The sequence below is a fragment of the Cryptomeria japonica genome, chromosome 2 (genome assembly GCF_030272615.1).
Source record: "Cryptomeria japonica chromosome 2, Sugi_1.0, whole genome shotgun sequence".
Taxonomy (NCBI): Eukaryota; Viridiplantae; Streptophyta; class Pinopsida; order Cupressales; family Cupressaceae; genus Cryptomeria; species Cryptomeria japonica.
In genome coordinates this window covers 633048074-633120162 of record NC_081406.1, presented here as the reverse complement: position 1 = coordinate 633120162, position 72089 = coordinate 633048074, and the positions used below count along the sequence as shown (strand labels likewise).

General features: G+C 35.2%; 1 protein-coding gene across 1 annotated transcript; it reads right to left on the bottom strand.

The window, feature by feature from the left end:
* Positions 1-31760: 31760 nt before the first annotated feature.
* Positions 31761-33737, bottom strand: LOC131046898 (NAC domain-containing protein 6). Its single transcript, XM_057980726.1, has 3 exons — positions 33421-33737; positions 33034-33296; positions 31761-32604 (listed from the first exon to the last, which is right to left on the bottom strand). Exons 1-3 carry the CDS (start codon positions 33614-33616, stop codon positions 31978-31980), a joined length of 1086 nt encoding a protein of 361 aa, XP_057836709.1. The 5' UTR covers positions 33617-33737; the 3' UTR covers positions 31761-31977.
* Positions 33738-72089: the final 38352 nt, after the last annotated feature.

The following is a 72089-nucleotide window of genomic DNA, read 5'->3' as shown; positions in this document are numbered from 1 at the left end:
ATTCATGCATTCAATGCATAAACAATCTCTCGAGGGGGCATCCTACCTCCATTACTAGGGCATACTGGGGCATATTTTTTTCATTTTCTTTGAAACAACGTCGTCTCGAGATTATCTCAAAGAGGGGCAAATGTAGACACCTAAAAATGTCTCATTGATCATTTACTAATTATTCGTCCTATTAGTTAAATAATTATTTAGTTATTTAATTAATCTAATTAATCTTATTCTTCTAAATTAATTTAATTATCACCTTCTACAAATATTAATTATTCAATTTCTAATTCCCCTTCATGATTCATTTAACCCGTTCTCAAATATTAATTATTTAATTAATTGTGATTTATTCCTTAATTAAATAATCTTTATTATTCAATTCCATTTCTAATGATTAAATAATTTAATTTAAACTATTTAATTAATTAACATATTCCTCCAAATTCCCCAAATTCAAATTTCAACCAATTTCAATTCTCCAAATTCATATTTCACCAAATTCTATTTTCATCCCATTTCAATAAATTTCATGTGCATTTCATCATTCAAAAATTAAAATTAAAATCCAAATGAGAATGAAATTGAATTTCAATTCAAAATCCTACAACACATGTTGAAAATCATGACTGATTGATCAAATCAGTTAACTAATTAGTTAACTCAGTTAATGCTTCAATCTCCACTTTTAACTCCCAATCACCTTTTTCTAACTAACTAGTCAATTCAATCTTCTCTTCAATTAATTCAATCTTCTCCTCAATCAATTCAGTTAACTAGCTAATCTATCTAGTTGACTAGGTAATCAATTGAGTTATGCATCCAATCAATCCACTTAAAAGATCAATCAAAATAAGTTGACTGATCAATCAGATCGGTTCAACTGTCAATCAATGCTTCAATTCCATTTCTCTTCCAATCTATCCCAAAAATCTATAAATTCAACCTCTTTCCTTCATTTCAATTGAATCACGATCTTCGAAATCATTGTATCAAATCTATGGAGGTTACCGGTTGCAATATTTGAGAGCCAACCACAAAATTTTGGAGAAGAACAATGGGAGCTAAAATGCAGAATAGGGAGTTCTATTGGTTAATTATTTGATTCTATTTTGCATTCATTTCTATTGATTTATGCTTAGAAGTGCTTTACTAGTTAAGGATTTCATGATTGTCCTTATTTCCTATTCAACATAATAATTTTAAGCATGAAAACAGTTACATTAGAAAGACCCAACTACTTGGTAAATGAATGCTAATGGTAATCAATTGATGATTGAGGATCCAATCTCTTTAGCAAATGGTTTATCTCAAGTTTCTGATGAGAACCTTTATTTTGGTGTGGCCTTCTTGTATCTTGAGGTCCCTTCTGACATTCCTCTTGCTATGTGCTCATCTCTTATTTCACCAATCACTTATTCTTAACTTTATATTTCTCTTATGGATGATGAATTCCTTTCTCCTTGTCATCTTGTTGTTCCCCCTTAGTATTATTTTGGCCCTCCTATAGGGGTACTCCTCTTGTTTTCTCTCGTAGTGAGATCATAAATGATAGTACCACTTGGACTGTAGTTCATTGGAGGAAAGGTCCTTCTACCTCTCCCCACTTTATTTCTCGTGTTGTGAAAGAGAAATCATTAATATAGGGTTGGGACCCTTGTTTCCCACATTTTTAGTCTTTGTTTGGTTTCCTAGTCTCACTATTGGTGAGACTTATCCTTCCTTCTTCTATGGATATATTTGTTATGAGTTTGACCTTTTCCTGCTTTATTTGATCAAAACAATTGATTTTAAATAATACTGCACTGATTTCTTTCAAGTATGAGTTTTTTTTCTCTTGAAAGGGTTTTTCCTACATAAATCACCATCTATGATATTTTTTTTTGTGTTTATTTTCTTGTAAATGTATGACCAATTTAATTTTATGCACATATATCCTCTCATGGATTAGTGTAGGAAATATATTCCACACCCTAGCTTCCTTTCAATGAATACAAATAGTTTTACCACATGGTTTTCTTTGGGTCATCTTGGTTGTAATCAATGAAGACATTGTCTCATTAGAAAACACTACCAAATTCTTGCTACTCCATGATATGAAGTGGGATGGAATAAAAGTACATTTTTTTCATTTATCCTTTTTTCATTAGCTAAACATATAATATCTCAAAAGTTCATCAATAAAGGAGTACATCAATAATGTTGGTGTTGGAAATAAGCCACACCCGGACCGATGATGGACTGGTCCAAGAGGGGCCAGTAGCTCAGTGGTAGAGCACTCCAGCAACGTATGGAAGGTCCTAGGTTCAAGTCCTAGCTAGTCCATGCCATAACATGGTATCAGAGCTAGGTCTAGGCTAGGAGCCCCAAGCACACAAGAGGTGTGGCTTAAGGGGGGGTGTTGGTGTTGGAAATAAGCCACACCTGGACCGATGATGGACTGGTCCAAGAGGGGCCAGTAGCTTAGTGGTAGAGCACTCCAGCAGCGTATGGAAGGTCCTAGGTTTGAGTCCTAGCTGGTCCATGCCTCAACAAATAATTGATACATTGGTAATTTAGAAATGAAAGAGTAAAGTAAATATAGAAAGACTAAGCTCCATTGATAGTATCAAACTAAAAAGGTGGGAAGAGTGCAACTACGGACAAAAGGTTGGTACTTACAAATTAGTTATCATTTAAATCCATGTAGCATGGGAAAATATCAATGAACCACAAATGCTTCACTTAGTGAACCTGGGTTATATCATGTGCATTCATGGCATACTAAATAATATTTTCAAAAAATATTGCCCTAAACTCCTTTTTGGTCACCCCCTCCCAATACACCACCTAAATTAATCCCCCTTATTTTCACCAAATGTTATATTTTTTCATATCTCAAATTAAAAAAACCCTTATTTTCAATAGATAGGCAATATATTGTTGTCAATTTTCGAGAAATTAAATGCCCCAATATGAACGCATGTGATATATTATTGCCTAGCTAGTGAAGCCCCCGGGCAATGAACATGTAAAAACTCAAGGTGGGAAATATCGTTATAAGAGGACATAGGAGTCAAACAAGACATGTAGGAAAAATAATTAGGGAACATGGATGACCATAGGATCTAAACATAGAAAGGCTGCTTTCAAGTGAGCAAAGAAAGGATAATCAATAATATAGAAGGTATATAAAAACACAAAAAATGTGTGGATAGGATTGAATATGTGGGGAAGGATCTACAATTGGATAAATATAGTAGATCAAAGTGTGAGCCTATAATAAAAAAGGAATATATAAGAGTAAGTTTAAGGATAAGTGTAATAAATATACATAAATATATGTGGATCACAAAGTTAAAAATATAGAAGAATGTCTATTAGACTGAAAAGTGAGCTTAATATTAAAATATATGCCATTGGTTAATATAAGCCATTCCATCAAAATGGAGAAATAAATATATTGGAGTGAGTGCATGGGTAGGTGAGGTAAATGACAAACACAGAGAAATATATGTGGATAAAGTTCAAAATATAGAAGGATGTATAAATGAAAAGTTTGTAATAGATTAGAAAATGAGCCTAACTTAACACAAAAATATGTCATTTGTTAATATGTATTTGTATTAACCTATTCCATGAAAAGGGGGAAATGAATGTATAAAAGTAAGTGCAAGGACAAGTGTAATAAACAATAAATATACAAAAATATATGTAGATAAAATTGAAATGTAGAAGGATGTGTAAATGGAAAGGTATAACAAATTATAATTGAGCCTAACTTAACACAATAGAATGCTATTTGGTAATAGGTAATTGTATCAAGTGAAATTCCATCAAAATGGAGAAATGGATGTATAAAAGTATTTGCAAGGGTAGTTGTGATAAATAGAAATTGCATGAAAACATATGCGGATAAAGTTAAAAAAATTAGAAGGATGTGTAAATGGATGAATTGTCTATCCAGAAATCAAAATGCATTGACTTTTCTTTTATGTATTTATTAATTGATTGAAAATTAATAAACTATACTTTGATTTTCAATTAATGATTAAATATAGAAAAGTACAGTCAATTATGCATTTTGATCTCTTAAATAAACATCTGATGGAAAAGTACATAATAGATTGAAAAATGAGCCCAACTTAACGCAAAAGTATACCATTTATTAATATGTAATTGTACTAAGCCATTGCATCAAAATAAGAGAAATGGATGTATAGATAAGCTAAGAGGCTTCCTACAATGGTAACAAATGTATTGGTTAACATTTAACTTTTTGAGTAAAATTGATGGTCATTTGTATGTTTTATGTAAATCAATTGGTGGCATATTAGTTTGAAATTCTAATATTTACACACACACACACATGAAATAAGTGGAGAGATATCCTTCTTGAGGTGCCCATTTTAATCAATTTTCCACATTAAGGTGCAATAGGCGCATCAAGAAGGATATCTATCGACTTATATTATTAAATATATATAAGCTAGTAGTAAGTGCAAAGGTAGGCGTAAATAATATTCAAAGTACAAAAATATATGTAGATAAAGTTGAAAATGTAAAAGAATGTGTACATGGAAAAAATGAAAAGGTACTATAGATGAAAAAATAAACCTAGCATAACACAAAAATATACCGTTTGCTAATATATAATTATATTAAGTAATTCTATCAAACTGTCAATGGTTCCTTGTTCAGCTAGTGAACTTGAAAGGTTCTTAGTGAATGGATCAAGTCTTGTTGAGCACAAGGCTCCGACATCTAAAAGGAATGAGGCCGACATTATGCCCCATGAGAAACACCCTTAAGTACTTGGCTCTTAATCGAAGAAGTTCTCATCCTCCCGTATAGAATAGCAAAAATGAATATGTAGACAAACCTCTACCCTAAATGAAAATCAACAAGAATATAACAATAAATTATAAAAACATTCAAAAGAATAAACAATTTTAAGTGAAAGACTTACTATTGCATATCTCCCTAACTCCTATCCTACCAATGCCTATCATGGTAGCCCTCAGTGTGTCTATGCTAGCCACTATCCCCATGTGGGGGCAGGCATAGCCACTGAGTAGCTTTAGAGAAAAGACTCATTTTCATGGCGTCTAACTTCAAGTCATATGTGGTGCAGGACTTCTGCTTGACGAAGTCAAGTCACGAGCCCCCTCAAAAATATCATCTACAAAAAGGACAAATTATTTACTTGACAAGTATCATCTACAAATTGACAACTTTAATGATTGACAGGGAAGACAGTACCCACTTCAACTTTTCTGTCATCTATGCGCGTAGATTCTGTATCTGCACCAGGGAGGAAAGTGAGTACTGCGAAGAAAAAGACTGAAAACGCGTATACAGAAAAGTTGGCTAATTAGGTTTGAGTTTGTTCTCTGTCACTTTTAACAATAGATCTTTACGTCTTGTTGGGGTGGACCAAATTGCTAAGTCAAGTCACCCCAATAGCTTTGGATAACTGTCATCCGTGATCTTTGCAAAAATCATGGATGTCATGTGAAGTGAGGAAATCTCATGAACAATCTGATCAAATCTCTCATGATAATTTGTGCACTTGTGCACAAATCCATCACTCTCGGACCATCTACGGTTTGGCTGCTGCTGCTTTCGTGTTCATTTTGTATATGAATTAGTCGTCTGCATTTTGTCTTTGATGAAGCTTCAATGAAACTCAGTAAGGATCTCTGTATGTTACTTCAATTTTATTCAAGTGCATGCACTTTAACCAGTCGTCTTAAATGATGTTACGACTGTTGTGTTTTGATTGTACATTGATAGATAACGATAGTTGGGGATGATTATACATGCATTTGTAAATGCAATTGAGAGGGACTCAAGTTAGAATTTGGAGTTTATAATTGAAATGAAATAAACATGATGATTAGGTACATCTAATTTTGAGATTAATGATGCATAGTTATTGTTGATGTTGTTTTGAATCAATTTGTCATTGTTATGCGATTATTTGGTTTGGTAGGATGGATCTTTTGTTGATGCCATTTTTTGGAATCATTTTGTTATTGTTGTTATGCAATTATTTACCTTGGTTTAATGAATGTCTCAAATAGATCTTGTTAATGTCATTTTGAATCACCCTATCATTGTCATACAATTATTTGTCTTTTAAGGAGAAAGTAGATTTTTTTTCAGACAAGATTTTTTCTTTATTGTTGTCATAATCCAACAATCTCCACCTTGATAACAATTTACCTAATAGTTGCCCTTGCTCATTCATCACCTTTTTAGCGAGTTAAGAGAAGCCAAACTCCACCACAAATTCTCCAATACTAGTGATTTTGTAAACATGTCTGTACAATTTTTTGGTGTATGCACTTTCTCAAGAGCTACTCCACCTCCACCAATAGTATCTTACAAAATATTGGTATTTAACCACAATATGCTTAGTCCCATTATGATAAGCTACATTTTTAGCCAAATGGATAACACTTTGATATCACATAATATAGTTACCTTGTCTTGCACTTTTCTAAACTCATTAACCAAAATGACTCTTTGCATGCATGTGAGATAGATATATGCTCTAACTCAGTAGTGGCTAATGCGACTATTCCTTTAAGAGCTTTGACATCCAAAAAAGAGCTCCCCTACAATAGTAAAGACATAAGTTGAAGTAGATCTCCTTATGTCCAAATCATTAGAAAAATCTAAATCAACATGAGAACAAATTGAATCACTATAGCCATCATAGGCGATACAATAAACACTCGTGCATCTAAGATAGTGAAGCACCCATTTCATTGTTGCCTAATATTAGCTACTTGGATTTTCCATGTATCTGTTGACAACAACTGCATGTGAAATATTTGGTCTCGTACATAACATCACATATATTAAACTTCCTACTACACTAGCATACAATGCATGAAAAATACAATCATGTTCTTCTTTATTTATAGGGAATACACTTGAAGAAAAATTAACATGGGAAGCCAAGGGATATTTACTAATTTCACATTCTTTATACCAAATCATATGAGGATCTTCTCCACATACTATTGCTATGATAACCAAAAATTATCATGTCTCTTGTCTCTATGTATTTCTATTCCCAAAATTTATTTTGTTACTCTTAGATCCATCGTATCAACTAGCCTACCAAGCCTTTAACTTGTTAATATCAGCTATGCTTTTTCTTGCTACAAGCATATCATCAACATATATCACCAAATAATGAATAAATTATTTTTAAAAAATTTGAAGTAAACATAATGGTCATATTCATTGATTTAATTTTAATTCACCATGAAAAAAAATCAAACCTCTTGTACTTTCTTGGATAATTGCTTTAGGCCATACAATGAATTCTTGAGTTTTTAAATAAATCTTCGTTTGCAATCTTGAGAAAACCCTTGTAAAGCAATTATTGTTAATATTGCATGAATAGAAGCTTAACGATATATGGAAAAATTTCATGGAAATTAAGATCTTCATTTTGAGAATACCCTTTTGCTACTAGCCTTACTTTCTACCTTGCTACTTTATCATCAACACCCTTCTTCAATTTGTAGACCCATTTGCAACCAACAACTTTTTTGGGCCTATGGGAGTTCTACTAGGTCCCATGTTTTGTTCTTCTCCTCCAAGACATCCATTTATTGATTGCAACTAGTTTCTTCTTCATTAAAAAGAAAACCAATAAATAAACTTATAATCTTTATTGTTGATTTTTCTAGTTTTGATTGTAAGTGATTTTTTGCATCAACGTTTTGGATCACACTCTGTGATCCATCATCAGGATGATAGAAAGCTCAAGAATTAGAAAGATGATGGATCACAAAGTGTGATCTGAAACGTTGATGCAAAATATCGTACACAATCAAAACTAGAAAAATCAACAATAAACATTATGGATTGTGGAAACTTAATCATTCAAACTTATAATCATCATAGCCCTTAGTAGAATTTTTGACCTATGCAGACCTCCTTAAAGTTGGTTGTTGTATTTTCACATTTTCTTGTATATTTTCTACAACCTCATCTTCATATTCAAAAGCTTCATTCCTACTCCCTATTTTTTTTGTAGATGGATGATTTTCCAATTGAATTTGCTAGTATTGCGTTACTTGTTCCTATTTCATTTCAACTTCTTCTATGGTTAATTTTATGAGAAGAGATTCATCAAATGCCCCAATACCTTAAATTCATCACCATAACCAACAAAAATATACTTCTTAAATGATCTATGGTTCAAATTTTAAAAAATAACTTTTATAAATAAGAGCATATGTATCATGTGCAAGTAAATTTTTTGAAATTTGAGTGGTCACAAGAATGACCTGTCCAAACCTCTTTAAGAAACTTATAGTTTATTGCAATTGGTGATGATTTATTTACTAGATAGTAATCTATAGTGACTACTTCTACCCACAACTCTCACTACAACTTGACATTACTAAGCATGATCCCTAGTCTCTCTAGAAGACTCCTCATTTATCCATTCAACAATTCCATTTCACTTATGAGTGTAAATTATGGTTTTATTTATTTTGATTGCATTTTCCTTGCAATAGTTTTCAAATTCCAAAAATGTGAACTCATCCTCATTATTTGTTCTTTAAAAATTGATCGACTTGCCAATGCTCTTTTCAACCAAGAATCTAAACTACTTAAAATACTAAACACATCAAATTTCCTTGTGGAAATATAAACCTACACCTAGGTATGTGCAAGATCATGGTAGGCCAAACTAGGCCCCTAAGTGACATTGAAAATTTAGAAAAATAGAGTTAGGCATCTTGACATGAAAATTTGAATATGTTACGAACATAATTTTTGAAAAATATGTAATAACAAAATTTCTAGCAAATTGAATGTAGTTTCTATGCTAGTAGTTGTTTTCTAAAACAAATTAAATCTATTTGGTAAAAATTTGAAATTTGAATGTAGTAGTACTAAATTTTTAGGAAAAAGATAAAAAGTAGGTGTATGTATGATCAACCTAAGTACAAGCTAAACATAATATTTTTTTATGCCACTTTACATATAAGTATAGGCCTCATGCTCATATGTGACACATATTGTTTTTGTAATTGTCTGTTATGTATATAATTAGTTATGAATTTTTTACTAGCACTTTTTAAAAATATAAAAAATCATATGCCTGTCCACCATAACTTTGTCAAAACTTAATGAAATTCACTTTATTTTAATCCTATAGTATGCAAAGCACAAAATATGGTGCATCTTTCAGATTTAAAAAATGCTAAATGAGAGTTATAGGTGTTTTTCAATCAACCTATCAATCAAGACATTAGACAAAATGTATATAAAAAAAAAATAATAATTATTTATTAAATTCAAAATAAGGTAGAATTTATATTGGTGGAAACTTGATAATTTTCTTAAAAATCCCTTTTCATTTCATCAATTCTGGGTAAAAAAAAGTCATCAGCCACATGGGTGAAGTCTGGAAAACCAAGTAAAACTTCTAAACACGTTTTTTGTGTTGACATCCTAGCTTTGGCATGTCCAAGCCAAATCCCAAAGCAATCCCAAAGAAAATCCCAAGGGTGCAGGTTTTTGTTAGAAAAAACAGATATCCATTACTAACCTTGTTATTTCAACTATATATTTTGATAACTAATTTCTTAGTCTATAATGTATAATATATTATAATCTCTTATATAATTATATACAATATTTAATATATATATATATATATATATATATATATATATATATATATGATATAACTAATGATATTAATATATATAATATATATTAAAAATATCATATAGATGCTTGATATAAAATTTTGTATTAAATAAATTATATGTTTCCCTCTATCCCTCTTATACTCCCCATTTTAGACACTCTCTCAGGTTCTATCTACACGTCTACCTCTCATGCTATCCCTTCCATTTTACACCTATATGTACCCAGCCCTCCTCTCTCTCTCTCTCTCTATCCCTTTGTTGTTATGATACTTCCATCTCCCCTCTCCCTCTACCCCATAATTACCCCCAAATATATTTGATTCTCTATTCCACCCAAATTACCTTCTCTTTCTAACCTCTCTTCCCCTCATGTCTTTTGTTGATACTTCCTAGGCTCTTGACCACTCTCCCCCTCCCCCTAATTGTACTCTCTCTCTCTCTCTCTCTCTCTCTCCCTTGCTTCCCTTCTCTCTCTCCCTCTCTCATTTAGGATATATATCTCTCCCCCCCTCCATCTCCCTCTCTCAGGTCTCTCCCCCCCTCCTTCCTTCTCTCTCATTTAGGATATATCTCTATCTCTCTCAACAATAGGTTACAATATACCCGTTGAGCAATATTCTTATAGGAGTATCACTAATGAAGATCTAGAGGCAAGTCAAGAGATATAAGACTCTTTGAATACATCACAATATACAAATGTAATATAATACCCTCATAAAATAGGGTATCCTAATAGGAAAAATGAAGTGCACAAAATATCCTTCCTTAGATCGATGACCTAATGATAAACGATCAGGATTCACAATGATAAATTATAAATGAAATTTTGTTTCGAGGGTGCTGCCATAAAAAAGCCTCACTAGGGCACACTACTCCCTAGACCCCCAAACAGTTAGGGGACTGGAGCCCACAAGGCGGGTACCCCCCTGCAACTCCCACACTCATGTATAAACAATAAACTTTTATTAATAGTGCCTTTTTATTATTGCAAGGTTGAGACACCATTTTTCCAACATACCTCTCTCTCCCTCCTTACCTCTCCCTCCCTCTCTACTTATCTATATTTCCCATCCACCCCTCTCTCTACATACCTATCCCTCCCCCTTCCCTTTCCATTTAGGGTTGATTTTGTAGAGTTTAGGATTTAGAGTTAGTTAAAAGCACAAAATTGTGTCACGTTTCAGGGTAACTTATCAATACAAGCGAATTTAAATAATTCTAACTAAAAATTAATTTTAGTAAACCTATGCTCTATAGAGATTCATTATAGCTATCTTATATATGGGCCACAACTTTTTCAATTGGAATTATCTACTAAATGTATATTTTATACCACTTTTAGCTTAATTACCAATTTTTATTTTATTTTCGAAAAAATCCTACTCTTCTAAATCATTTTTTTTTTTGAAATGTAAAATACCCTTTCATAGATTTATAAGTGAATTTTCTAATATATATATATATATATATATATATATATATATATATATATATATATATATATATTTTTTTTTAATTAGTTTTTTATATTTTATATTTCTTTATTGAAAGTAGGTCATCAACCCTAATATATAAGGTTGATTATATTGTAAAGGAAAAATACTAAATTTATTTAAAATTTTTGAAAAAAATAAATGCGCTAGAGAAAAGAGTCTATGTGAAGATGATATAAATATTTTCTAATTTGGATAAATAATTAAAAAAAAAAGGTTACACCAAATGAAAAGAGTTATATGTCAGCACACATGACTTTTAAAATTTATTGAAAAATATATATACATAAAAAATAGTTAAAAATATATTTTTGCACTAAAGTTTCAAGTTATCAATATACACAAAAAAAATATTGAAAAAATGGTAAAATTTACTATATGAAGTGTGACGCCTCGTGTAACTTCAATTTCAATATTTTATTAGCAACTAAATTATAGTGTTTACTTTATAAGAAAGTATATTAAAATATTTTATTTTAATTTTTAAAAAATTACAAACATAAAATACACAAAAAAATATACATTTTATTAGTTTACATCATTTCAAAATTCAAAACATATATTTCACTTTCTATTGATTCAATTAAAAAAAATGAATCAACATTGACCATTTCCTTTATAAAAGTGTGACATGGCTTTGTGCTTTTACCGGGTTAAGGGTATATGGTTGAGAGTTGAGGGTTTGGTGTTTAGTGTTGAGAGTTAAAAAAAAACATATGAAAATGTGACTTATAATTTATTATATTTCATGTATATACTGGTAGGATGTTGGAGAGTGGTTTTAGATCTATAGGAGTTATAATACAAATTATAGGTTTTCAAAGACCTTATAAAATTTTAGACGTTCAAATTTCAGTAATCAACATGCTTCTATCAACATTCTCTTTCTCTATATCACTCTCTTTATCTCCCTTGATCTCTAGACCTATCTCTCTCTGTATCACTCTTTCTCTATCCCCTTCCTTTACCTATCTCTATCTCACTCTCTCATCTCTCACCCAAGACCTAGACCTACCTCTCTACCTCTCTTTCTCTCCCTTCATTCTCTACTCTTTGTCTCCTCTCTCTCTCTTTACACACCTCATCCTCATGCACTCCCTACTTCTATTTCTCTACACACCTCTCACTCTATCTCTCTCTACATATTTTTCTCTCCCTTTGTACCTACCTATATTTTTCTACATACATCTCTCTCCCACCTTCTCTCTCTCTCTCTCTACCTATCCATATCTCTCCACCTCTCAATCCCTCACTTCTTTCCTCTCTCTCCCTCTCTCTACCTACCCATATCTCTCTCATTTTATCTATTTGGTGCAGTCACCAGTTAGGAGGGACCTCAAAGAGATTAATTCGGACCGGACAACAAGAGTAAACACAACGGAAACATGAGGATATGATGGAGGCAATGCAAAACTGAATGAATTAGAACATAAAAACTGATTGCAGATAATTGGTAACATCCGGGTTACAAGATTCAGCTCACTGGCCTGCCTCATACATGCTCAATTATAGAATTGGTAAACTCCGGACCTCTAAATATTAAGATCTATCTTCTATGTTCTATATAATTGAATTATGATGCTTAATTACATTGATTTATATGATCCAAGGAGATCCGGTTAGCCCAAAAGGGATCAAATACTGAAGAACAAGATCAAATATGTAAAACCAATAGGTTGGCCTCTGCCAAAGAGATTCCTCCAGAAAATCCAAAGGATGAAGTGCGGATCAAAGGGAAGGTCGGCCACACACCAAGGAACATTGGAATCCATAAATAGGGGCTCCGCAAGCTATGGAAAGGGTCCACAAGATTCACCAATAGCAAAATAGGTCTAGGCAGTTCCGGTGTCCTAAGCCAAAAAACTGTCTCAGAATCCAAAATCGATAACTTGCTGGAAAATGATCCAAATGCTCTGTGTTTTAGGAATAAGGAAGATGATCATATCCTCAAGCAAAATCCATCTCCACAAGATCCGATGAGAAAAATTAAGAAAATATAAAAAGAAATGTTGAAACTACAAAATAGAAAACAAACTGAAAAGAAATGTTTTTTGGTTGATGCAAGATTGCCAAGAACCGGGGATGCTTTTGCATCAGACATCCAGGGTTGTTGAAAAAGTGAGTCCCTCACTTTTCTAGGGCCAGAGGAAAACCAAGGCAGTCCACCTCTGCTTGAGAAATCCAAGATGAATCTTCAACGGGTCTGTCCTTCCATTTTACAAGATATTCTTTGTACTGACTGCTTCGGGTACTATGCCCAATTCTACTATCCAAAATATCGTCAATCTTCTCTAGTTCCTTTTGGGGCAACTATTTATCCAAGTCCGTAATACTGTCTTCCCTAAATTCTGATTCATGATACTGATGTAGATCTGCAATGTTGAATACAGGTGAAATACTCAAACTATCTGATAATTCTAAAACTAAAAATCTTTCTTTTCTCAGATATACCATGACTTCATCGCAAACTTCAAATCCCTTATGTCTTCTCTTCTCATGTTCTTTCTCCTTATACTTGTTCATTTCCTCCAAATGTTGCTTAACCTAAATATGTAAAGCCTTCATGTGATCTGCAAATTCTTCTGCCTCTGCACTCCGCTTGTCTCCATTATTGATATTTCTCAATTTTGATATGCCTCTAGGTTGTGCTCCGATAATAATCTCAAAAGGTGTTCTTCTAGTACTCTTGTTCACTGAATTATTGTAGGCAAACTCTGCTTGTGCAAGAATCAAATCCCAACTTCCAGTTTTCTCTCTAGCTAAGCATCTTAACAAATTTTCCAAGCTCCTGTTTACTACCTCTGCCTGTCCATCAGTCTGTGGGTGAAAAGTAGATCTGAATTTCAAATCTGTCTTCATCTTCTTCCAAAGTGTTCTAAAAAAATAACCAACAAACTTAGTGTCTCTGTCTGAAACTATGTTCTTAGGTAATCCATGTAATCTCACTACTTCCTTGAAAAATAAGTCAGCTACATGCACTGCATCTAATGTCTTCTTACAAGGTATGAAATGAGCCATATTTGAGAATATATCCACTACCACAAATATAGAATCATTCCCCCTCCATGTCTTAGGCAATCCAAGTATGAAATCCATGCTTATATCCTCCCAAGGTCTCTCTGGTACTGTCAAAGGTGTATACAATCCCACGTTCTAACTACTGCTTTTTGCAACTTGATAAACTCTACAACTCTGCACAAATTTCTTAACATCCTTATGAATCCGAGGCCAAAAGTAATGTTCACTCACCAATGCTACTATTTTGTCAATACCAAAGTGTCCAACTAATCCTCCACTATGTTTCTCCTTTATTAGATTCTCCCTCATAGAACTTTAGGTATACACAACTGAACTCCTATGAATAGAATCCCATCCTGAATGAAATAATCCAACCATTTGCTTCTATCTACCATAACTGGTGCTCTACATGCTTTCCAAGGTTCTGCAAAATCCAGATCATCATCATACAAGGTCTTTCAACTCCTCAAATCCTAATACTGTCACTCTCATCTCTGTCATCAGATTCCTCCTTCTACTTAATGCATCAACAACTTTGTTTGACTTCCCACTCCTATGCTTCAACACAAAGGTGTAACTCTGTAATAATTTTACCCATCTCATATGTCTCTGATTCAACTTATTCTGACTATTCAAATACTGCAAGGCTTGATGGTCAGTATACAACACAAATTCTTTAGGCAATAGGTAATGTCTCCACTTCTGCAATGCTTGAATTATGGCATAAAATTCCTGATCATACACTGAATATCTCCTCTTGACATCATTCAACTTCTCACTGAAATAGGCTACTACTCTCCCTTCTTGACTCAATATTGCTCCAATTGCATTCCTACTTGCATCACAGTCCACTTGAAATAATTTGTTGAAATCTGGTAAGGCTAATACAAGCTATTCAGTGACCTTCTGCTTCAACAATTCAAAACTTTTGTTTTCTCCGGTTGTCCATTTGAATTACTTCCTATCTCCTCTCATTGTCTCAGTCATAGGGCTACAAACTGAACTAAAATTCCTGATAAACTTCTAGTAGAAACTAGCCAATCCATGAAATGATCTTACCTCTCTAATGCTTTCTAGTGTACGCTATTCAACTATTGTTTTTACCTTCTCGGGTTCCATCTTCAACCCATCCACAGATATCACAAATCCCAAATAAACTAACTCTTCCTTCATGAAAATACACTTCTTAAGGTTTATTAGCAACTTTTATTTTTTCAACCTCTGCAAAACTTGTCTTCAATGCAACAAATGCTCCTTTTTGGTCTTACTAAAAATTAGAATGTCATCCAAATATACAATAACAAACTTACCCAAGAATTTATTCAATACCTCATTCATCAATCTCATGAAAGCAATTGGTGCATTAGTCAACCCAAAATTCATCACCAACCATTCATACAATCCCTCATTTGTCTTGAATGTTGTCTTCCACTCATCTCCTTCTCTGATTATGATATGATGATATCCACTCTTCAAGTCTATCTTTGTGTAGTATTTGGCTCCACTCAAACAATCGATTATGTCATCCATCCTAGGTAAAGGAAACCGATGCTTCACTATGATCTTGTTTATTGATTTGGAATTGATACACATCCTCCATTCTCCATTCTTATTAGGTGCTAATATTGTTGGCACTGCGCAAGAACTCAGACTTTCTCTAATCAAACCTTTCTTCAACAATTCCCGCACTTGTCTATTCAACTCTTCATTCTCTGTCAGTGTCAACTGATGTGCCGCTTTGTTAGGAAAACTAGCTCTGGGAATCAGGTCAATGCAATGACTGATACTCCTTATAGGTGGCAATCCATCAGGTACATTATCTGAAATGATGTCTTTGTATTCTATCAACAATTCCTTTATCTCCTCGGGTTGTTCTTCATGCTCTAGGTTCTTAGTCTTCTTAGGAACTAAGGAAAAACACACATTCTCATATCTCATTCCATCTAGGAATTTTCTTCCATCCACCAAACAAATTCTAGCATTCATACATAATTCACTCTTCATGGGCTCCTCCAAGGGTAACAAGGTTTGTTTCATCCCATTTGCTACAATAGTGTATATGTTCGTTCTCCCATCATGTATTGCCTGTCTATCAAACTGCCAAGGTCTACCCAACAAAAGGTGACAAATGTCCATAGGCATAATATCACACAAAACTTCATCATGATTATTCCCAATTTTTTAATTTTACCAAACATTGCTCACTTACTAACAACTTATGATCATCCTGAATCCATGCTATTTGATAAGGCTTAGGGTGTTTCAATCTTTCCAAATTCAATTTATTCACCATCTCTTCTGAAACAAGATTATCCAAACTACCACTATCAATAACTACTTTACAACACTTACCAGATACTTTACATTTGGTCTTGAACAAATTTTGCCTCTGCAAGGGCTCTTCATCTTCTTCGGTATGACACAAAGCTCTCCTCATTACTAATAGCTCTCCATCTTCCAGTTTGTTAGCTGATCTGGTGGGGATTTCTTCCACTAAGGATGTCCTCCCAATATTCTTTCTTCTTACACTTGAAAGCATGATGTCCTTCTCCTCCACACTTAAAGCAAGTACCTCTAAACATTCTCTTATCTTGTCTTCTGTCATTTTTTCCAAAACCCTCATTCCAGTAACCATCAGGTTCTCTCCTTTAGTAGAAATTTCTGTCATCCTTCGGGTATGAACTGGAATCTTTGCTTACTTCCTTGTCCTGTTTTGATCTGTACAGGTTCCTCTTCCTCCTTGAAATCTTCCTTCAGAAAACCTTCCACCTCTACCTCTCTGTATCTTCTCATGTCTTTTGTTCAACTTCTCTTCTACTTTCAGGGCATATTGGTAAGCTTCCTCAACACTCTTCAACTTGATCAAACTAACTTCATCTTGTATAGACATCCACAATCCATTTAAATATCTCGCAACTTGTTCAACCTCATCATCGAGATGTCCAGATCTAATATTCAACTTGTAGAATGCTTCGGTATACTCCTTTACACTAGATTCTTTTTGCTTCAAGTTCAGTAACTTCTGAAATAGATTTACTTGGTCATCAACATGCATAAACTTTGATTTCAACTTGGCAACCATCCACTCCCACGACTTGGTTTTCTCCTTACCTCTTCTCTATCTATCAACCCGCAAATGTTCACACCAAAGAGATGCATGACCTTTCAACCAAGTACATGCATATTTCACTTTTGTTTCTTCTGCGGTGTTCTCAAAATCAAAATACTTCTCCATCTCTGAGATCCAATCCATTAATTCATCTGAATCTAACTTACCATCAAACTCCGGTGGGTTAAAATGTGGTTTAGTGTTCACCCTACTCAAAACCCTCAAGAACCTCTCTTCATATGGATCAATCATCGGTGGGTTTTCTACTTGTTCTATCGGTGCTTCTTCTTCTTCATCTTCGCTCACATCTTCAATATGCCAATCTCTTCTTTGGGATGTCCCAACGGCTTCCAACCGGGTTGCAATTCCTCTCAATATTTCCATCACATCAGGGTCTACATTTCCACACGCTCCACTATTCCTATTTCCTCTTCGCACCATCTTTATGCCAGTCCTCAGCAACTGTAGGTCGGATCGACAGTTCGCCACCCTACAAAAAAATTCTCAGGACAACGCAATCTCCAAAATGAAATCTCGCTATGATACCACTTGGTACAGTCACCGGTTAGGAGGGACCTCAAAGAGATCAATACAGACTGAACAACAAGAGTAAACACAACAGAAACACAAGGATATGATGGAGGCAATGAATAATTGAATGACTTAGATCAGGAAAACTGATTACAGATAACTGGTAACATCCGGGTTACAAGATTCGACTCATTGGCCTGCCTAATACATGTTCAATTACATAATTGGTCGACTCTGGACCTCTAAATCTTAAGATCTATCTTCTATGTTCTATCTAACTAAATTATGGTGCTTAATTACATTGATTTATATGATCCAAGGAGATCTGGTTGGCCCAAAAGGGATCATATGCTGAAGAACAAGATCAAATGTGTAAAACCAACAGGTCGGCCTTCGCTAAAGAGATTCCTCCGAAAAATCCAAACGATGAAGTGCGGATCAAAGGGAAGGATCGACCACATGCCAAGGAACATTGGAATCCATGAAAAGGGGCTCCACAAGCTATGGAAAGGTTCTGCAAGATCCACCAATAACAAAATAGGTCCAGGCGGTTTCGGTGTCCTAAGCTAGAAAACTGTCTTGGAATTTGGAATCGATAACTTGCCAGAAAATGACCAAAATTCTCCACGGTTTAGGAATAAGGAAGATGATCATGTCCTCAAGTAAAATCAAGCTCCACAAGATCCGATGAGAAAAATCAAGAAAATACAAAAGGGTAAAAACACAAAACTGTGTCACGTTTCAGGCCAACTTATCAGCACAAGTGAATTTAAGTAATTCTAACTAAAAAAATAAGTTTTATTCAAACATATGGTCTATAGAGATTCATTATAGATATATTATATATGGTCCACAACTTTTCCAATTGGAATTTTCTAATAAATGTATATTTTATACCATTTTGGCTCTAATTACCAAAAAAATCTTTAAAAAAAACAAAAAAACTCCATGTTTCGACAACTCTTACTATTATAAATAATTTTTTTTTTTGAAATGTAAATATATCCTTTTATAGATCTTTAAGTGAATTTTCCAAAATATATATCTTTTAATATTTTAATTATTTTTAATATTTAATATTTTATTTTTGTTGAAAGTAAGTCATCAACATTAAAATATAATGTTGATTATAACTTGTAAAGGAAAAATACTAAAATTTATTTAAAAAAAATTGAAAAAAATAAATGCACTAGAGAAAAGATTCCATGTCAAGGTGATATAATTATTTTCTAATTTGGATAAATAATTAAGAAAAAAGGTGACGTCAAATGGAAAGAGTTATATTTTAGTACACACAAATTTTTGAATTTATTTAAAAATATATATATGTAAAAAATAGTTAAAAATATGTTTTTGCACTAAAGTTTCAAGTTATCAATATACACAAAAAAATGGAAGAGAAAAAGGTAAATTTTTTTATATAAAGTGTGACGTCTCATGTAACTTCAATTTCAATATTTTATCAACAACTAAATTATAGTGTTTACTTTATAAGAAAGTATATTCAAATAATTATTTAAATTTTTTTAAAAATTACAAACATAAAATACACAAAAAATTATACATTTTATTATTTTACATCATTCTAAAATTCAAAAAATATATTTTACTTTCTATTGATTCAATTTAAAGAGTTGAATCAACATTGGTCATTTCCTTTATAAAAGTGTGACACAACTTTGTACTTTTACCCACAAAGAAATGCTGAAACTGCAAAACAAAAAACAAACTAAAACGAAATGTTTTTTGGTTGATGCAAGATTGCCAAGAACCGGGTATGCTCCTACATCACTATCCCCCCTCTCACTCTCTCCAATTTTTCTCTCCTCACTCTCTACAACTTTTTTTATGTACTCTCTCTCTACTTGTGTCTATATACCCTCTCATTCTTTCTCTACATGTGTCTCTTTGTCTTCCTCCTTCACTATCCACTTCTATGTATGTAACCCCTCTCTATATCCTCTCTCACCCATCTCTACATACCTCTTCCTCTATCCCCTCTCCTTCTCTCCCTCTTTGTACTTACCTCTCTCTCTCTCTCTACTTACCTCTCACTCCTTCTAACCTCTCTATCTCTCCCCAAACCCTCTCTATTTATCTCCAGTTCCACATCCACCTCTCTCTACATATCTGTCCCTCCCTCCTTGCCTTTCCATTTAGGGTTGAGTGTTAGGTATAGGGTTAAGGTTGAGCGGATTAGCATTAAGGGTATAAAGTTTGAGGTTAAGTGTAGAGGGTATGAGGTTTAAGGTTGATGTTATATGGTTTAGTGTTGAGGGTATAGGGTTTACAATTGAGGGTACATTGGGTGTAGCATTTCTAGGGTTGAGGGTATATGGTTTAGGGTTGAGAGTATAATGCTTAGGGTTGAGAGTATAACTAATTGAGGGTATATAGGGTATAGTGTTGAGGGTTGAGTTATATGGTTTAGGGTTGAGATTATAAAGTTTAAGATAGAGGGTTGAGAATTGGAGATTTAGAATTAAATTTATTTATTTATGTTTTAGTGTTAAACTATTAATGTTAGGTTTTACCGTTTAGCATATAGGGTTTAGGGATTGAATAGAAACTTTTAGGTTTTATATTTTTTATATTATTAATGCCAGGCTTTAAGCTTTAGCATATATGATTGAGGGTATATAGTTTAACATTAAGAGTATAAGGTTTAGGGTTGATGATATAGGGTTTAGTGCCTAGGGTTGAGAATATAGGGTTTAGGGTATAAGCTATATGGTTGAGAGTATAGGATTGAGGAATTATGGCCTAGGGTTGAGGGTTTAGGGCTTACAATTGATGATGAGGGGTTGAGCTTTGAGAGTTTATGGATTAAATTAAAAAAATTAGGTTAAAATAGTGTTATATAGTTAATGTCAACTTAAATTTAGCGTATAGTATATAGGGTATAAGATTTAAGGTTACGATTGTAGGGTTTAGGGTTGATGGTTTATCATATAAGATTTAGGGCCTAGGGCTAAGGGATAGGGTTTAGGTTGAGGTTAGAGAGCATAGAGTTTAGGGTTGAGGGTGTAGGGTACATGGTTTAGGGTTGAGGGTTTAGTGTTTAGGCTTTAGGGCCTAGGGTTAAGAGACATGGTTAGGTATGAGGGTATAAGGATTAGGGTTTAGGTTCTAGGGTATAGGGTGTATGGTTAAGTGTATAGAGTTTATGGTTTAGCGTATATGCTTTAGAGCCTAGGGTTGAGGTACATGGTTTAAAGTTAAGGGTATAGGGTATAGGGTTGAGGTTTTAGCATATATTCTTTAGGGCCCAGGGTTGAGGGATATGGTTTAGGTTTGAGGGAGAGATATGTAGAGAGATGGATATGGAGAGGTAGGGAGGGAGAGAGGAGAGAGAGAGGAGAGAGAGAGAAATGGGGAGGGAAGGAGGAGGGGGATAGAGAGGTAGGTACATAGATACCCTCTCTCCTTCCCATTTTCCCCCTTAGGAGATACCATTGTCTCTAAACACCTCTCCCTACCTCCCTCATTTTGTCCTTGTATCTTATCCACTTCTCTCTTTCTCTCTCTCTACTTATCTATATCTCTCCTCTCCCTCTCAAGAGAGAAGTGGAGATAAGTGGGGGACAAAGAGAGGGAGAGAGAGAGAGAGAGAGAGAGAGAGAGAGAGAGAGAGAGGGTACAAATAAAGGTGAGATAAAGAGAAGTGGAGAGGTAAGGAGGGAGAGAGAGGGGAAGGGAGAGGTATGTAGAGGGAGAGGGGAGATATAGATACGTAGAGAGAGGTGAGATAGAGAGAGAAAGAGAGACAATGATAACTAAATATGGAATGAGGGAGGGAGGGATGGATTTAGAGGTATTTAGAAAGGAGAAAATACTGATAGGACCCTATTTATTACTACAATTTGGCTATCTATTAAAAATCTATGATATCTTCTAAAACCTAGAATCTGCATTATCTCCTAGAGATCTGAAACCACTTCCAAACATCCTATTAATAATTACATGAAATAAAACTTAAATTATCAAAAAGTAAAAACACATATTGAAATGTAACTTATACTTAAATGTTATATTTCAAGTATATATTTTGATGAGGAGAATGAGTTTGAGTTGAAGAAAAAGATGGGGAGTTAGAAATCTTTTTCTCCAAAACACACTCATATTAAAATGTGTGAATGTTATAACACTTGCATGCTATAAAATGAGCACATTATAGATAAATAGGGTAATATATCAAAAAAAAAAAAAATTCACCAAAGCCTACTCCACCTCCCATATGATGGAAATCAAGTGTTCATATGTCTTATTGTAGACATGTATCTAAACCTTAAACTATAAACAACTCCATTTTTTCATCAACTAGATTCTTCACCATATTTAGTTGTCCATGGAATTTGAGAACATGCACTATGGAATCTATGAAAACAACATGAGTTAATAGACATTGCTTAAAAAGATGGCATAGAATTAGTACTAGGTATTTTGTAGCACCCTTATCCACAAACAATATCATGTTCCATATTATTATACAATATCCATATGTATACGCATCTCTTTCATATTTTCCCAAAACCATCCATATATTTATTTTTCCTTATTCAAATGTATCTTTATCAAATATCAATATAGATCCTATAGATTTTATCATATATCCCTCCCCTCTCATGCCAATAGAGTTGAAATGTAGTCATGAAGCTTCACATTTTAAACCATCTCATGTAATTTCTCTTTGACATTCACTATTATTGTAGTATGCAATTGAATATGATCTCTGATGATATTTTTGTATTTTTATATAATGTTGTTGTTGTTGTGTGGGCACGTGTGGGTGTGTGTGCGTGTGCATGTACATGTGTGTGTGTGTGTGTGTGTGTGTGTGAGAGAGAGAGAGAGAGAGAGAGAGAGAGAGAGAGAGAGAGAGAGAGAGAGAGAGAGAGTTTAATGACTAATTAGATGTAGGATCCAATGTAATTCCCCATCTGAAGGACTAAAGCAAAACCTATCTAACCAATTTTCTTTATTGAAATTATAACATCAACATACCACACATAGGAGACTAAGAAAGTCACGTGTCTCACTTGCACTACTATATGCATAAAAATATTGCATATAATACAATTATATGAAGATAAATATAAGAGAGAAGATTCCTCACCAATGCATAAGCATGGTGGTATCAATTGAAGACTAAACATTGTGGGGAAAGCTTAACCACAAAGGAGCCTCAAGGAAGTGAATTATGAAACCTTTGAAAATTTGATATCATCCTAAGAAAGGTTTCTCAATAAGGAGATGGAAATTATGAAAGGTCTAATGTTCTAGGTATTTTTGTTAGAATTTGTGATTGTTGAATCCCACAAGCCCAGTTATCTTCTACAAGAATACCTGTCACACATAAAGATAAAATTGAACAACAAAGAGAATTGAAGACAATTAACAATAATTGAATGTATTTCTTTCAAATTGTTTATTGCTTAATTACAATGAAGGATATGACATCCTTATAAAGAAATCTAACTCTAAAGATAGAAACCCTAAATGGTAGAGTCTACAAGATAGACTGAGAGTTAAAATAGAATGCATGAATCAATCATGTATGCACAAAAACACAATAGACTAATTAATGCATGAAACTATTGAAAATCTAAATATAGTTTGCTTTTTCCTAACTTTTGCAATATGCATAGAGATAAATATTAACTAATTATTTGTAATTAATTAATTAACTAAATAATAATTATTTAGTGAATTAATGCAATTAAGTGAATAATTAATATATGAATTATTTATTCCAACACCCCCCTGAATGCACAACTGGGGAGAGAGGCAAAAAAGATGTAGGAAAAAAAACATGCAAATATGAATGCAAGATGGGTCCTGACCTAAAGCCTGATTAGGTACCCATGAACAAACATGCAAGTTTCTCAGAAATGGAGTAAAGGAGAAAACCCGGTGGGAACAAAACTCCTCTCCAAAAGGGAAACAAAAAAGAAAGTACAAAACCAATGTCTCAAGAGACTCTCTCAAGAATATATGTACTACTAACCCCCCCATGAGAGAGGATAGAAGCTCCAAAGGCCCCCAAAATGATAGAACTCTTGTGCTGATGATCAAACCGATGTGTCTCCAATGTGGAGGAAACAAAGTCAATGGACAAAGTAGAGGAAAAACCTGTATGTAAGGCAAAACTAGAAGGCTTGGATTCTTATCAAAGCAGAATGCATGATGATCCCGTAAAGGAAGCTCCAATGATGGTGGGATAACAAATGTGTTGAATCTGTCATCTGAGAGGGAATGAACATCCTCTGATATGTCCTTAACAACTGCAGTAGTGTGCTTAATGCATGGAGCTACAATGTCTGGAGGTGCTGAAGAGGAATCCTGCTGAACAGATGCAAACTCAACAAGAGGTGGATGTGTAGAAGTCACAACATTGGTCTTGAGAACAACACATAAGTAAGTGACCTGACTTCACCTCAACACGCTCTCTTGAAAAAAGAGAGGAATTCTCAAACAATGGAGAAGATGGACCAAAATGAGAAAATGATTACAATCGGGAAGAATGATCAACTGTCCCTGTAGCAACAATGTCTCCAGTCGTGTTGTCTCTGATGTGCACGGAATCTTGTGTGAACTCAATTATCTTCCCTGTCCCAATGCAAGCAATTTGATAAATAGAGAGAAGCTTAGAAGATGAAGATGGTACACAAAGTACATCATTGAAAGTACCATCATCAATGTTGATAGAACCCTTCCCACATACTGTCATAATAGTGTTGTTGCTCATCAAGATGTGTGGTGTAGGAGAAGCCTGAAAAAGATGAGAAAATATCCTGAGAAGATGCCATATGGTGTGAAAAACCCGAATCTAGTAGTCATTGAGAAAAGGGTGAACAAGTGGTTGCGCATAATACATGACCCTTTCCATTGGACTGTCCATCTACCTAGAATGAAGGAGAAGAAGAAGAAGAAGACCAACCAAAAGAAGAAGAAGGAATATTTCTCTTTGCAAGAAGAGTAGTCAAATTTGAAATCTATTTCTCATATCCATCAAACTTCTTCTAATGACAATATGTCTCATTATACCCTTCCTTTCTACAGTAAGCACAAATAGGTCTTTCTCTCTTCGATGATTCTCCCTTAGGAGAAGGTGAACTAGAGGTGTTCTATGAAGTGGAATCATTTCCTTGCCTTGTGGTCTTTGGATTCCGTTTCTTACCTTTGCTAGATGAAGCCTTCGTGTCCATCTGAGTTGGTGTAGTAAGAAGAGCTGAAGCTTTTGAAGGCTTCAATGTACCCATTTGAATCAACTTGGATTATTCTCGCATGAGTTGAATGGTAAACTCATCAAGAGAAGGCATGGTGTAGTTGGAGCCCATAGCATCCTTTCTAGCATAGAAGGCAGAAACAAAGACAAAATAATTTGGACCAAGCTTTGCAAGAATAGAAAGGATTAACTGATCATCTTTCTTCTCAATACCTGACTACTTTAGCTGAAGCCTCAAGGACTTAAGCTTTGGGAAGAGGTCCTAGATCGTGTCAAAAGTAGAAGGATTAAGACATATCAACTCATTCTCCAACTGATAAATCTTGAGTGTGTCCTGCTTACCAAATAGAAGCTCAAGTTGTGCCCAAACTTCCTGTGGTGTATTGCAAGACTCAACATGAAACAAGAGATCAGGAGAGATACTCATGCAAAGAGTGCCAAAGGCCTCATCACATATGTTGAACCATTTTCTCTTTTCTGTAGCACTTGTAGGTTCGAGTTTTGTACCCTTGGTGACTCGATATAACCCCAACTTCTTAAGAGTGAACTCAATGTGAGACTTCCACTCGAGAAAATTAGAAGTGGTAAGAAGAGGCATATTTCTTTTCTCCATGATGCTAGAAAAAGTACATAACTGAGACAAGAAAAAATATAGTAATAGAGCCCAAAAATCAGAAATTAATACCTTTGAGAACAAGTATTGCGAAGTTCAAATCACAAGAAGGCAGAATAGGACCAGAATAATGCACTACTGAGTTTGGAAGGAAGAAATAGAAATATGGTAAAAAAACCTGCAAATAAGGACTTGAGATTTGGATAGAGCTCTGAATCAGCTTTCCGGTGATATTTCGTTTGCAAAAAGCAGAGTTTGGATGCACAAGATATGCCCCGGGAGTGCAAATTGCAACTTCTGACTTCAACTGGCAAAAACACTTGCTAAATGAAAAAATCAGAAAAGAATACCTCCAGAAATGAATTCCTCTCAGAAAGAGATTTCTAACGATATATGGTTTGTCAAAAAACGACTCTATATGCTCAAGTTATGAGCAAAAACCCAACCACTACTGTTTTGAACTTTGAAGGGCTAAAAATAGAGGAAATCAACTAAATTTAGAAGAGCTCCAAATTTAGTGGGTTCGTTATGATGATGTCAGCATGATGTCATGATGAAATCAATGTCGATGCAATGTACTTTTGTTGCAAAGGGTTGACTCTTTTTTTTTTTAATTAAAAAAACTTTTTGAAAAACATGCACCCACTTGATTTTTTTAAATTTTTTTTAAATTTTTTTTAAAATTAAAATACCCAGCAATCAAATTTTTTTTGGAAAAATTTCAAACGTAGGTGCAAGTACAACAGTACGGATTTTTGTGACTCGAAAAACATGCCAATGATTTTTTTTGCCCCCGATGCTCTTGTCACAAAAAATAGTTAAATTATATATCAAAATTCGTGGAATCAGCCTTCTAAATCCAACTATGAGGTCCGTTTGGGCCCAAAATCTCTAAATTTTCAGGTACCCTCTGGAACAAATAAAAACTCTTAAACTTCAAACCCTTGCAAAATGGACTGTGTATATCGAATTTGCTTTTTAATTAATGCATGAAACTCTTGAAAATCTAAATATAGTTTGCTTTTTCCTAGTTTGCATTATGCATGGAGATAAATATTAACTAATTATTCGTAATTAATTAATTAAATAAATAATAAATTATTTAGTGAATTAATACAATTAAGTGAATAATTAATATATGAATGATTTATTCCAACAATTTTCTATGTCTTAGAACACTGTATTTTTGGAGGTCTTTGGGGTGGAATTTCAAGTCCAAAATTTCATCAGTCTATTAGAATAATTGAGTTACACATTTTCTTGAAATAAAGTAACTGGAACACATAAATAAATGATGAGTAATGAGTGCCCAATATTGCCTCCAATCCAAATCCTCTTGTCTCCAATGATGGTTACCACACCACTTGACCATGTGGAACCCATAGGTGCACTCCATCGTGTTAGGAGATGATCACATGGCCCAAATACACACTTACGTAATGAATCGAAGAGGAAGGATTGCATTCACATCAAATATGGAGAACACATGAAATCCAATTATATAATGTAAACACCTACATAGAAAGGTATGCTACATTTTCAGGTGCTACTCGAGCTACACTAGGACTAGATGCTAGAGAGCCAATTAAGGAGTGCCATCATAGAGCACAAAGGGATGGCTACCATGTGGAAATGAATAGCATCTCATACAAATGTGGATGATCAATCATTCAAGGCCCACGCTCCTATAGTGGGCATGTCTTGGCAAGTCATCCTTAGCCTTTACAAGTGCTTAAGGCATGCAAGGGACATCAATGATCTTAGTTAATTAATTACCCATGTTTCATTATATTTCATTTGATTGTTTGACTCCCACACATTATTGCCTCTCTTGTACCACTTTGGATTGAGGACACATTAGGATCCACTCCCATAATCCTCTCTAATACCTAAGTCCTAAGCTCATCACATTCCCCAATGAATGTGGAATAGAAACACAAACAAGTTAGATTTTACTTTTCACAAGTTTTTACTTAACAATACATTTTTCTCAATTCTTGACAATCTCATGCAACATGATCCAAACGTATCCAATTTCACTTTTTACAAAGTATGTACCAATACTTCTAGATAATTATTTATTACAAATTACCACAATATCACATTTTTGCCATTTTCACAATTTTATAAAAACCATCAAATTTCCAAAAAATCCATGAACATAGCTTTGAATTTTGAATAAAAATTTAGAACTCATGAAATCAAAATTTGACCAGTAACCTTTTAGAATAGAATTTCCAAAAACTCCACTTTTAACATAAAACCTGCATTTTGAACATTCTATGGGAGATTAAGCAACATAACAACTCATTTTGAAAAATTCTATAAAATGTATCCAAACAATTAAATAAACTTCCAAATGCCAATCTTTAAATAATATAAATTCTTCTAGTAATCCATTAAACATTTTGCAAACAATTAGAAACAAGAATGAAATGAATTGGAAGAGAATTGAAGATCCTACATCAATTTTTTTGTATCAAATTTCAAACTTGAAGTTCTTCACACACACAAAATGAAAGCTCAATTCTAGACAACAGTAAGATCCCCTTTGCAATTCTATCTTACTGTAATTGATTTCACTCCAAGTCCTTTTTCACAATCCACAAAACAAAAATCCAATGAATCCAATATGCTCTTTTAAAACCCAAACCAAGTTTATTTTTTAGAAATAACAATTAAATATTTCTTTTTGAGTAATTCGAATATGCATTTAATTTACCTTTATTTTCCAAAACATTTAAACACAAATATTTATAAGCCACATTACAATTTTAAATTATTAAATTACCATTTAAACTACAAATCTCTTTTTTGCTTTTAAATTTTATTAAAAATTAAAAATTAACATAAACATCCAAACACTCATTATTAACCACTTACTTATAGATTAGGTTTTTGGAGCACTAAAAATCATGGTATTTAGGGTATAATATTGAATGTAATAATTGGAAGTCGTACCTGAACCAAGTAGAATGGATAAGGTAAAATAGATATGACTAATGTGATATCTCCCCATAACCAATGTCAAGGAATAACTCAGACCTATAAAGGTAGGTGAGAAAATTCTCAATGCTTGTAACCACTCAATGCACGTCAAGTGTACCTGTGCATATATGTAATAGTTGAAGCACATATAATCTCATCAAATGGAGTATAACATCATAATCATGAAAATAGTCACATAAGCATACATGCACGCATAATCAATTGAAATAATGATAGTGTATTAAACATACTATAATAATATTATCAATGTGTTATTAAGTGCATCCCTTACAGATGCCAAATTAAAATGAATGGTGATACTAAGAATCCTGAATCAAAGATATACAAATCATGTCTCAAAATATACACGTCAGAATGCAAACATGAGAAGCATTACATCCAAGGGCTAATTGTCTAGATCTTTACAAAGCTGAGGGATGATAATTGACTCTCGATAAGATCATGAGCTCCAAAACCAATTACATAATTATAGGATAAGTCATAACTTGTGAAAGTGGTGTTTTGATTAATGGGTTGCCTTGATCAATATTTCTCTATAATTGTTGACTCTATAGTTGCACCACACAGGATTTGGGTCTTTTGATTATCTCAAAATCAATATTTTGACCAACCTAGGTGACTCTTGATGGAACTTGGCATTTATTGTGGCATGGATTGACAAGATGTCTCTTGGTGAAGATAATGACACTCCATGTGAGTCTGATTATTTAGACCAAACTACTTTAAAGAAGCCCAAGTTAGTTGGTCTTTTACCAGCTAAACCATCAATTTAGTTCCTAGATTTCATCTTAGGAAAATAAGGCTCAAGATATAAGAAGGGACCATTCTCTCTTTATGTTTAAACTTTTTCTAGTTATTTCTTTTTAGATTGAGATTAAAAAAAATATTCCTTTGTAATTTTATTCACATGGGACCTACTTGAATTCCAATAAGAAGAAAGTTCACTTAATACATGCAATAGCTCCACAACCCTCCCAAAGAAGAGTTGTGCCCACTTATATAGATAGAGGTGATTCTTAGTTATTTTCTTGTTAGTTGCATTTTCATTTGTGGATGTTGTTGCAATATAATGTATTTAGGATACCTCTATGAATTGTCTTATCTTTTCACCTATAGGTGTTTCCAAAATTATTAAAAATTAAAAATAAATAATTTTCACATGGTTATTTCTTTTCATCATTGATTTTAGCATTTAAATTCTACTTAGTCAAATTTTCACATGTGTTTAATTTTAGTTTTGTTTTGCAAGAGATAGACGATGGATTAGATTTTTTCTCCCCATTGAATTTTATTTTTGCAAGTGTGTGGTAAAATAGATATTTGTTTTCAATTCAATACTAAATTCTGCAAGTGTGTGGTAGAATGAATGCTTCTTTCAATCTAACTTTTATTTTTTTGTATGTGCAATAGATGATAGGCTAGCAAGATAATCAAAATTGATGCCTTAGTTATTAGCAACACTCAAAGACCAACCTACTATCTTGTAAACATAAAAAATAACCTTATCATAGATAGCTCCAAACATCACCTAAATTGATAATGGTACTAGTGTGTTAATGTCTACAACAAAACTATCATTGAAGTAAGCCAAAATTTAGCCAAAGGATCTCATGGTTTGAAACCACTTGCCATTCTAATACATATACTAGTGCCAAAGCACCAAAGAGTTGCAAACATTGATACTCTATTTCCCATCCACAAAAAGAAACACACTCGTAGTTTCCCCTATCCTTAATTATAATATCACTTAGATATTTCCAATCATACTCGATTGTACTTTCTAATAGAGAAACAAGTTTGCAATGCACAAAGATTGGCCATAAGTTTAGCTATTATATTTTTTTCCCAATGGAAATGATTTTATTTTATAGGATTTTAGTTTCTCTTTCCATATTAGAATATCTCATAGAGGATTACATCATTAAAAATGATTATTGATCACTCAACAACATTATTAGTTTTATTGTCCAAATATTGAGAACCATCTAAAAGAAAATTCTCTTTTATATTTGTAACCACAAAGCCTACCCTTACATTCCCTAGACTGTCTTGTGTGACACCATAAAAGTTGAGTTTTACTTCTATGAAGGGTTATTAACTATTTAAGAAGCTTACCATTTATTTTTACTCCTCTTAGCTTTTTAAGTAGATTAGTACATAAGTGACATTGCTTTCTAAATTCTTGTAATATTTAGTGAGCTTATGGTTGGCATTGACTAAATATTAAAAATATCTAGAACAATTTAAACATAATGTTGAGAAGCTAAATAAATAAAAGATTTTAATACCATTCATAAAAATTAAGATATTTAAATCCAAAATTATTGTTATTATAAATTATAGAAAACTCATACTATTAATAATAAAATCTAAATAAATAAATAATTTTTTTAAAACCATGTCCACAACAAAACAATTTATGACACCACAATAATGAGATGGGGACATTAAAAAAAGAAAGGAAAATTCAAATAGGATACTATTGGAATGAAAGTCATCGAGACACCGAAGATATAAAATTCTTCCATTTAAGGCCAATAAATTTCCATCCTATTCGGTTGATGGTTATTTTAAACAATCAGCACGACCATGGATACTTCGCCGATGTTTCCTTCCACGCGTTTTAATGGACGGAAACTTAGAATTTTCAAACATGCAGTGGGAAAACATGAAATAATTTGTGGCGAGCAGTCTTTCAATATATATGTTCAACAGCAACACAGCTGGATGAAAGCGGCTGCCTAATTAAACCAAAAAAATCCAGTTCAAGTTTACTCGTAGATATAAAATTTTCACAGTTTATCATAGTAATAATATGAAATTTTATTTCTATTTTATGATGATGGATCGTGGGATGTGATTCGAAATGTCAATACACAATCGAATTCAGAAACAGTACATATGAATTGCGAAGATCAATTCTTTTCCTATGTTTGAAATCAAATCTTGTAGCCTATCATGAAAAAATAGAAGATAAAAAGAAGAGATTACGGAAATTCAGAAAATGAAGTTTGATGATCATAAAATTTGATTAAAAACGTCGATGACAGAACTCAAACATCATAAATATAGGCCCACCCAAAACTTGAAATACAGTCAAAAGAAAATTTATGGTGTTTATTGATTGATACAGTGAAATCCATGAAAAACGCCTTTTCTAATTAAGGAGCTGTGCTTCGCTGAAGCAACTTGCAGTAAAGCGTACATAATCCTAGTCTGAAGTTACATTAGTTCTCACAGAAGAATTACATTGGGCTTTGTGAAGACTGCAAATTTACAATTTGGTTATAAAAAATTTAAAATTGTGTCTAAAAGCCGTCTAGTTGATGATTATTTGGGGTGGATAAGAAAATGGAGGGGCTCCACAAATCAGCCCATGGACTTTTGTCCTTCCCAGTAGACAAAGAACCATCGTTGCGGAAATCCAAGGACAATTTTGGCATATCCACTACTTTACTTTTCTGAGTATCAGGTGAGGGAAAAATGGAATCCAAGCCACAACAGTCTATAGAAGTTGAATTTATCATAGCCATCAAGCTTGAAAATCCCTCCATGCTTTTCTTTCCATCGTCTGCAAATGCTTGGAATATGGGGTCAATGTACCCCCCATAAACTGTGGATTCCATCATACTGTTGAGCTCTAAGTCCAGAGCAGAGCAGCAACCTTGTGAGGAAGTTATGTCACTGTTTGTGTGGGTGGTGTTCGTGTTATCATCCAGTGAGCTGCTTTGCTGGGGCTGCTTCGACTTTGAAGAAACTTGCTTGTTAGCTTGAACATCAGAGCTTGTTTGTCTGGAGGAAACAAAAGTGTCTTCTTCTGGTTTGCTCTCGAAATCCTCGTCCATTGAAGTTTCTTGCGCCTGGCTGATTGCTTTTTGCTCTAGCCATTTCAGAGGAGTTGCCTTTCTGTAGATTCGACACAGCACTACTTCCTTCTGCAAAAGGAAAATTCAAGCAAAAGATGTTAGATTTAAGCTTGCATTGAATCTCAATCCACAACATAATCCGAATCCTTAGTCGATGGTTTCTGAATTTGACTGTGTTATCTCTTTTTCTTTAATGTATAGGATCATATTTTATGATCCATCATTCCAACGAGTTAATTAGATTAGAAATGTCGAGGAAAAAATGATAACATGATTAAATCTAAAAATAATTAATTTTTAATAGCCATTCTACTACGAATAAGTTAGATCATAGAATCATCAAAACGCTGAATTGATAACACACTCAAATCCAAAAATCATCAATTTTTAACAGTCATTCAACTCGAAATAAAGTTCAATTCTTTGTTATTGAAGATTTGAGAGACCCAAAATGAAAAACAATTGGTGGGTGGATTTGAGAATTGGATTTGAACTCACCCTGTATCTCTCATTAGAATCGAGCATTCTGTACTCGTTCATAATCCAATCAGTTTTCTCACCCCGTGGGGCTCGGCCTCTGTAAAACACCAGAGTCTTCTTGAGGCCAAGAGCCTTACCATATTCATCACGGACATGCCTGTCTGAGCCAGTGGCCTTCCAATACCCACAGGCAGTAATACGGCTGGGCCTCCCTCCATTCTGACACTTTTTATCTCTCGGAACAAAGAAGAAAAGTTCCCTTTCACCCAAACGCCCCAAACCTGCAAAACCAAAAAAAAACACCGATAAATTTCACACTAACCAAATTCAACCCATGAAACACAAACCATTAAAAATCCACAGCTTAGTCTTAAAAATCCTAAATTGGACCCAATTTTCACATACTTGGCAAATCCCAGGGATCATACTGATACAGGTCAAGAACACCAATATAACTGAAGTTATGGAGCTTCCCCTGCACCATTTTCTTCAGGTAAAACCCCACTAACTCCTGTTCTGTGGGGTGGAACCTAAAACCAGGAAGTTCAAATTCCCCCATATCCCTTCCCTTTTGTTCTCCAATCCCCATTTCAGTTTTCATATCTGCAACTTTCTTATCAGTGCAGATGATGCTTAAATGAAATGCCACACATATCTTCTATATATACATCCCACTCACTGGGTAAATTGGGGCTTAAGAAACAAAGTAAAAGGTTAATGGATTGACCCAGTTTGCAGCGTTGAAAGGAAAGAGAAGTAAGCATCATTGCGCGGGCCACTTCACGCGGTTATAGGATGACGCGGTTATAGGATGACGAAAGGTGACTTATCAACCATCATATAAGGTTGAACTTGACTCATCTGTCTACAGAGTACTTTATATGCCGCGTTAATGGAGTCAATAGAAAATTTTGCCTCAGTTTGCACCATTGTGATAATCTCGAATAAATTACAGTCATTCATTTTATCAAAGTCATTCAAGACTTGTGAAAGTCTTATTATTAAATACGAGTTAAAAGTCGCTCTGGACTTTCGAAGTCTGCTTATGCACACCCGAAATTGAAAGGAAGCATACCAAATACATCCCGACAACTTCTGTCATTGGATTTTTAAAAGATCAAAGATAAAATCATTAAGAACAATAATAAAAGGGTGGAAATTATTAAAATCAATAAAAACAAGAGGAAGAAATCAATAAAATCAATTAAAAAAAACAAGAAATTGGCCTTAATTATTCAAGAGGGTGTCTATGTGAAGTGCAAAGCAAAGACTTCGCTCTTGACTTTGTGGTTTATCTTGACTTATCTCTTTTTAAGCATAATAGTATTGAAAAGATGGATTTAATGGTTTAATATAAGATGGTGCTATAAGATGGTTTAATAGTCTAGCATGATATATGATATATAAGAAACAACTAAAGTCAATTTTCTTCTAATATTATACCTTAAATAAATTAAGTGATTCTTATATAGAAATATAACCTTTGATATAATCTTGAACCATCTTTTAAAAGCATGGATGAACCCACTATGATTACATTCACTCTATGGTATAACTATGGTATATCCCGTACACACAAGGACAACTGTCTAAGAAGTGTTAGGATAGAGTGACATTTAATTGCATTCCTAATGTATAATATAAGTCATATATATCCAAACATATTGGAGAGGGTACATAGACATCTTCTTAGGTGGATGCAAAATAAATATCATTTAATAAATTTCCTAGTTGAATTGGATATTAGTTTAGTAGAATCAATGGAGGAGGTAGAGCATGATGGTGGTAGTTACAAGTGGAAATAATGGCATTTGCACTACTTTCCAATCTTAGGCTTAGGTAGAAAGAGTGGAGCATGTGGTGGAGGAACTTCAATGTTATTCTTGGGACGTGTTCATGTATAGTAGTTGCACGAGTCAAAGATGTTATCCATTATTGATACTCTTTTATCTAAAGATTTTCTTCATGTGGAGTATGATATTTTGAATGAAAACGTAGTTTCCAGTTATTTCATTATTTTAGGAAACCATTTGTGATTTTCCTCTTCCATTGTTCTATAATTATAGACATAAAATAATAGTTTTATGGGTTATTTGTAGGTATGTGGGTGTTTCTAAAAATGTTATATGTTTGAATAAAATGCGTGTTTCGTTTGTACTTTTGTATTGAAGATTAATACATATTTGAGACTCTCTTTGATAGTGGAGTTTTTTCTTGCAAGGATTTCTATATTGAGCTTTTTATAAGGAGTGCATATGCGAAGTATGGCATGTGATGTGGATACATGCTTGAACACATGGAGGATGTGTTGGAGGAGCTCAATGTTTTAGGATTATTCATGGAGACTTTGTCAGTGTATTGTAAAATGTTTACTTCTCAATAATATATTGAGTGCAGATGCTTTTGGAGGCTGGGTTTTTTCCTCTTGATGATTTTCTAGGGTATATCTTGTGTTATCTTGTGATATGCCTTTGATCTTTGCATATGGTTATTTTGTAAACTTGTATGAATGCTTTTCTTTGATATGTTTGTAATGGAGGAAATTTTAGACCTCAAGGATGATGGATCCTAGAGAACAAATCTGCCCTCTGATACCCCACTCGAACTGGCACTGAGGATGAGCCAGGGGATAAAAATATCAAACCAAACTAACAAAACGCAACTTGGGGCTATCAGACAACTCTGCTAAACCTCTGTCTTGAGGACGAGCACACAGGTCCGGGACACCAACACGATGCGTTGTCATCCTGTACGAACAAGGTACAAAGGTCGTACAGAGGGTACCAAATGTGATTATAATACGATAAAGACAAAAAAAATGATAAAGCTAAACTAATAAATACAGAATATGAAATTTCTAAGACGAAATGAAAGGAGAGACGATAAGATAACTTACAACTGGTCCACGATTCGAGCCTCCCGCAAAGTGACCATTCTTCCACAATTATTCACCTACACAGAAACAAGAGAGAAAATGTTGGGGGTTGTGTTTTGGAGTTTGCCTAAGTCAGACCCCCATTTTGGTGTTTCCACCTCCATGGATAACCCAAATAAAGCTACGGGGACAGATATTGTGATAAAGATAATATGAAAATGATAATAGATTTGAAATGAATGAACATAAATATGCAACAAATCAAGGAAAAGGCAAAGTGACTCGCCTTCTAAGATTCGTGGACAAGGCGCTATGAGTTGCTTGAAGGCTTGCAACAATGGCAGACTGTAGAATGTTGAAAAATCTATGATTATTGCTGTAGAAGATCGCCAAGAGCTCCAACTTGCAAGAAGTGATCTCAAAATGCCAAAAGATCCTCAAAATGCCTTCAAACCAGAGAGATATAGGCCTTGGACAAAAAACCAACGTCAGTGGTCACATGTAGAGGCATTACAATTCCTTTCGAGCATAGGCGTAACACTCAAACGACCACCTATGGACTTTCAGATTTGTGGGACGCTAGCATGCCGCACAAACATCTCCATGCCACGCTAGAGTCCTGAAGGCGACAAGTCAACAAATTTTGTAAAACTCTGGTTTTAAGTTGACAAGGCGATCCTGATGGACAAAAGGACACAAATGGTGGCACACAACCTCTGATGACATGGTGGAAGGTGCCATTTGTCGTGTTGATTTTTTTTAAAACTTTAGAGGTATCCCTATGACCCAGCCTAGTGCCCAACCCACCTTACCTTGGTCTTACTTACTGCCAAGTTGGGTTTAGGAAGGGGCGAGCTAAGGTGAGACTAGTCCTCTAGGGATGCATGCAACAACCCGCAAGCCATGTGTATCAGGAAAAACCAAGCCTCAGAGTCAAATTTGAGACCAATGGGGAGCAAACCCACGACCCAAACTAAATCTCGCATTGATTTGCATAGGGCACATGATTTTTGATATTACATTTTTCCCCCACTTTAGCAAGAATGTCTTTGTCGAGAGATGAAAAGATAAAGTAGAGGAAGATAGAGAGTCGTGATAGGGAGGAAGAATTTCATTGATCAAACGAGGTTTCCTCCAGCGAGACGAAGCTGAGTTCTGGAATAGATATTGTTACTTGATGCATCACAAACATGCTAGCTGCAAACTAACATGTCAGATGATAAGATAAAAGATAGAGATAGAGATAAATGATAGATAAGATAGCGTAACAGAAACGAGCCTCGCTTTGGAGGAAAGCCCCTTGTTATGAAAGATATAAGATAAATGGTCGTTGTGATATGAGATACACTAGTATGGATAGCAAAGTGCATTTTTGCTAGATAGCCATATGATAGGGCGACGAGATATGATGGTATGGATAACCATGTGATAGGGCGATGAGATATGGCGGTATGGATAACCATACAATAGGGTGATAAGATAGATATATTTTGTCGGCATGGGTAGTGGCACACCAGATAGCCATGCGATTGGGTGATCAAAGATAGATTTGGTAAGTAGTAGATTGGCCCCTACCAAGGTGAACAAAAGAGATAGATCAAATGGCTTAGCCCCATCTAGGTAAATAAAATGATAAAGAAAAATATAAAGTGGTTTGGCCCCCACCCAAGCAAGCATGAAAAAGTGATCAACAAGAAATGCTAATGTAAGAGACTAAATGACAAAAGAAGATTATGCAGATATGATGCCCCCCCCCCCCCCTTAGAATGATATGCATGAAAGACATGCCATTCTAAGGAGAAGAGCAATTGTGGCATGTCAACATAGCGAGATGTTTCCGTGGAATGCCACCATTAGTTGGTGATACAAAGATGTCCACAACATCAGTGATAAATGAAAGAGGATAGGGGGATCCGATAGTTTGGCATCAGAACCCATAGCAGTGAGAAAAGAGATATAACAGGACTACGAGATGGGTATATCATTATAGCGCCAAAGTTATCGAATTTAAAGAAGAGAAAATGAAGACAAAGATAGAATAAAATTTTTAGTTTAACATGGAAGAAGGCTAAAGATGCCCCCCAATGCTTTGCATCGTCCCCGACTATCCAAAAAGAAAGACATGACAAATAGAATTAGAGAGACAAATAGAAGAAGATATACGACATAAAATCTCATGTATCTAAGAACCTACAGAGTAACTTGGGTGCTTCGAGAGAGCACAACAGATAAAGATAGTCAACCGCCTGTATCCAAGTACCTACGGAGTAACCTGGGACCTCCGGGAGGGAACAAACATATAAAGAAAGCACAGGGGAACACAATCAAGTGCACACATACAAAAAGATGGAGGTAAGAGATAAACATCCTAAAGGTCATCCCGTAGGAGATCATCATCCTCCCAATCTAGATCATAGGGAGAAGGAGGACAAGCTCAGAGAGGGACCACTGCAAGAGCTTCCTCAGGCATCTCACTAGGAGTGAGGGCAAGGGATGAAGTAGCAACATCATCTGCGTCCACATGCTCGGAGGAGGTAAGGGTCAAAGAATGTGTGAAGATTGTGGATAAGATCGGGATGTCCTCCAAGGCGTCGAAGATGCAAGCCTCCGTAGAAGAAGTGGGTGACTCACTAGAAGAAGATGAAACAAGGAAATGACTGTCGACCTCTAGAAGAGGGGTAGTGGCAAACTTAGGAGAAGGCGGGGCCTTCTCAATTATGCACACAGAAACAGGAAAACCAGTAGGCACTGAAACAGGCATAGAAGAGGGTGAGGAACATACCTGTGAGGATTTCCGCTGTCGAAACTCTGGAACGGGGCCTTGTTCAAGCTTGCGTGTGGGTCAGACATGAGAAGGAGGTCTCCTATCAGCCGTAGTAGGCTGAAGGACTCCTGGAAAGTTCTGATGCTGGAATGGTTGCAAAATAGGGAATGCAGACAAAGCTGCGCTAGACACCACCTACATATGCAACATATTGATGGGCCGAGACAATGGAGGTATGTTCGACAAAGAAGTGATGAGGGGAAACTCAAAAAAAGGAGTGATGAAAACCTACACTTGTTTAGGGGGAGGCTTGTCAACAAGCCTCGAAGTAGCAGGAAGAAAAATCGAGGATGATGTAGGAATAGGAGAAACTGACAAAATGGGAGTTGAGGCGATAGGATTGGGTGCTAAAGATGCATCAACAAAATTCAAATCAGCCTCACACTCATGAGCCTTGGCTCATCGAAAGCATTTATGCTCATGTGCACATTGACTATGATGTAGATGATGGCCACCTACTGAAGCCCAAGAGGATTCAGGAGCACCATGCTCCATAGGAGAGGCCTCTGGAGTTGCGTCAGGGATAGGATAAGGCCCAACCGATGAAATAGGAGGTGCATCTGAAATAGTCATGACATTGATAACAACTGGTGCTCAACTTCACTTTGCAAGGGGAGCAGTGGGAGGAATAGAAGGTGTCGAAGAAGGCTCTGAAGAAAAAGTAAGTGGAGAAGAACGAACACGAGAGGAATGCCTCCCTTTCTCATATCTAGAGGGTTGAGGAATATCAGCCATAATTGGGAGCTTGAAGGGAGGGCGGGTCGTAGACTTTGATGACATAGATGCCTTTCCCTTATTTGCACTAGGCACAATCATGGGAACAAATGACACCATTGGAGGTTGTGCAGTCTTGGATAGACATAGAGGTCTATTCGGAGGAACAAGCTTAGCCTCAACCCCCGATGATGAGGGGACATGAGGCACCACCCACTCCAAGAGCAGAATAGATGGAGTAGAGGTCGATGTAGGAAGATGCAACAAATAGCTAGGTTGATTTGATTTAGGGGTCGACTCCCCCATATTATACTGATAGTATGCACAGTACATCAAATCACCATGAGGAAGCATGAGCCCATTTGGAGCAGGCCAAAAATGATCTAATGAAAAGTCCTCACGGGTTACCAAGGGTTGATATCTAGTGTCTTGGATGACATGCACCAAACCTTCATGGGGGAACTTGAGACATTTATGAATTACTAAAGGGACAACCTCCATAGTGATTAAATAGGGAATACCTAGTTTAGCTCAAAATAGGTTTGATTCAGGAATGATCACAAATGTAGAAAATATCCCCTTGAGTCCTACGAGGACCATCAAGGTGATGCTACCCAAAGGAGAGATAAAAATCATCATGTGTTCTTAGGGTTGCCTGACATTCATCATATGTGAGTCTATGCCAACTGTTCACGAATAGGGTCTCCTCTATGATAACATCAACTCTGCAGGATGGGTCAACCATCACACCTGTGATAATTTGACTGTTCAACTTAGCAAGGATGTACAAAGGAGCAGGCTCTCCACAATATGAGGCATCCAGAGGAGTAAATGATAAAGATACGTCAAACACCTTCTCCTTCTAGCTAGGAGGTGAATAAATAGAAGTGATGGCGACCATGTTCACAAATGGACCATCATCCGAAGAAGGATTCAATGCAGAGATGAAATTTGCTGAATGTATGGGAAAGGGATCAATATAGATTTGCAAGTCACTATTGGTTTTCTCAACAAACTTGTTTGACTTGTGTTTCCGTGCATCAACTTTGATTGCACCACTATCGATGTGGTCTTGGACAATGTGTTGAATACAATAACATCGCTCAGTGTCATGACCAAGCACATGATGGTAGTGACAAAATTTGGACCCATCATACTAGTGCAAATAGGGATTTCTATCGGACAATGGTTTAATCTTGGGAAGGGTGATAAGATTGTCTTTCAATAATCGTTGCATTATGCTCAAGTAGGAGTCATTCAGTTTAGTGAAGACTTTGTTTTGTTGCGATGCTAGTGAAACAACTGCTAGAGGAATGGTCACAAAATTAGCTACAACTTTATTATTTCGAGACCCTTCCGTGGATGTGCCTACGAAGGACCCATCACGAGGGTTTGAAGCGGAATATCCGAACTGCAACATGGTGTGTTGATAGCTAGTCGGTGAGTGTGGAACACATATTGGAAAAACTTTGATACCTGTTAAGAGAAAGTTTCTCCCTCAATGCCAGCTGCAGATTACCAATGAACATTATCTGCAGATCACTATTTGGTAGGGAAAAAGGGATCCTAGTAGAGATCGATTGATACCTTGAGATGAAATTTGTGATCTTTTCGTCGGGTTTCTGTTTACAGTGAACAAGGTCAACAATAGTGACCATGCTGCCAATGTTAGCCTGAAACAATATATGAAATAGATCCATGAGCTGATCAAAGGTGCGAATAGAGTGTTTCGAAAAGGAGCTACACCATTCTAACATGGTTCCCTTAAGGGATCATGAGAATAGCTTAAGTAGAATGAAGTCCAGGTTATGGTAATCACTACACATGGTCATGAAAGAATCGATGTGCATATTAGGGTCCCCATCGCCATTGAACCTATCAAACTTTAATGATTCAGCAACAGTAGGAAGGATAGTGTTCGGGATGGTGATGTCGAGGGGACTTTTCCTATAATATGCAGACATAGATGATTTAGCAAAAGCAGAGGCCATATTTGTGAGCTATAATTGTAACTGCCCCATGTTTTGTAATATGGTGTTCAAGATTGGATTAGCGAGGGGAGGAGGTGGACGTGGGCCAGATGCACCACCACCTCCACCGACACCTCCAACATCACCACCTCCACCAAAACCACCAACAGAGGTAGTACTAGCGCTGACTGTAGAGACCTGAGCTACAACAGAGGTAGAGGTCGAACTACTAGACATACTTGTATACCCCAAGGGAGTGGTTGAGGCATTGATGATAAGGATGGTAGGCCCAAGATCAACCATGTGTATTACTGAACTAGGCATGACCACACCAAGATGAGAGCCACAAAAGTTAGACTGACCATCCTGGGGAGAGACACCAGTTAAAGGCACATGGCTCTTGACAATCATAGATAATAGCCTCAATATCTATAGGCCTCTTCTGTCTGAGATCAACATATCTCAAAGTGCTTACAAAATTTCCAGCCTAAGGGAGGACATTCTCTCGGTTTAAGAAACCCTCAAAGTCTCTCAGATTCTGCTCTAGCATGTTAATTTCCTCAAAATCAATAGTGACAACAAAATCTTGATCGATGACAGGAGGGGAAGATGGAGAGGAATCCCTAAGAGAGTTTCTTTGAGAGTTGGATTGCAAACCAGGTGGAGAAGGGCCTCCTATCAAAATGGATTGTAAAGAAAAGACATAGAGAAGGGGTTGTTAACAAAGACTAGAGTACAGAGGACAAAGCTCAGAGCAGAGGAGAATCGTTCTAAGGCATAGATAACACAGTGAGTTACACAATCTCATTTGTAAGAAGGCAATAAATTTGTAATTCTTTTCTTTTATTGTAATAATCTAAGTGGGTGCTCAGATTAGGGGTTGGTACCCATAAATTTCAGGGGTTAGTGCTTCTTTGGGTTGGTTCCCATAAACACTGTAATCAAACATTTTACTTGTGAGGCTGGATTAGAGTAGTAGACTCTAGCAACATTTCTCACCGAGGATTTTCCCATTGTGGGTTTTCCTTGTATATCTTGTGCTATGTGTTTACCTTATGTGTGTGTACAAATGGGTTAAATATATCTAATTATGAATTCTTGATTTATGTTAGTAAAGCCTAGATAATTTAGAAGAGTTTAAGTTTTTTATTACCATTGATTCACCCCCTCTCTCAGTGGTCCATTTGTGTTCCTTCATTCTCTACTTAAAGAGACTTCATTGTTTTGTACATGGGTACCTTATAAGGCCTTTTTTTGTCAAGGCCCATTTTTCCATTCATGCATTTAGATTTGTTTACTCACCCTAAGTTTCACTTAAGGGGTTGTCAGAGCATATTTAGCTCTTAGTTGCTTTTTTTAAACCAGTTATGCTTTTTTGTTTAAGTTCACTTAGTAGTGCTTGCTTATAATTTAGCTTTTGTGCATTTAGTTTAGCTAAAGTTGAGCTTTAGTTAGCTCCTCATTCTTGCACTTTATTTCTCCCAAAATTAGCTTTGTGCTTTCTTTATAAGCACCTCATTGTAAAATTGTATTTCATTATGTGTTCTTTACTTCTAAGTAATAGAGCATTCTTTTGTGCAGCTTTCATTTGTGGAAGGTGTTCTTGTTTGATATTTGATCTTGCAAGTGCTTCTGTTGCAAAATTCAACATGGTATCAAAGTATGGATTTGGCAAGCCCCTTCTCAACCTTTAAGGGTTTTCTTTTCTCAAAAGTGTTGCAGGGTCACAAATTTTCTTTTTTGTAGATCTAGTGGTGGGCAAATCTTTTTTAGTTTTGGAGCAAAATGAGTATTACCATCATGTCTGCAATGTCAAAAAACCCTCAAGTTGACTATCATATTGTCAAAATCCTAGCAGTTGAACTTTTGGGTCAAATTGGTAGACGACACATTTTTTGAGGTGAGTTATGGAGGTGGCTAAAAAAATTGGTCAGTTTGGAGCGAAACAAAGGTCACCATCATGCTCAGGAGGTCTGAGAACCCAAAAATTACTTGCCAATTTGTCAAAATCAATGATTGGTGAATTCTTTGCAAAAGTTTTTAGAAAGTTTTCATTTTCGGCAAGCTTCCATTTTTGGCAAGTTTTTATTTTCAAAAAGTTTCTATTTTAAAGACTTTCTATTTTCAAAAAGTTTCTATTTTTGGAAACTTTCTATATTTGGAAAATTTTCTATTTTTGAAATATTACTATTTTCTAAAAGTTGCTATTTTAATTTTTTTTCCATTTTTGGGAACCCTTCAAGCTATCCAAGCCCTAAAAAGCAATAGTTGGTTTTTTGCCCATAACTTTGTCATAAGGAGTCAGAATTGGGCAAACAAGATATCATCAAAAAGATGATTTTGGTGTTGATCTAATTCTATAGGTACTTTTATTAGATTCTTCTCTAGGTGTTTGCTACAAGCCTCCAATTTTATACTTATTTTTCACACTTCTGGGGCCATATCTTGGGCAAACAAACTCTACTTTTTGACTTTCACATAATGTCGGAAAGCTCTTGAAGTCCCCTATCCAAATATACTACTATTTTTTATAGGTTTTAATGTAGGTAAGTTTTTTAGTCTTTTGTGTTTTCACTTCATGGTTGATTACTCGGTCATTCTGGATCTTGAAATCTTTTTGTTTGTAGTAGATGACTTCTCTTGGGCTATCCTACACATATTTGCAGTACTTTTCCCTATTTTTTTTTTATATTAAAGATAATTTAGATAGTGATTACATTATACATACATAGTGTCTAATAGAATCAAAACCAATAGCTCAAAAGTCTAACAAAGAGTTTAGAGCTGACCCATCCAAACTAACAAACAACCATCAACAAAACCTAGCAAAATGTTTATAGTTATTGATCTCTAGATATAAAAACAACTTATCACTACCCAACAACACAAGTCATTCTTCCTATAACCCAATGATGTTATTACTACATTCTCCATTATCATAGTCAAATACTCAAATACACCAATAAGAGGCTCTATCTTAGGATCATTAATCTGATCTCATCTGGTATCCTATTCTTCTCTTCAATTTCATCATTGGAGATTCCTTTCTCCTTCAGGAACTGGTGTAGAAGTTCTAATTCTTCCTAGCTCAGCTGGTTCTTTCCATGAGAGTAGTGTGCATTCTAGATAGCTGCCTTGTATAGTAGCATAACACCTTCCTTCAACAAAATATTGGACCTGTCCTTTGGTACATCCATTGTTGCACCCACCTAAAATATGATTAGAGATATGTGAGTTTACATTTAAACTCAATAAGATGCCTCTTCCTAGATTGAGAGTCTAAAGTGAAAAATTGGAGGCTTAGCCAATCCGCCACTTGAACGAAGAGGGAATTTACTAAGCTCAATTTTCACTTGGAGAACTTTACATTCAAAAGAGGGGTTGAATCTACTAGATCCAATCCTAAAAGATACAAGGATTGAGTACTAAATAGATTGATTGAGTTTGAAATGTGTTTAACCCTCTTTTGTGTATTGAATAGACAAAGTGCTGAAATTGAAGACAAAGTATGAAAAAACAACGAGCTATAGATTCAAGATTCAGTCGGGCACCTGGATCTGAGAAGTTTGAGATGATTCAGACATACCCTACAAAATCTAGCAAAAGTTGCAGGGACCGTGTGTCCGGACAGGGGCGCCCTCCTATCAGTCCTCCGAACTTTCCGTAAGTCGAAAAGGGTTTTTTCGTCTCTACGAATAAAGCTTAATTCCAGAAGTACAATTGCGCACCTGCTTACTACACATAGAAAGAAGAAAAAAAGGGGTTGGGAATACGGGTTTTCCTAAGTCAAACCCCAGTTTGGAATCAACCTTGAATGAAATACTGCAAATACTTGAAATAAATGATGGAAATATATACCTTCTGATTTGCAATAGATGATAATGATGCTTTTCTTCTTAGATGTAATCACATATGTTGTATTAAATGACATGAACATGACAAAAACCTAACACACACATACTTGCAAATGAATGGTGTAATGTTTCTCCAATGGATAGATGAAGAGTATGCAGTCTTAAGGAATGATGAATGCTTGATGTAGTCTCCTTGCCTTATGATTGCTATCATGTACTTACCTTATGATGATGGTGAATTATGATACTATATCAAAATGAGAGGGGAAGACCTCCTTATATACTTGCTTGTCATTAATTGTTTAATTTTCCGACAGAGGCCGACATAGGGGATTTATTTCCTACTCGCAAATGAAATAGGGCCAAGGGGAAAGGGCCTTAAGATAGGTCCTACCTAGGGAGAACCAGGGCATGGCACCGTGGTCTTGTTAGCATAATTGATGGTGTTGGCACAACCGGTTCATCAGTTAATATTGTCATTGATGACTAACACTTATCGGTGAATAAGACCAAGCTCATAGGCAAGGAGGTGTGGTAAACCTCAATGGTTTACTCATGGCTGCAATCAGTATGGAGGATCTAGTGCTTCCGTAATATGTATTATTGACACACTTAAGCAGTGTGTTCGTCGAAGACTAGTTAGTTGAAGGATAAATAGAGTAGTTGATCGGTCAGTCAAGCATCCAATAGGTGTTGAGATCAGTTTCTTAAACAGGTAGTTGAAATGATGATGCAGTCACAAGAGGTGACTCAGATTGCAGTTTAGTAGTCTTATGCATGACCGTAACACTCTGGACAGACAGGTGATCAGTCTAATTGATGATCAGTGACTGGTGGCAAAAGCTGAAGAGTTACAGTTGTGAACCGATGATACAGGTTGAAGGATGATATCCAACGAGAATCTCAGAGTAGTGACCGGTAAGTTGGATGCGATGACCAAAGGTGAGTCAATCAGGATGAAATATCATCAAACAAATTGCAAGCAAAGTCTACATCAGTTAACAACCAGTTAAGGCGAGATTTGTGTGTATTTTCCAGTTCGCATAAAAAAGATAGAACACGACCCAAAGGTTGCTGAAATTATGAGTTGCAGTGGTAGATAAGGATGAGTTGCTGGTGAGAATGAGCGCGCAAAGAAAGTGCGAGAAGATTTGAATTTCAAATCTACTGAGTTTTAGGTTAGAACTCATTTAGGAAACATGAGTTATGTATTGAAAAAAATGGTATAAAGGTTTTTGGCGAAAACCAAAAAGTTTGATTGTAAAATTGCTAAGTGTAATTATGAAGAGAGGCAATCCAACAAGGTGAGAAGAGTGCAGAACTGCTAAGTGAATAGAAGAGTGGAAAGGAGAGTGTGTAGAGCTCAGATAGTGTGAAGAGTAGAGAAAGAATGCAGAGCGCCAGTAGAGTGCATAGCAAGTGTAATGCTTAGCACCAGTAGAGTGCAGAGCAAGTGTAACTGATGGTCAAACTGAAGAGCTTTAATTGGATCTGATTAAGCTAAGAGTAGCTATTATAGCATATCATTCTCTTTGTTGTTTTCTAATAACTACAATAGTAAAATCCCTTAACCAGGTGGACTTTAACAAGTCTCTTTGTAAAATCCCTTAACCGGGTGACATCTTAATTGATGATCCTAAGTCCTTTAACAAGGCTACCTCTAACAAGGTAAAGGTTTTAATATGCCTTCAAGAAAATCCCCTAACCAGGTGGCACCTGACAGTGTCTTTGTAATCTCCTAACAAGGATGGCTCCTCGCCGGGCGTACTATAGAAGAGTGTAGATTTTGTGAGTTTCTAATCACATCGTGGTTTTCTCCAATTTGGGTTTCCATGTGATAAACCTTGTTGCTCATGTGTGATTGATTTTATGTGTGCATGTTTCTTATTAATGTTGCCTTTATTGATAAGTGTTAAGTTTGAGTAAAAACTTTGATTAAGGTTAAATCTGGTAAGACTAGTATAGTGTTGATTCACCCCTCCCCTCTCAGCACCGATGGGGACCAACAGGTTCTACCCTATTTTGGGCCAGGATCAAAGGGCTATGCAAGTTTTAAAGTGAAAAATGAAGTTTGGTTGCATAATCGAGGCATAAATAGGTCTCGATCAAGCATGGGGAAAGAGATCGGTAAGGTTTTGGTCCAAAATGCGGTCAAAATTGCAAAGGGTGCAATTTTAGGACGCTGCAGAAAGATTTATTTATTTCTCCTCTTCCATTAAAAACCATAAAATTTTACAAGTAAAGGATCAGTGCAAGAAGTTGAGTCCACTTTTTGGCCAAAGTATTTTCCTCGATTTTCAGATTTTGCTACACTTGACCTAAAAATTTGAAGCACTTAGAGATTGAATCTTGAAAAAAGTTAGTAATATGAAATGTAACACTCGGAGTATACTTTCCAAATATGCAATTTATTTTAATACCCAAATAATATAAATTGAATTTCAAAAGGGATTTCTAAAAACCACTTTTTAAAAATGCTTGTTTCAAGACCATACCATGCACGTGTACGACCACAACTTTTTGACACAATTTAAAGTTTTTTCTCAAACCCTCCTGGGAAATGATCTCTAACACATTGAATATTGATGAGGATATTTTTTGTAATTTTTTTTTGAATATTTTTTGAATTAATTTTTTATTGACCCTAATTGTCGTTTTAAAAACTCATCATGTATGACCAGCATAATTTGACCTAAATTTAACATTTTTTTATTTTTTTAAAATTGCAAAGAATTTTATGTAGATTGATGACATAATTATTTTTTCAAAAAATGTAAAAACAAAAAATTTATTAAATAAACAAAATTAATTTATATTTCAAGTTTATGGTCTAGTTTGAGTACAAATTAATTGAAAAATATTAAAAAAAATCAAATCTTTAAAAAACTTACATATTCAGAATCTACATAGTCTAATCTGAAATGGGTTTTAATTTCATCAAAAAATTCTTTGATAATGGACATGAAAAATATAGAAGTCGGTATTTGAGCATTTCATTGATACAAGCTTGAACTTGCAGGTCCAAAGCTAAGGGTTGGGCATTCCATGCCTTTCCGAAACCTAAACCCAATGCACATGGTGGGCTCTATTTTCAAAATTTAAGTAATGGTGCTTTGTTTTACTTAACAAGGCCATGTTATGTTTTTACCGTTAATTTTCATAATGGGGCCCTTTTTTAATAAAACAAGGCCCCAATATATAAATAACGGGTTCCCGTTTCTGTAATGGGGCCCCATTATAAAAAAAATATTTGTTACCATAAAAAAAGGACAGAATGCAATCCCTACTGACAAGGAATAATTATTGTGTTTGGCTTAGTTTTTTACTACAATTTACTCAAAATTTGCAAAAAGTCATCAATTTTGAATTTTAATTGTATAGGAATCATTTTTTTAGTCAAGAGGGCTTTGTAAAGATGGGTTCAAAGCAACATCGACAGAGACAAAGGAATATGATGACAACAAATGAAATTCAAGCACAAAGAGAGGAGGCAAAACGACAAAGATATAGAACATCACAACTATGACAATTGAAGAATATTGAAGCATCTAGTTCAGTGCCTATTGAAGATGAAACCATTGAAGACACCATGATGGATGTGAGAAATGTATAACCAAATACGGGTGCATCTTTAGATGAAACTTTGGTTGGTGTTGAAAATGTTCATATTGATGTGAATCATGGTATATTTTTAAATCCCCAAGACTACACTGAAATTCAAATTGAAGATTCGAAGGAAATTGGATATGCAATCAATGATATTAATGTAACACCTAAAGGAAAAGAAATAAAAATTGAAAATAATACACCACCCTGTTTGAATGAAAATGAATGTAATTTTTTGAATATTGAAAGCAATGCATTAGATAATCTTCATGGTTTATTTTCTTGGAGGCAAATTAGAACATATGCTAATAGATTGTATAAACAATTTTTCTATAATAAAAAGTTAGGATTTCAATGTCAACTTATGTTACAATTTTAATGAAAATGTTGAAAATGAGTAAACTCATGAAAAAAATAGGAATTTATATAAAACCAAAAAGGAAAGATGAATCATATAAGCAAGTTGTATCTACCCTTGCTAGTGTTGTTGATTCTATCAAAAAAATAAGTTTATCATAACAACTATAGTTAACAAAACAACTGGAAATAAAAGAATGTTAAGTAATAAAAGTGGATATTTGAATATGTTGGAATCAATGAATATTGAGAGGGGGGGTGAATCAGTGTTCTACAATTTATAACATTCTTTAACTAATTCTTAAACCACCAGATGCAAATGAATATAAGTAAAGTGCAAAAAGTCAACACACACAAGGACAAAACCATAACACAAGAATTTTTACGTGGAAACCCAGAAAGGGAAAAACCACAGTGGGAATGAGACCCACAATATTATAATATTGTGATCAGAAGTATAATAATATTACAAGGGGAATGGACATGCATTCAGGCACACTACCTAGAACTCACTGCTCAATTACAAAAGAGAGGGTTGCAACCCACAGAGGACTCACTGTTGTACAAATGATTAAAAATGATAATTGATTGTCTAAACTGATGGATAGTATCTACAAATTCAAAAATGCAGTTCCAGTTAGGCACAAAGAGTCTTCTTCCACTGTTTTGGCACACTGCTTTGTTTTTCTCTGCTCTATCATATACCAGAGCATAAATCCAAGGATAGCACATGTGAAACTGTGCGCAAATTCTCATACAATATTCGCACACTCATATCCCATACCAAAATGCTCATAAAGATCGGTATTATATATCTGCATCACTTGATTAGGTCACCAACATGTCGGCTCCAAAAACATTTACAAAATATGAAACGTGTAATAAGAAGTCGACTCAATCTGATTACCAATACACATATAGAACAAAACAAATTGATAATATTCTTTAAAACAAGTTGGCACAACAACCTTGAACACGAAACCAATCAACAAAATCATCCTGAAGATCCTGCATAACATGCTACACCACAATAACCTTGTTCTTGAAATATTGGATATCAGATCATCAATCTTGCCCTAGAATTATCACCAAAAGCTAGGATTGCAGACTAAGAATTTCCAACCAACAAATCAACTACCTCTTCCACCGCAAACAAAATTGTGCATCCAAAATTGAGTTCTACTCAATGTACTCATACTCTGTTGAACAATGTGTTCCACCTTCCAGACTTAAGCAAAACTTCTAGTAGAATGAATTTGCATATACCAGATGATGCTTCTGATTTGAGTTGCCATCAATGAAAATGCCTAAACAATCCTCAAACACTTATCTATTCCAAAATAGTGTCTCTTGCCAACATTCTCCCCCTTTGGCATTGATGGCAACACTTAATGAAAAATGACTATGTCAAACCAAATATGTCAAACACTGCAAAATTTTAAAAACTTTGAAAATACAATAGGCACAAGCTCCCCTTGAGAATATACATCTTTTTTCACTCCTCTCTCCCCCTTTGACATCAATTGCAAAGGTAGGTATTTGCTCAAAATTATATTGTACAAGGAAATACACAACTTACAAAAAATTGAAGATGTCTGCAAAAATAGTCCTTAATGATTGCAAATGATCATCCCGGCCTTTCTTCAGGTTCTCCAAAATGTTAATCAGAGCATTAAAAAGATAGGCATGCATTTCTTCTCCTATGTGGTCTAAAGGAACAAGCTTATTCAGTGCATTCATTGCATCTTGCTGACTTCTCAATAGAGTATCGAACTAGGGAGTGATTAGGTTCCTTAGCTTTCCCACTCTACCAATAATTCTATCTTTTCCTTGATTTAAGCCCTTAATTTTATCAAGTAAAGACATCACCTGAGCTTCATAGTTAATTGCAAAAATGGCTTGGGGTGAATAGGACTGAGATATACCGTCTAGTTGTCCTTCACACTCTCTGATCTTCTTATCTCACTCTATAGTGAACTTCAACAATAGAAAACATGACTTGTATATTTTTCAATGCCTCCTAGATGCCCTTTATACTGGTTATCAGACTGACCCTATCACCTTCAACCATTCTCAAAAGAGTCCTTAACCTCATAGCATTGAAATGATTCAAAACTTTTACATCTGCAGCTTTCTCAAGAGATTCAAAATGAGAGTCTACTGCCTTAAGTATACTTCACAACTTACCGGAGGGTGAGTCATGTGTGTCTTTCTTGAATATCGGCATAATTTTCTCAAGAATACTTGTAGCCAAAGATATAAGCTCTTTGTCTTCAGAGTGGGACTTCAATAAGTCTTCACTAGATTTTTCTTGAGCTAAGGCTGCAAACTTGAGTTCTTAAATAGGAGATAACGAATTGAGATTGATAGGCCCTTGAATGAGATCCGTGTCACTAATAATTTGTTTTCCCTTGTTAGTTCCCCACTGTCTCTTGCCACTGGAACCTATTCAATCTTTCCTTCATCCTTCTCCTTCTCTTTCATCTTTGCATCCTCTACCTTTTCATCACCAGCCTCCTCAACAATCTTCTTTGAATCAACATTTATTACTGGAGGATCCTGAACTACTTCACCGGAGTCTGCAATGTACTGACTGTCATCAATATCATTCATAGCAATAACTGGTTCAGTTGTCTGTTCATCCATTTTTGTACTCTTTGGTTCTTCTCGTAAGGATGCCATCCCAAGGACTTTCAGAACATACTTTTGAATGCCTTCATGAGATCTTTCACGAACTACATCATACTCATACTTCTTTATTCTTTCCCTCAAAATTCCTCGTGTATCCTTATGAACCTCCTCATTTTTGTGAATCATTATTTTATTTACTTGGGTTTTGCTTCTAAATCTTTCCTTATTTTCTCTAAGAATTCTATCAACTTTTGTCTTACCAATCACCGGACAGAGTTGCACTAACTCATATTCCCTAATTCTCTCTTCTTCTAATCTTGCACTTTCTTTTCTCACATCCAAGATATCATATAGACTCTTAGGGACTTTAGAAGAAATCTCTATAAGTGCCCCGCTATACTTATTCAAATATACAATTGTAGCTTTTTCTAAAGAGGTTTTCCCTTTTTCATCCAATCGATCATAAAATTGGGAACACAATTTAAGCTTATCTTGTTCGTTATTGATTCCATCATTTTCTTGAGAGTTATACCAAATGGACCAACTTCCACTCTAGGCTTCTTATTGGTCTGAATTTCTCCGGAAGGTTGCATCTTCACAACCCTAGAAGTAGTAGCATTCTTTTTTACCTCTCTCACTACTTCATCTAATTCAATCTCCTCTTCTGCAGTGGCTGCTACATAAACTCTTCCTGATTTACCTTTCTTCCTCTTCTCAGCTCCACTAGATGGTTTGGATTGAGGCTTAGGTGGAGGGACATAATTTTGAGCACCGGAGGAAGGTGCTAGCTTCCTTGTTTGCCTTAACTTCGGGGATGGAGTTTCAAGCTTGGTCTTCTTTGGTTTCACCATATCTTCTTCTTTCAGGATATTCCTCTCCCGGGTCCTTCAAATTGCCTCCTTTGTAATTCCCATGTATTCTGCAAGTTGCTCCAGTTCCTTCCTCACTCTTCTTTGCATTCCAGGTTTGGTGAACTGAGAGTGCAAGGTAAAGCTTTTCTCCTTGTATGTTCCAAACCTTTCATCTATAGTGTCTACTAGCTTTCTTAAGAGGTTCTGAGTATATGCATTAAGAATACAAACACTAACCTCATACCCCATGGGCATGATCCAAACTGTCTTGGAATCAACAACCTCCATCAAGAATTGATCGGTGTCCACCATGAAGCATATGGAGTCTTCATACTTCTCCACAATTTCCTTAGGGATCCTTTCCCTACTCTGCATCATGCCTTGGAAGGTTTTGAAATAACCCCACAAAATATCTCTCTGAGCTTGTGCATCACCTAATCCATCAAGAGTTTCCTTTATCTGCACAACCATCAACCTGTCATAGGCGCATTGAACTTTACCTACACCGGGGACCTCATTCATGAAATAGAAGTACAGATAGATAATCAAGGTACTGAATTTGAATACATGGTTTTTGTCTTGCTTTATCTTCTTTAGATTATTCAAGAGCTCACTTTGGAGCATGCCCTCACATAGATATACAATTTATCTTCCTTGAGAATTTGATATGTAGCGTAAATGGTCGTACAAGATATTTAGTTATCTTTGCTGGATTGATAAAATTTGTAACCTGTTACCATGGATGTGAATCTAACATCATATTCAATAATGTCACTAATTTTCATCGATCTCCCATCATGTTCAGAACCGGCTGCCTCCATCATGGTTGTGTTCTTTACATTCCTTAGGACAGGAACTTCACTGGTTGAATTCAAGCATGTTACAACTTTGATTGCTTGCTTTATGATCTTGTGTGGCCTGTCAAGCAATATGAACTCACCATGAACTCTGCTCAGGGTGTATCTAACCCATTCAAGTTCATCAAAGACCAAAAAAATCACAAATTGAATTAAACCCTTGTCCTAGAGTGATTTGAATTCGGGTTTAAGGTTTCCCATGCCATCTACCATGTGATTTGTGTAAATCTTAAGCATTTCAACATTCCCAAGCGCTTAAAAATTGCAATGGATATAAGTCCTAATGTCTTCAATATGGAAGACACCATATGAAACAGATGAAAATGCCCCTTGTGGATCATCTTCCATCGATTTATATGGATGTTTCTTAAACTTAGGTCTTGCCCTATCAGCTATGTCAACAACCAACAGAGTCACCACACCAAATGATGCTATTGTAAAATCTTAGGTTATGAATAGAGAAGGTTATTGAACTTTGAAAAATACCTTTTAGTCTTCAAAACTAGATGCAAAAAATCTTCGTCAAATCTCTTCAAAGCTCAGGGTTCACTACACAATCTCTTTGCCAAGCTCTCATGCTCTTTCACTTAGAATACAATGTGAGAAATGAGAGTTAAATCACCGTTTTATCCATCACATACCTAACTTTTAGGTATAATAAATGCTCAACCCTAACTCTTTTGGATGCTTTGTATCTCATGAATATTATTTCGGAGTCACAAATCGACATGAAGTCTTCTGGGGATCCTTCAGAATTGACTGCACAAGCATTCACAACCATCTGCAACCTGTCACAGGTAGTTACAGATCTCAGACATGGAGTTTTTAGGATCTACATGAAAAGATTTCCCCAAAGGCCAAGTGCCTTAATTACCAGATGAGGTTCTAGCACCAAAATCAGTTGTAGACTCATTTACTACATCCGAATCACCCTTTTTGACCCATTTCTTCTTGTACTACGCTTTGATCTCTTCAACTTTCTCTTTTCCCTTATCATCTTATTTGTTCTTGTCTACTGGAGCATTCTGGTTCATATTCTTTCTTCTGTAGAATTTTGCAATGTGACCAGATTTTTTGCAAGTATAACAATCAATGTTGTTTCTTTGATTAGGCCTAGAATTACCTTGATTTTCCTTTGATTTGCATTGGTTAGCAATATGTCCAAATCTTCCACAAGCATAGAAATATGTCGGCTCAATCTGATTACAAATAGACATGTGGACCGAAAAAAATTGATTATATGCTTCACATATGTGGGCTTGGCAACCTTGAACTCGGAACCAATCAACAAAGTCATCCCAAATATTCCTCATAACACATTACACCACTAATCAACCAAATAACCATGTTCTTCTTGAAATATTGGATACCGAATCTTCAATCTTGCACGAGAATAAATACCGAATGCTAGGATTGTGGACTAAGTAATTCCAATCAACCAATCAACTACCTCTTCCGCTGCAAACAAAAATGTGCACCCAAAATTGAGTTCATCTCAATGTACTCATACTTCATCAAACACTGTGTTCCACCTTCAAGACTTAAGTAAAAATAGACTTCAAACTTTTGGTAGGATAGTTTTTCATATTCTAGATGACACATCTGATCTGAGTTTCCATCAATTACAACATCCAAACATTCCTCAAGCACTTATCTCTTCCGGTATAGTGTCTCTTGCCAACAATGTCCTCCTTTGGCATTAATGGCAACACTTAGAGAAAAATGACTAAGTGTCAAACCAAAAATGTAATACACTGCAAAATCTCAAAACTTAGAAAATGCAATATTCCAATAGGCTCCCCTTGAGAATATACAACTTTTTTCACATCTCTCTCCCCCTTTGACATCAATGGAAAAGGTATCCACTCAAAATTCTATGTACACGGGTATACACAACAACTTACAAAAATTTGAAGATGTTTATAAAAATGGTCCTTAAGAATTGCAAGTGATCATCCCAACCTTTCTTTAGGTTCTTGAGAAAATTATGTCATCTTGCCAAGATATAAGCTCTTTGTCCTCCAACATGGGACTTCAATAAGTCTTCACTGGCTTTAGCTTGGGCTATTTCTACAAAATTGAGTGCTTGCACAAGAGATAAAGAATTAATATTGATAGGCCCATGAATGAGATTTGTGTAACTTATTATATGCTTGCCCTTTTATATTCCATAGTGTCTCTTGCCTTCATCCTTCTCCTTTCCTGTATCCTCTCCCTTTTCATTGTCAACCTCCTTAGCTATCTTCTCTAATTCAACTGTTATTACCAAAGGATCTTGAGATCAATGCGATGCTTCACTTGAGTCTGCAATCTTCTGACTATCATCAAAATTATCTACAACAACAACCTGTTTAGTTGTATGTTCAGCTGGTTTTGCAGTTTTCAGCTAAGCACCTTTGGATGGCATCCCAAGGTCTTCTGGAATAGACTTTTGAACACTTTCTTGAGATCTCTAAAGAACTACATCATACTCATAATTTTTAATAATTTCTCTCAAAATTAATCGTGTCTCCTTATGTACATCCTCATTCTTGCCAATCATTATTTTATTCACTCCGGTTTTACTTCTAAATCTTTCTTTATTTTCATTAAGAATTCTATCAATTTTTGTCTTGACAATTACCAGACAGAGTTGCACTAGCTCATATTCCCTAATTCTCTCCTCTTCTACTCTCGTAGTTTCTTTTCTCATATACAAAATATCATATAAACTTTTAGTAACTTCAGAAGAAATTTATATAAGCGCCCTACTAAACTTATTCAAATATACAATTGTAGCTTCTTCTAGAGATCTCTCCCCTTTTTCATCCAATCTATCATAAAATAGGGAAAGCAATTTAAGATTACCTTGTTTTTTTATTGCTTCCTTTACTTTATTTAGAGTTATGCTAGAATGTTTAGCTTCAACTCTTGGCTTCTTGCTAGGCTGACCTTCTCTACAAGTTTGCATCTTGACAACCCTAGTAGCAGTAGCACTCTTCTTGACTTCTCTCACTACTTCATTTGATTCAGTCTCTTTTTTCATAGTGGCTGCCACATAGACTCTTTTAGGTTTCCCTTTCTTCCTCTTCTCTACTCCATCGGATGGTTTGGATTGAGGCTTTGGTGGGAGGACAGGATTTTGAGCATTGGAGGAAGGTGCTAATTTCCTTGTTTGCCTTGACTTTGGTGAAGGAGTTTCTAGCTTGGTCTTCTTGGATTTGACCATATCTTCATCTTTTAAGATATTCCTTTCTTGAGCTCTTCAAACTTCCTCCTTTGTGATTCCCATATCATCCTCCAATTTCTCCACTTCCTTCCCCACTCTTCTCTACATTCCAGGTTTGGTGAGTTGGGAGTGCAAGCTGAAGATTTTCTCCTTATAAGTCCCAAATCTTCCCTTTGTAGTGTTTATTGCTTTGCTCAAAAGGTGTTGAGAATATGCACTAAGAGTATCACCATCAACCTTATACCCCATGGGAATGATCCAAGTTGTCCTAGGTTCAACAGCCTCTGTTACGCATTGATTGGTGTCCACCATGAAGCATATGGAGTCTTCATAGTTTTCAACAATTTCCTTTGGGATCCTTTCCCTGCTCTACATCATTCTTTAGAAAGTTTTGAAGTATCCCCACACAATAGCTTTCTACACTTGTGCATCTCTTAAACCATCTAGAGTTTCCTTAATTTGCACCACCATCGACCTGTCATAGGCCCATTGAAATTTGCCTACATCAGGGACCTTATTCATGAAATAGAAATATAAGAAGATAATCAGGGTACCAAACTTAAATACATGCTTCTTGTCTTGCTTAATCTTCTTCAAATTGTTCAAGAGTTCACTCTAAATCACCCCACACAGATCATACAACTTGTCTTCCTTAAGAATTTGATAGGCAATATAAAGGGTCATACTAGATATTGAGTTATCGTTGTTGGATTGATAGACCTTGTAGCACATTACCATGGATGCAAATTTTACATCATATTCAACAATGTCACTGATTATCATCGATCTCCCATTGTGTTTGGAATCAATTGCCTTCGTCATTGTCTGGTTCTTTACATTTCTTAGGACAATAACTTCACCGATTGCATTCAAGCATGTTATGGCTTTGATTGCTTGCTTTGTGATCTTGTGCAACTTGTCAAGCCATATGAATTCACCATAAACTCTGCTCAAAACGTATCTAGCCCATTCGGGTTCTTCAAAAACTGGAAAGTGTATGAGATGAATGAAACCCTTGTCCTGGAGAGATTTGAATTAGGGTTTGTGAGAATTTTCCAAGATCTAGAGGCAATTGAAAGCACAAATAAGAGAGAACAAAATGTGACAATAATAAACTGTATTCTTATCAATGATGCAAAATACTAATCAACTGGATCATTAAGAAATGTTTTGTTACATACAATGTAGATGAGTCTTCTTATAAAGACAAGGCTAAGAGATAAGAGAGCACACAATGATAACACATGGCTCAATGAGATGCAAGGGTAGGTAGGAGAAATAGTAAAATATTCCACATGAGGTGGATCACCCACCGAAGGTGGAATTATCACTCCACAATAAGTGGATATGATAGAGTAATAACAAGATCACACCATAAAAGGTGGAAATTCTCCTACATACACACTCCCAATGTATGCACATCTCCTTAAGTGTCTCATATGAAAACTACAATGTTGTGCATGTACCTAAGTAAACTTAAGTAAAGTGTAATTATATCCAACATGAATAAATAATTACACTAACACCCCCCCTTAAGAGCAACTTAGGGGAATGCACCCAAGTCTACAATGCAACTAAGCAATGTAAGATGGGTCCCAGCTACAAGGCCATGTTAGGTACCCATGTACAAATGCAAATGTAAATGCAATCTCTCACAAACGGAGAAAGAGAGAAAAACCACATGGGAAAAAACTCCCCCCCAAAAGAGAGATGATGAAAGCACACAATGCTCTCAATGATGAGTAAGAGAGAAGAAGAGACCATGAAGCCCCCCCCCAATGTAAAATCTCCTACAAAGATGGTCTAATGATGTTGACCAAAATATCATCCCATTAGGAAGAAAGAGGAGCAATGTTGCACCAATAATGTCAAAGTGTGACAAAACCAGGTACCAATGTCGATGACAATGAATCACTTGTTGTAACAAAATGAAGATCAGGCATGGAGACAACCTTCTTTGAGCATCAACTGGATACTTGTAAATGGCAAAAATACTGGTACAATCAAAGTATCTTGGGAGCCATGCACAAATGTGTACAATCTAAGTCTCAATTGGAGACATTCACCAAGTCTCACAAGATATTCCTAATCTACGTGGACAAGAAGATTACATCAAATAGTCATCAAAGACAAGATACAAAGAGGTGTGGCATTTTATGATAGTGCGAGTACAACATTGCTCAAGAAAGAGCATACAAATATGGAAACATGAAGATGATGCCACCAAACAAGCCCTGTAGCATACTGCAGATGAAGATGCCTTCGAATGGGATGTCGCCAATAAAAATATAGGAGCAATAGGCTCCCCCCCTTGGTTGTTGGTTGGAAGCGCTATAAGACAGGTATGGTAGACAAGAAAAAAAAGTGTTCCCATTTTTTCTTATTAAATGATTTAAAAAAAAAAACTTAATTAAAATTTTAATAAAAACAATTTATTAAAATTCCAAAAAAAACTTTATTAATTAACTAATAAAGAAAAATTTTGAATTTTTGAATATTTGTAAAAAAAATTTATTAAAAAATAAAGTTAAAAAACAAACATTTTTTTTTTCAATTTAAAAAAACTTTAATAAAACTTTATTAAAAAAGTTCATTTATTATTAAAAAACTTAAAAAATATTAAAAAAATATAAATTAAAAAAAAGTTTTTAATTTTAAAAAGTAAAAAAAATAAAATGCCCTGTAGGGGCCCACAGAGCCACCCGCAGGTACCCTACAGTCTGCAGGGCCAGCGGGGGCCGCAAGGCCTCCCCGTAGGTACCTTGTAGTACACAGGGCCTGCGGGCTATAGGGCCACCTGTGTACCTACAGGTACCTTGCAGTATGCAGGGCCACTTGCGTACCTGTAGGTACCCTGCAGTACGAGCAAGTGAAAATTTTCCAAGATCTAGAGGCAATGGAAAGCACAAATAAGAGAGAATAAAATGTGACAAGAATAAACTGTATTACTATCAATGATGCAACATACTTATCAAATGGATCATTAAGAAATGTTTTGTTACATACAATGTAGATGAGCCTTCTTATAAAGACAAGGTTAAGAGACAAGAGAGCACACAATGATGACATGTGACTCATTGAGATGCAAGGATATTTAGGGGTAGGTAGGAGAAATAGTAAAATATTCCACATGAGATGGATCACCCACCGAAGGTGGAATTATCACTCCACAATAAGTGGATATGATAGAGTAATAACAAGATCACACCATAAAAGGTGGAAATTCTCCTACATACACACTCCCAATGTTTGCACATCTCCCTATGTGTCTCATATGCAAACTACAATTTTGTGCATGTACCTAAGTAAACTTAAGTAAAGTGTAATTATATCCAACATGAATAAATAATTACACCAATAGGGTTTAAGGTTCCCCATACCATCTATCATGTACCCTGTATAAAGTTTCCTTATTTCAACATTCCCAAGCTCTTTAAAGCTACAATGTATGTAAGCCCTAATATCTTCAACATGCAAAGCACCATACAAAATAGATGAAAATGGTCCTTGCGGATCATCTTCCTGGTGGACATTGTTGTTGCCAGGATATGCTATTGTCATTGATGTCAACATATTCCTATGATTTATTGCTTCAGTGATTGCAAATTGATTTATTGGGATCATGGTTTGGTGTATGGAGTATTCCTAGTGTCATTACATCTTTGTGTATTGGTTTCAGTAGTCCGAAAAGCTTAATTGATCATATCATATGATCCGATTTGCAGTTTGGTTTTCCTGATCAATGCTTTGTAGAGTTTGGTATTTCCTCTGGTATATTTTGGTGTGGTCAGATCTTGAGTTGTGTTTTTGGGAGATTGTTTGGGATGTTCTTGTGTATCTTCATTTGATATGGTTCATGATTTGGTGCTCCGCAGGTTATCTTTCTTCATGACAGTTGTTGCTATTTGAGTATTCTTGAGGTTCAGATGTTAATTGATGAAGATTTGATGAGTGGCATTGGTACAACTATTACTGATGATTCTAACATTCTTGCTAGAGTTTCCTAATTATTTTCTATTTGTTTTTATGATCTGCATTGATCGTTGTGCGAGTTTTTGGTGATTTTCATGATTTGGTGATGTTCTTCATGTTATGCGGTATTCTTGGTGGTGTAGCGTGTTGTGGTTGACTTTGGTGAGATTTCATGTGGTGATGCATGTTTGGAGTTTTGATTTAGGTCCATGTTATGTCATGTATATCATTTTATTGGTCTAGTGGTCGATCTTTGTGTCATGTAATGTAATTTTGTAATTAGGTGTTGAGGGTTTAGCCAACCTTGTTGTCAAGGTTGATGAAATTATATCAATAAGTGATAAAGTCATGCAATTAAGGTATCAAGGTTATGTCTGCATTATTAGAGATTGGTGTATGAGTGAGTAAAGGAATACATCCTTCGGTAGTGTGATTGAGTAGAGTTTTGGAGGGTTGTAGAGAAGACATATGCGCTTAACCGGAACTGTCATCGGGCATTAGTAGATGCTTTCAGTGTAGTTCATTCCTTCTAGATTGTTGTCTGAATCTTGTTGTAAGTTAGTGAAACGTCGCTGAGGGTTGTAGCCTTCTGGGTTATTATATTTTGAGCAGTGAGCTCTAGGCAGTGAGCCTGAATGCAGGTGCATTCCCCATTGTAATATTTTCACATACTACTGCAGAGTATCATCTTATTGTGGGTAGGTTCCCACCGTTGTTTTTACCTTAATTGGTTTTTCCACATCAAAATCTTGGTGTTGTGTGTTGTGCTATTAATTTTTTTTATCTTTGTTGTTGCTGTAGTTTATCAGATTTGTATTGAAGGTTAAGTTTCATAATTCGGTGATAACTGATTCACCCCCCTCTTAGTTTTCCTTTATTATTTTTGCCAACACTTCTATCGATTTATATGGGTGTTTCTTAAACTCAACCTTGCTCTATCAGTTATGTCAACAACCAACGGAGTCACCACACCAGATGATTCCATTGTCGAATTTTAGGTTATGAATATAGAAAGTTATCGAGCTCAGAAAATACCTTTTAATCTTCAACCGAATGCAAGAAGTCTTTGCCGAATCTCTTTAAAGCTCCGAGTTCACTGCACAATCTTCTTTGCCAAGCTCTCTTGCTCTTTTGCTTCAAACACAATGTGATAAATGAGAGTTAAATTTCCCTTTTATCCACCTCATAACTAACTTTTAGGTATAATAAATGCTCAACCGTAACTCTTCTGGATGCTCTGTATCTCATGAATATTCTTCCAGAGTCTCAAATCGACATGAAGTCTTTCAGAGATCCTTCAACATCATCTATACAATCATTTACAATCATCTGCAACTTGCCACATCTAGTTATAGATCTCAGATCGGGGATTTTTGGAATCTACATGAAAAACTTCCCCCTAAGGCCAAGTGCCTTAATTACCAGATGAGGTTCCAGCATCGAAATCAGGTGCAGACTCATTCACTGCATCTAAATCACACTTTTTGATCCATTTCTTCTTATACTGCTCTCTAATTTCTTCAACCTTCACTTTTCCCTTATCTTTTAATTTGTTCTTGTCTGTCAAAGCATTCTTGTTCATGTTCTTTCTTCTACAAAATTTTGCAATATGACCGAATTTGTTGCAAGCATAACAAACAATGTTGTTTCTCTGATTGGGCTTGGAATTGCCTTGATTTGCATTGATTAGCAATATGTACAAATCCTCCACAAGCATAGCATCTCATATTTTTCCTATTTACCATACTTTTGCATTCATTTGACTTATGACCATATTTATTGCAATTGAAACATTGTATGGAGAATGATGAACTATTCTGGTTTGTCCTATTTCTGCATTGAATTTCCATATGACCAAATTTATTGCAAAAAAAGCATTTACCATTGAATTTATAAGCATTAGGTTGCCTTACCAAAGATCTCTTGTTATTTTGATGATTGCTTTGACCAGATCTAGAGCTTTCTCCTTTCTCAAATCCAAGTCCTCCCATATCACTTTTATTCTTTTAACTTTGTAGCATCTCATCTAGCTTAGTTGAGCTGGCATTGAATTTTTCTTTGTACTCATTATCAATGGTAAGTTCATCTCTTAGAATTATGGTCTGTCTCTCAAGTTCTTTCTCATTATTCTTGGAATGTATCAATTCAAGCTTCAACAGGTCATTTTCATGATTTAGTCTGCAACATTTATTAGATCTATCCTTTAGTGACTGGGTCAAGCTTTCCTCATTCTTCTTCCTATCTTCAATATCCTTTGTTAGCTTCATCACAATGGATTGCATTTCATTCTTCAAGATTGCATTATCTCTAGCAAGTTTTTCACATTCATCTGTCTTGTCTTTTAAGGCTTGGTCATCAATGCTTTGGTCTTCTTTCTCCTTAAGTTTGTCCATAAGCTTCTTTCTCTTTTCTCTAGATGTGTTCACTTTTTCTTTCAATGATTAATTGAAGTCTTCAACATCACTCAGATTTCTTCTCAGGCTATTTGCTTCTTTTCTTCTTGTATCAAGATCTTCAAGTGCCACAATGAGTTGTTTTTGTAAACTGGATTCCATTACTTCACTATCCCGGATCTTGCTCAAGTTGTTAGGCTTCCTCGAGGGAACTAGGCTCTGATACCAATTATTGGAATCATTGAACACTGAGAGGGGGGTGTGAACCAGTGTTCTACAATTTATAACTTTCTTTAACTGTTTCTTAAACCATTGGATGCAAATGAATAAAAGTAAAGTGCAGAAACTCCACACACACAAGCACAAAACCATAACATCAAATTTTTTACGTGGAAAATTGGAAAGGGAAAAAACATGGTGGGATTGAGACCCACAATATTATAATATTGTGATTAGAAGTATAATAATACTACAAGGGGAAAGCACACGCATTCAGGCACACTACCTATAGCTCACTGCTTAATTATAAAAGAGAGGGTTGCAACTCTTGGAGGACTCATTGTCCTACACATGATTATAAATGATAACTAATTGTCTGAATTGATGGATAGCATCTACAAATGCCAAAATACAGTTCCCGTTAGGCACAAAGAGTCTTCTTCCATTGTTTTGGCACATTGCTCTATTCTTCTCTACTCTGTCATATATCAGAGCATAAATCCAAGGATAGTGCACGTGAAACTGTGTACAAACGCTCATACAATATTTGCACACTCATATCTCATACCAAAATATCATATAGATTGGTCTTATATATCAGCATCACTTGATTAGGTCACCAACATGTCGGCTCCAAAAAATTTTACAAAATATGAAACATGTAACAAGAAGTCAGCTCAATCTGATTACCAATACAAATGCGGACCAAAACAAATTGATAATACACTTTAAAATAAGTCAGTACAACAATCTCAAACATGGCACCAATCAACAAAATCATCCCGAAGATTTCACATAACACGCTACACCACAATAACCTTGTTCTTCTTGAAATACCGGATACTGAATCATCAATCTTTCCCTAGAAGCATCACTGAAAGCTAGGATTGCGGACTAAGCAATTCAAACCAACAAATCAACTACCTCTTCCACCGCAAACAAAATTGTGCACCCAAAATTGAGTTCTACTCAATGTATTCATACTCCGCCGAACACTATGTTCCACCTTCCAGACTTAAGCAAAGTTTTCGATAGAATGAATTTGCATATATCGGATGACGCTTCTAATTTGAGTTTCCATCAATGACAACCTCTAAATAATCCTCAAGCACTTATCTCTTCTGGAAAAGTGTTTCTTGCTAGCAAAATATACATCGTAAAACCTTGTCAAGAGCAGCCAAGAGAAGAGTTATCATTGAAAGCGATCCAATAAACCATTGTTGGAGTTTTAGTGGTAGACTTCCAAGGTTGGACATGAAATAAAATTTTAAAACTAAATCATTAATTGAAATTTTTTGGCATGATGATACAAGAGTTTCATCTAATGAAAGAGATATTTTAAAGTTAAGGGTGGGATCAAAAATTTGTGATCCTCATCCAAAACATCTTCTTGACATGACTCAAAATAATTTTATAAAAAAAACTAGATGAATCCGTGTTAGTGAATGTATGTATTAGTCAAACATCATTTGAGAAATGAAAACCCTAGTATGTTAAATCAATAAACAAAGAATCTCTTGTTGTTGTAAAACTCGTGTTCAATTTCGTTATTATTATGACGTGTTTTGATATATACATTGTGCATTGCATGATAATGATATTGTGTAGGATTGTGGTGTTTACATGTCACCTAATACTATCAAAGAGTTTATTGCAAGTTTATTCTATAAACCACCTAATGAACAATTATTTCTATCAAGTGCTTATATTTCTGGTCATTGCAATGTATGTGAGAAATTTTCAAATATAGCTGAATGTTTGCATGAAGATGTTTCAAATGAGTTTGGACAAAAATTGGTTGATGTCAGAAGCTTTACAAATATTGTGTACTCTCTAAAGGATGGAAAGTTTGGGGAATGTTTATATTTGATCATAGAAAAGAATAGTGTAAGTGCATTTATCAATGGGTTTAAGAATCAAATTGTTCTAAAATATGTGAAACACTCCCAACATGCCCAATTACTTGATGGACAATTTTGCATATGCAAGAACATATTGCCAGTTGGAATAGTACTATCAGTTGTTGATTTTACAGAAAACTACACTCTACAACCACAAGAAGAAACTCGGTCTCTATATTATAATTTAGTGCAAATGGCAATTTTTGTACATATTATATATAGACATGCACATGATAGTACAAAAGACAATAGAAAATTTCTAAGGGGTTATCATTTCTATGTTAGTGATAATCGATAACACTCATCAGAGTTTGTTCAATATTTCTTCAAGGTCTTTTATAACAATCTAAAGGAAAGAAAAATTTAGATGACACAACATATGATATGGTCATATAACTGCACATGATAGTTAAAAAATGCAAGAATGTTTTATTGGCTAAGAAGAGCTCACAAGGAAACCACTGTCCAACATATATGGATTTTTTTTGAAGTAGGACATGGTAAAGGAGAACACGATGGAATTGGTGCATGTGTAAAAATACCTCTTGCTAGAGAACAATTGGAATTCAAGGATGGAGTGAAATTTAAAGATGCTTATGCAATTGTGGATTGGTGCAATTAAAAGTTATCCATAGGATCAACTCAGAACTCCACAATTTGACGTTTCTTCTAGTTAGTTGAGGAAGACAATATTCCTATTCAATATGATTGCGATACAATCAGTGGATCAGTTAAGAGGCATTCATTTAAGAGTTCTAATTCAAACACATGGACTATATTCACAAGGGAGATTGCTTGTTTTTGTCAATTTTTCGTTGTTGGTGATTGGGAATTTTGTGAGAATATAGAATGGGTCGAAGAATAGAAACAAAGATTGTTGACACCCACATAAATAAATGATCAACATGAAAGAACAAATGAAGACAATGATCATATGTTTGCATTAGATGAATATGATCGCATTTCAGATCTTATACAAGAAGGTAAAATTTAATTCAATTTGTTTTGGTTTATTAAACAATATCTATATGAATGCTTACAATATATATATGTGAATTTTATATCTTACTAAATATTAAATTGAAATTGGTTTGTATGAAATGTCCATGTTGTTGTTGCACTAGAGGACAATGAAGAGGGGAAAAAGTATTGGTTGGCTTGATGTGTAGAGCCAAAACATAAGTTAACTCATCCTTGAGTTGATGATGGTTATGACTATCCACCAGGATTCTGTGGTTGTTGTTGGCACCTGGCTATGCAAATATCTAACAAGAAAGAATGGATTGCCCACATTTGAAGATTATGAACCAGAGAAGAAGATTATATAATACTCGCATTTGGTAGTGACAACTAATATAAAATTGGGTAGATATCACGATATACTTGCTAATAAACAGTTATGTACACTCTCTATGGAAGAACATGAGACAATCATAGACGCATTGCAAAAGAGAGAGGATGCAAATGGTATAACAGAATGAACATTTACAAGTAAGTTGTAATTTTATACACTTAAGCCATCTTCCTCTAAGTCCTGATGTATACTTTATGTTGCATTTTAAATCATGTATCCTAATTATAAAATCTAATCAAATAATTTTTGTTTCAAGTCTCCCACAACTAGAAGGCATCAATGACTACTACTGTTTGTGCATACTTTATGTTGCATTTTGGGATATATATCCTAATTATTTGTACAATGAAGGATATATAATAAATAATTATTTATGTAAGATGATAAGGTTCAATTGTCTAACTTTATTTGAATAAATATAATTTTTGTGCACACAATATAGAATTATGATAATTTATTTTTATAAAATGTATTTTTTTTTTGCAAGTCCCTTACAAGAAGATCTCAATGATTATAAATAGGCTCAAGATCTAGTCTTCTGGTCATAATAAGATTTAACTCTTTATGTTATATGTAATTGATAGGTTTGATAGGATTTTTGTCATGAGAATATGTAATTGAACACATATTTTTCTAACATGTTCATTATGTTTTAATTAAGTTCATTATGTTCAACATAATTCATTATGTTTGAATCAAGTTCAATTAGTTAATAATGTTCAATTAAGTTCATTATTTTTGAATTAATATGGTAACATTGAACTCATTATGCTAAATTAAGTTCATTATGTTCAATTAAGTTCATTATGTTCAATTAAGTTTATTATGTTTGAATTAAGTTCAATTACTTTATTATGTTTAATTAATCTCACAATGTTTCAATTAAGTTTGAAATATGTTTTTTAAGTTTGAATTAAGTTCATTTTCTATGATTAATTAAGATGGTAACATGAATCATTTAAAAGATTGCATACATCTCATTAAATTATATCTAATTTTGAACACTTGATACTTTCATAAAGGAGATCCACACACACACACACACACACATATGCATCATATATATTCTTATTAAATTATACCTATTCCACATAATGTAACTTCCAAAAACATATATACATAGATGCTCCACATAAAATCTAATCCATATATATGTGGTCCAATAAAAACAAATGATCTAGTCCAAATGTTCATATATATAATGTACATCAAAGAAAATATATATATAGTCCATGAAATTTGTTCTAACACATGTCAACAGTCCATAAATAAGTACAAATCATAGTTCAGTACATGTAAAAATAGAGCTAGATCATCAGTAAAATCTAAGTCCTATCATCAGTAAAATATCATGTTCTCTTTAATCCACGTGTATTGGATTGACCTATCTCATGCTGCAGAAGAAAAAAAATATTCAAATCCGATTAATTATTTTTTCAAATAAAGTTGTGTGCACTTACCAATGACATAAGTTAGTGTAGCATCCTGAAATTTCACCCTTGTACAATTTTGACCGCATTGGGTTCCTACCTTAGCGTTTCTGCCCCTTGGCCTAATTGGGACCTAATTATGCTCATACCCCTCATGAATTGCATCATTTTTTTACTTTTTCTATGCACCTGGCATCTTATCCTAGCCCTAAATAGGGGTAGGACCAAGGTGCCACGCTCTGGTCCCCCTAATTTGGGGCCCCTTTAAACCCTTTTCCTTATTTCAAATTTGGGCGGGATTCCTCTCTCTGTGTCGGCTCATGTCAAGAAATTAGAAATATATCTAACGTACAAGTATTTTGATATTTTTCCAAGATCAAGAGCTCAATGAAAAGTACAAAATAGACAGACAAAATATAGGACAAGAATAAACTGTATTCTCATCAATAAATAAATGATCAATAGATCAATAGATGTTCATACAATGAATATGAGCTCATATATATATGAAAGGCTATATGGATATGTGAGAACACAAACATGACATGTGGCTCAATAAGAAACAATGGTAGGTAGGAAATAGGTGTGGTAGGTAGGAGAAACAATAAAATATTCCACATGAGGTGGATCACCCACCGAACGTGGAATGTAACAATAAGATAAGACCACAAAAGGTGAAAATTCTCCTACACATGTACACTATCCCAATGTGGCATAAACACCCAAGTGTCTCATACCCAAACTACTATGAGATGCATTTCTTAAGTAAAATTAAGTATGGTGTAATAATATCCAACATGAATAATTAATTATACCAACACCCCCCCTTAAGTGCAACTTAGGAGAATGCACTTAAGTCTACAATGCAACTAAGCAATGCAAGATGGGTCCCAACTACAAGGCCATGTTAGGTACCCATGTACAAATGCAAATGCATGCAAACCAATGCAATGAAACCTCTCATAAAGAAGGGAAAGAGAGAAAAACCCAATGGGAAAAAACTCTCCCCAAAAGAGAGATGAAAACTATACAAGAGAACTCTCATTGAAGTATGTGAAGGAAAAAACCCCATGTGAGGAAAAATTCCCCCCCATATGAGATAAGAGAAGCTAGGTAGCTCCCCCTCAATGTAGTATCTGCACCAATGATAGAAGCTCGAGAATGAATGAAGAAACTACTCCACGAACATCGAACAACATTCCTCCCCTTAGGAAGAAACAAAACCAAAGGTGTATCCATGAAGTCTCCCCACTCATGAAGGGAAGATGTAGGAAAAAAACTCATGATGAATGGAATCTCTGAAAATTGCTCAAGTGTCCCCATGTCAATGCTGAAAGATACCCCCTCCAAAGGTGGTGAACTGCTCCACATTGCTGAAAAAGGCACTCCAAGATCTAGTAGAGAAGAATGTAGAACATGATCCAAAGACTCACATGTCTCCTCAAAAGAATGAACAAGAGGGTCAGAGTGTTCCCTCACAACAATCGAAGAAGAATCATCTTCATCAAAGAGAAGATGAATATCATCAATGATGTCTCCCAAATCTTCAATGTAGGACTCCACAAACAAACCTGCAATGTTAGTCAAGTAATCATCCCAATCAACTGAAGCTGGAAGACATGAAATATCCTGTTGCACTGAATCACAAGAAGGCAAAATTATTGTACTAGCCACATCATCAGGTGCAATAGGTGATGTGATAGAAATAGGAGGAGATGAAATACAAGGATCAAGAATGGGGTCACATGCGAGAATCCCCAAGTTCAAGTACCCAAAGTTATCCTCAAAATATGAATCATCACAAGAAGTGTGATCATCATATGTAGAATCATCATATGTGAAATCATCCTCATCAACAAAATTTGAAAGGAGTATAATTGAGATGCATGATCAACCACCCCAGTCGCAATGATAGCTCTAGTCTCCAAGTCTCTAATGAAAAATGACTCAGGTGTGAACTCCACAATTCTCTTTGTTTCCCCATGTGTGATTTGATAGATGGAAAGGATATTGTTTTTCAAATGGGGTACACACAAAACATCATTGAAGGAGTTATCCCCAATGACAATAGTTCCTTTCCCAAGCACATCCATGTATGTATGATTGCCCATCAAAATCTGCAGCATGTGGCAAGGTTCAAATGAAGAGAACATAGACTGCGAAGATGCGATACGATGAGAAGCTCCTAAATCTAGAAGCCATCTCCTTGAATCGTGACTTGTAGTAGCACAAAGAGATTTTCCTTTTCTTGTCCCAAAATAGTGAGTCATACCACTTGTTGAGGCCATGAATGCTTGCCCTTTCCCTTTTGAATGTGAGGAGGTGGAATTTGATGAATCCTCCTTCTTGTAGGCATGAGGCAAATCAATGTTGTTCTTTTTGAGGATATGTGTGAGCTCATCAATCTTATTAGAATGGCAACGATGCTCCTCATGACCAACCTTTTTACAATAGGCACAAGTAGGTCTCTCCCTCTTTGGTGAATTGTCCTTTTTGGAAGATGATGAATCTCCTTGTTGTGGAGAAGGTGATGCTTTGTCCTTAGGCTTTGATTGCCATTTCTTCTTGTTTGAGTTCTCCTTTCCTTGATTTCCTTTGTTCCCTTGATTTTCCACTAATGCTTGAGACTTGGAAGTCTTAATAATTCCCATGCTTATCAACTTATTTTGTTCCATCATCAATATTTCGGTGAAAGCATCAAATGTAGGCATTGTGTAGCTTGAACCCATTGTCATCCTATGGGTTTGGAAACTAGAAACAAATGTTGCATATTCTTGTGGAAGCTTGCCCATCAAATTCAAGATCAATTGAGTATCCTTCTTATCAATGCCACAATCCTTGAGTTGTGCCCTCAACTCTTTTGCCTTAGTGACATAATCTTGTATAGTATGAAAGTTCTTGGGATTTAACATGGTGAGATCAATATCAATTTGATATCCCCTAATCTCATCAACTTGACCATACAAGTCTTGAAACTTTTGCCAAGCATCCTTGATTAGAGTACATTTCTCAATATGAAAAATGAGATCCTTTGATACATACTTTCTTAAGGTACCAATTTCCATGTTATTTTTAGTGAGCCAATCCAAATGAGAAACAAGATCAGCCTTAGGATCAGTGAAAGCAACAATAGTTCCATCAATATAATGAGTTAGTCCTTTTTCCAAGTAGCATAATTATGAGGAGTTAAGAGAGGAAACTTAGGAGAACCCATAGCAGAAAAAAGGAAAGAACACATGAGCACAAAAGAACAAGAGACACCCCCCCAAATTCACTCAATCAAAGTACCCCCCCAAAATAATGATTTTGGCACTTTATATGTAGTGCATGTACAATAGGCCACTTGCAAAAAATGGCAAGGTGGACTTCTAATTTTGTTTTACAACTGCCCCAATAGGCTGAGAACTACAATGCAAAAGACCAGAAAGATAGATCTATGTCATACAAGTGCCAAATTGGCCAAAAAAAGACCATATGCTGAAATTACAATTTCTACTCAAAATTACTACAAACTAATAGTAGATTATGAAAGTAGGTGAAAAATTATGCACTTTAAAAAAAAACGGCACCTGAAAGTTAGTTTGTATGAGCCCAAATGGAGTCCTGGAAGTTGCAGAAACGGGGATTGGATAGGTACAATCACCAAAAACTGATATTTATGAAAAATTTGTCCATCAAAATCAGAAAATAATCCCACCACGAGAAAGTACATGAAAAATTAGCCCATTTAAAAAAAAATTACACCAAAAAGGGAGCAAAAATGAGAAAGATATGGCCTTCCAAAGTTGAATTGCAAAACTGAAAAAGCTCAATGGGAGGGGGCTGATAAATTTTTTTAAAATGATGACATCATCAAAACACGATGTTAAATTTGATGGCCTTCTATCCATTGCGAAAAGTTCACCTCCCTGCTGATATGGCGTCTGTATTGTACGAACGTGCTGACATGGCCCAATCATAGAATGACACGTGTCAAAATTGACTTTCACCCAATATAGGCGAATTTATAGTCAAAATTCATGGAAACTGCCACCCAGATGCAATGGCAAGGTCAGATG

What these genes read in the sequence shown, in the direction of transcription:
- LOC131046898 (XM_057980726.1), bottom strand. Translation starts at nt 33,616, where the DNA reads ATGAAAACTGAAATGGGGATTGGAGAACAAAAGGGAAGGGATATGGGG. An exon ending in TGATCCCTGGGATTTGCCAA is followed by an intron (nt 33,297 to 33,420) that starts GTATGTGAAAAT and finishes TTGGTTTTGCAG; the next exon opens with GTTTGGGGCGTTTGGGTGAA. An exon ending in ATTCTAATGAGAGATACAGG is followed by an intron (nt 32,605 to 33,033) that starts GTGAGTTCAAAT and finishes TTCCTTTTGCAG; the next exon opens with AAGGAAGTAGTGCTGTGTCG.